A 72,089-nucleotide genomic window follows, 5' to 3' on the forward strand; every position below is an offset into this window, starting at 1 on the left:
CTCAATTCATTTTGATTGAATGCAAGAAAGGACAAGGTTGACTAGTCATTTCCTTGAAAACTTCATTCATTCATTCATTGGGTACTTCCTAAAAATGGATAGGCTATTGTAATGGAAACCCCTGGGAGGCTTAATAAAAAATGAGGCCAGGGGCACCTGGGTGGCTCAGTCAATTAAACTTCCGATTTTGGCTCAGGTCATGATCTTATGGTTCATGAGTTTGAGCTGCACATCGGGCTCCATGCTGACAGTTCAGAGCCTGGAGCCTGCTTCGGATTCTGTGTGTCTTTCTCTCTCACCCTCCCCTGCTCGCACTCTGTCTCTCAAAAATAAATAATAAACATTAAAAAAAAAAAAAAAAAAAGAAGGCCACTCCATTCATCAGGGCCAGAAGCATTGAAAGCCAAGTCAGAATTCTGCGAAGGGCCAACATATGCCAATGATTAGGGCCAACATGTAAACAAAATAAAGAGAATAATGTCCACAATAATTATGTCTTCTTATACGTATACATCACTGAACAGTTTGTGAAGCACTTAGGTGTTTGCAAGCTATTTATCACATTTTAAATCAGTACAAGTATTTGAGAAGAGGGTTCTGGGTTATAATCATCTCTAATTTATTGAGAAGGGAACTGAGGCTTAGAAAGATTAAGTGACTATCCACCCTGAGTAGTTCTGTAACTTCTCAGGGAGAGTGTAGAGATACTTCTTTTTATCATGAATGGCTCATGATTTTCTGACTTCCAAAGCGTCTTTCTTATGAAAAAAAATATTTTTATAGCACATTATCCAAGACCAAGCTAAACTGTGATGTGGAGACCAGTTGTGACTGGTCATGAAGGCACCCATTCATGGGAGGCAGGGGATTATGTTAGATTGAAATTGTTTGTGAGTTCCTGGGTCAGAAATGGGAAAGATGAAGAGATGTGTAGAAAGGTCAATGGGGGGATGTTTTTTCCAAGCCCTCTCTAGCAATCAAGTATAATGACCCTGAAGAGAAAGAGAGGAAAGCCATGAGACATGAGCTGGAATGTGGGATTGGGATGGGGATTGGCCAACTGGATCAAGGTAAGGGGATAGAAGCAGAGGCAGAGACAATGCTGTGAAGACCAGATAACAAAGACTTTTCTAGTGGAACGTGGAATAGTACTCCCATACAGGGAAAACAGAATGGAACGTAGGACATGCTCTTCAGCCTCACTGAACTTTCTGGCATCTGACATGCTGGGCAAAATCCCTCTCGGTGGAGACACAGCACTTACCTAAAGGGCTTGGTATCCATGGTACTGGTTAAACCACTTGCCACACACCTTGTGGGCACCAAACACTAATGAGTGGTCAGAGACAAAATCCAGAAGAAAGTCCCTCTGGGCTAAATGGACAGTTGGAAATAATTGGGTTGTTGTGAAGTGTGTTTAGGCCCTGCATTTATGTAACTGGGGACACGGGAAAACAAAGCAAATTTCAGTGTTAAAATCAGTGTTTAACCTACAGGTTAGTGATACCAAGAGGCTCAGGTTCCAACTATTAAAATTAAAATTGAGGGGGCACCTGGGTGGCTCATTTGGTTAAGCATCCGACTTCGGCTCAGGTCATGATCCTATAATTTGAGAGATGGAGTCTCGCATCGGACCCTCTGCTGTCAGCACAGAGCCCGCTTCTGATCCTCTGTCTCTCTCTCTCTCTCTGCCCCTCCCCAGCTCGTCCTCCCTCTCCCTGCCCCCTCAAAATAAACAAAACTTTAAAAGAAATAAAATTAAAATTGAAATCTAGTATCTCGATGACATAATACCATACCTAAAAGAATGAGTAAGATGGAAAAGACAGCGTGAAGTTTTGGTGAGGATGAGAAATGACAACTCACATGATGCTGGTGGGATTGTAGATGTATACAACCACTGTTGGGAGATGTGTACCAGAGCAGAGTATATGCATATCCTCTGACCCAACAATCCTACATGTAGGTTTAAGTCCAACAGCAATATGTACCTGTGGCCATCAAAAGACATGTATAAGTAAATTCAGAGCACCACTGTTTGTAATAGGAAAAAAAAAAAAACTAGAAAGGACCAAAATGCCCATCAATGATCATATGGATGAATAAACTTTGAAACAGTCACACAGGGATACTATATAATGATGAGAAAGAACAACTTACAACCACACTGAATAATCTGGATGGAGTTCACAAACTTAACATTGAGCAAAAGAAGACACAAAAGATACATACCATGATTCCACTTACATAAAGTTCAAAACAGGCAAAAATAAATGAATGCTGTCAGAATAAAGGATAGTGTTATCCTGGGTGAAATGGTCAGTAGTGTTCACAAGGTGCATGAAGTAAACTTTTGGGAAGAGGGAGGGTCTGAGTGCTGGTTACCTGGATGTTTTTAAATTGGGAAAATTCATTGAGTTGAATACTAATAATTTGCATGCTTTCTTATGTGTATGTTTTACTTTGATAAAACATTTAAATCTTGATATTAAACATCAAGTCAAAGTAATATAAAGTGATATATATATATATATATATATATATATATATATATATATTACAAATAGTGGATATTCTGTTTTCATAACTGAATCAGTAAATTATGATCTCTGAGTTTTACCTTCTTCATTTTAAAAATGGGGAAAATGCTACCTGTTCATAGGGTTGATTTGAACACCAAGTGAGTTAGTGGGCATGAAAAGTAACTTTGTAAACTGTGAAAATGTATACACATGGAAGGTATTCTTGTTGGAACAAAGCAAAAGGAGGTTTTAATTCTAATTTTTAAATGATTTTGCACTGTTAAAGAATAACTCCCTTTGACAAATGATAGTAATTTTAAGTGTTTTGGGTCAAGTTTTAAAAAGCAGGTTTGTCAATTATATAATGGTCTTTAATGTACCCAGATTGTTGCTTTTGTTTCAGAAAACAGAAAATTACATGATAGCTTGTAAATGGCACATTCAATTTCACACACTGAGAATGTTTGAAAAGCGAAAGGTCCACATATAATGCAGGAACTCAAATTTAATGGCATCAAATGATACATAATTTGATTCGTTCAACACATTCCCAGAAATTAATCACTGAGTGTCAGTATCTTTCCGTCCTTCATGACTTGGTTTGTCAAAAGAAAACTGCCCTTTTTGCCACAGCACTACTAATCAGTAGTAGTTGGTTCTCTGGGTTTAGCATTTCAATCTGTGGCTTAGCATCTGGAAACATTTTAAAAGGTCAGATTGCTACTCCCTTATTCAATTTAGCAAAATTTCAGGAAGCATAATGAGCTTCCTTTCTGTGCCTCCCAACATGCTTAGCAACACCTTTACAAATCAATGGAAACTTTGCCAGAGTAAAAATGGGGAGTAAAGATTAGGAAAGGAAATTGTAAAGCATGACCTATAGCGTCTTCCTTTCCCACTGATGTTTCTCGAGATCAAGTGTCTGAACAGCATCACAACAGAACTCTTAGGATAGCTAATTCCTTGTTGGGTGGAAGGGGTTATTTAGCAGCATGGCTGACCTCCAACCACCTGAGGCCAACAGTACCCTCCCCCAAAGTGGTGACAAGCAAAAATGTCTCCAGCCACTGCCAAACATTTCCAAGGAGGGAACTGGGGGGGGGGGGGGGGGGGGTAAAATTAACTCCAGTTGAGAACTGAGCTTCAGATGGAATAGCTGCTAATGCTTCAGTCTTTGGGTCTTCTCCAAGATGTCTATGCCTTCATACAAGTTCTTCCAAACTTTCTAGATACAGTTCGGATGTAAGGTGCACCAAGGATGTGAAAATAGCCTGTGGGGTTGACAAACCCTATTGTCCTGTGGGCACAGTGGGTCACTGTGTGGTATGCATTTCTTTAGAGCTTAACATTATTGAAGGTATTGAATTCTGAGAGGATCAGAGAGGACAAGAAAACAGAAAACATGGAAAAAGAGGTAATCATTGAAGAGGATGGAGAGGATATTCAGGTCTGCCTGGGAAGGCATGATGTCACTTTGTGTCCCCCTGTACCTGGTGCATACTGGTGCTGCCATGCTCATATTTCTTTACATTCACTGGTGCAAGATGCCTTACAATTGGTAGCACTTGACATTCTTTGCCTTTTTTTCTGGCCACAAAACCACCTTCAGCTTATGAGCAAGGGCTAAATCAAAGTGCAGGGAAGGGTTTCCTTGGGAGCAGCCCTCAGTCTCTGACAGACTAGATGGGTAAATAATGATTCCAGCTCTCTCATCCCTTGATGAATGGGGGTTAGTAGATAATGATCCCAGCTCCCTGGTCCTTGACTGGAATATCCCTGAAGTACATGTTCCATGCTGGCTCCGAGTTTTCCCTGCATGACTGAACTCCAGCCTGTAACTTGGCTGCCTCCCCTTCATTGTTTTCCTTTCCTACTTCACAACCAGTGCTTCCCTGGATCACCTCCAAGTAAACTACTTGTACCAAATCCTGTTTGGAAGTTTGATTCTAAGGAAAATCAGTGCAAGAGAGTCTGGTAAGATACAGCTTAATGCTGTCACATTAGGTTTCAGAATATTCCAAACCCACAAAGCTAACCTTGGGAAAATTAGAATCCATAAGGCTTCCCCTGGTCCAAGAAAGAATATATTCTCCAGCTTTATGAGGAGTTACATAGTAATCATCCTTTTTAAAAGGGCAAACAGCACAACATAAGTATGTGGTGTTTTCTTAGTCTATTTTTTGTCATTTACTCATGTAGGCACAAAATGTTGCATGGTAATTCAAAGCTCTATCAACTGTAATTTACTCTTACAAGGTTATAATCTAGTAACAAACAATTTATAATGCTTGTTTATAGGGAAAAAGAAAAAAATGTTTCTATAGGACTCTGAACCTCCACCAAATAAGTAACCTCAGAGACAGAAATGTACTTGTTTTATTTCTTAAAACATAGCTTAGTCACATCCCCAACTGACAAAATACGATGGCTTTTATTTAATGTCTGGGTTTACGAAGCTCTCCATATATAACCCTTTAGTATATTTTCCTCAAAATTCAATCAGAATGGTTTCACATGATGAATTAAACCATCTATTGTAAAGAAATGCAGTGTGGGGCACCTGGGTGGCGCAGTCGGTTAAGCATCCGACTTCAGCCAGGTCACGATCTCGCGGTCCGTGAGTTCGAGCCCCGCGTCAGGCTCTGGGCTGATGGCTCAGAGCCTGGAGCCTGTTTCCGATTCTGTGTCTCCCTCTCTCTCTGCCCCTCCCCTGTTCATGCTCTGTCTCTCTCTGTCCCAAAAATAAATAAACGTTGAAAAAAAAAATTAAAAAAAAAAAAAAGCAAAAAAAAAAAAAAGAAATGCAGTGAAAAATGCATGCTGAAATACAAGTGTTAAGTAGACAATGGACAAGCAGGAAGTGAGCATCAATATTTTATTCATATGAACATTTTTTCACTTATTTAATTGTTCTGAAATCAGGTTTAGAACTTTGGCAAAATATAAAGCATTTAAAACTTTTTTTGATCTCAAGATAATACATGAAGTCTTTTAAACACATTGTATCTATTTACTGATTGTCTACTTGATCAAAGATCATATTTATTTTCATTATTTATCTACACAAATTTAAAAAGAGGCTTTAAAAGCATAAAAATGACTAAACCACAAAGGAAAGTTCCTAAAGGCAGATACTAAGAAAACTTTGAGAGAAAGATTTCATTTATAACAGGTAGAAATATTCAACACTGCAGCTAAGATAGTTAAAAAAAAAAAACAAAAAAACAAAAAACAAAAAAACATTGCAGAGTAAGAACAACTGGCAATGAACAGAATAAAACATGATAGGACGAATCAAATCAAACACCAGACATGGCAGACTGACTGCACTAATGCCTGTGCCCTTTGGTAGTACCCTCCTGCACTGACTCTGGGTTTGCCCCTGTGGCTTGCTTTGGCCAGTGAAACAGTGTCAACTTGATACAGAGGCTTGAAAATATGCTTGTGTAGTTTTACACCCTCTCTGCAGGGCCATCACTGCTCTCAGAACAAACCTGTACTAGCCTGCTAGAGGATAAGAGACCACAAAGAGCAGAGCTGAGCTGTTCTAGCTGAGACCATCCTAGATCGACCAGCCTCTAGGTACCCCACTAGCTAAATGTGGATGCTTGAGAGCTCAGACAAGTTAGCCAAGCCTGGCCCAGACACAGAATGGCACAGTGGACCCACAGACTTAATGGAAGTAATAAAGGTTGTTATTTTATTTTATTTTTTTTTTTGCTGTTTAAAAAAATTTAACGTTTATTTTTGAGAGAGAGAGAGAGAGAGAGAGAGAGAGAGAGAGAGAGAGACAACGGCACAAGCAGGGGAGGGGCAGAGAGATAGAGGGATACACAGAATCCAAAGTAGACTCCAGGCTCTGAGCTCTCAGCAGAGAGCCTGACCCGGGGCTCAAACCCAAAGACTGCAAGATCATGCATGACCTGAGCCGAAGTTGGACATTTAACTGACTGAGCCACCCAGGCGCCCCTAAAGGTTGTTGTTTTAAAGCCACTAAGTCTTAGGATGGTTTGTCACTGAGAAATACTAGATGTACCAATATATTAAGTACAGATGGACAAAGACTGCTAGAATAGAAAACAAGAGGAGAAATATTTGTCATGAGTGTGGGTTAGCTCTTATACTAACAATAGGATACTGGACACAAGAGTTAAACATATGAAACAAATGTAGCCATCACAGAAAGTTTTTATGACCCCATTGTCAGAGGTGATTTCTCTATTAGGACATTTGCTAAACAAACACAAAGTAAAAAATTCAGAGAAGACATACAGAAATGCCACTATTCAACAAATCTCACTCAATACTGAGATTAAATCCTCACCTGGAATCTTCATGTTACATTTGAACTCCTGGCCAAATTAATCAAAGCTTTGGAATTTTACTAGCAATTATTAATTATATTTAGAAATAGTAGTAATGTAAATATGTCATCTATGCTATTATATATGTTACACCATTAGTATGTTTCAGCATGACTTTTAAATGCTATTGATTTCAAGTAAAGTACAATTGTCATTGCTTTCATAGTATTGTTTTGGTAATACTTAAAAAAAAAAATAAACAAGACTAGTAAATCTCAAACTTTGCTGTGTATTAGAATCACCTGAAGAGTTTTTTTTTTAAATCCCAATGCCGAAGTGACACCCCAGAGCAAATACACTAGGATCATGGGACTGTGACCCAGACATTGAAAGTTTTTTCAGGTTTCTCAGGTGATTCCCATGTGGAGCCACGTTTGAGAACCAGTGACCTTAGTCCTAGATCCACGCTGTCCAATATGATAGCCACTAGTCACATGTGGCTACTAATTATTTGAAATTTGACTAGTTTAAATAGAGGTGAGCTGTAAGTGGAAAATACACACCAGATTTTGAAGACACAGTATTAAAACAAATGTAAAATATGTTATAAACAATTTTTATAGTTATTACATGCTGAAATGATAATATTTTGAACATGTGGATTAAGTAAAATATATTATTAAAGTTAATTTCACCTGTTTGGTTTTACTTTTTAAAATGCGACTACCAGGAAACTTAGTATTACATATGTACTTGCATTTGTGGCTTTTTTTCTTCTGTTAGATAGCACTGACCTAGACTGTCCCATTAAACTAGAGTATAAGGTATGGAAATAATTATTTTAATATTCATATGACTTTACAAAACCTTCCCTAATGAAGTATGGGTTTACATTCCACAAAACTGGATATAATGTTCTGTAGGAGTTTCATTTTTAAAGAAAAAAACCCTCTTTAACCCAATATTGCATTTATTACAGTGTTTTTATCATTGCTTATGCAAAATCATTTATATGCATTTAATTTTTATGATTATACTCAATTTTATATTAAATTTTTTTATGTTTTATTTATTTTTGAGAGAGAGAGAAAGAGAGACAGTGTGAGCAGGGGAGATACAGAGAGAGAGGGAGACACAGAATCCGAAGCAGGCTGCAGGCTCTGTCTGACCCGTCAGCACACAGCCCGATGTGGGGCTTGAACCCACAAACCACGAGATCATGACCTAAGCCAAACTCAGATGCTTAACCAACTAAGCCACCCAGGTGCCCCTCAATTTAATATTTTAAAGGGCATGCTGATGTAAAGTTTATTTAATATTCAAAAATAAACGTATAATTAAAATGTGCAAAAGTCAGCATATTGAAAAGTGTCAATTGATCACATTTTATCAGTGGCATAAAATATTAAAGAGGGAGGTAAAGCCTGTAAAGAATAACCAATATTGTGCCACATTATTTAATTCTGATTTCTCATGATCAAATATGCTTATAGGAAGAAACATTTATACTGCCATTCTCTCTACTGGGTGATCGACATTCTACTTGTGATACTGATCAAAATTGAATTCATTTGAATAGCGTTACTAAAAAATCGCATGGTGAGTGCTACATATGAATAGCACAGAGCTCATTGTGTTTTAAGTCTAATTTTAAACCATTTAATGCTAGCACACTGGTTAAATTTATAAGGCAACATTCCAGGGTTTGTAATTAAAAAAAAAAAAAATCTGGCCCAGGATGTATTTTAACTTATTTCACATCTCCTATTATCATCATTATTATTCATCAGATGATAATTAACATCCATGGCTGGAGGCCATTCCTTTCGATTTTATTAAAACTCTTCCTTTTCTAGTATAGGGTTTTCTTTAATCCCAGATTAATTTATTTCGCATTCACCGTGGCAAAGCTCCTGAAATGAATATATTCACAAACTCTCAAAATAAAATATCCTGAGTATTTAAATTTTTCTTTTTTAACATTTATTCATTTTTGAGAGGCACAGCATGAGCAGGGGAGAGGCAGAGAGGGAGGGAGACACAGAATCTGAAACAGTCTCCAGGCTCCAGCTGTCAGCACAGAGCCCGACGTGAGGCTCGAACCCACGAACCATGAGATCAAGACCTGACTCTTAACCCACTGAGCCACCCAGGCACCCCATCCTCAGTATTTAATGATTACTAAAATGCTAGGTAGTTTCCCCAGAATCATTACATTTTGTAAATCCTGGAGTTAGTTTACTCTCACCCATGGTGGAATATTTCATTTATAGCCAAAAGGAAAAAGGAGGTCACGTTATGACAGGACTGTTATTGGACAAACAGTAGGGTCATCTTTGTCAACCTGTGTAATAGTTTCCAACTCAATCATTCCTTATCTTTTTATGAACCCAAACCCCACCTTTTGTTATTTTCATTTTAGGTTGTTTTTGGTTTTGTTTTTCCTCATAAATCTCCATTAGGTCAGGAAAAATTTATGGTATTTTTTTGAACTCCAAAGTTAAATTCTCACGTAAAGTTAAATTCTCCTTTAAACAAAATAACAGCCACAACAATACAGAGAAAACAAAGAGAACAGGAGCTCTCACAACCTGAATGAGTGATAATGTCTCTTCAACCCTACCACCTCTGACAGCTCAGAAGCAAGTGAGGCAGTGGAATGTGGAATGTTATTTTATTTGATATTTATCAACTTTGCTCAAAACAGTTTTAAAAGATGCTTGCTGCTGTGCCCCTCTGGCTTGCGCCACAGGAAACAGCACAAAGCTGGGGGCCACAATGGAGGCAGGTTTAGGAGAGAGAGCCCCCAGCATCAATCTCTTGAACAAGGTAAGATTGACCCATTCATTTATGTTCCTCCTAAAGAATTTGCCACATTCTGCCTTTTAGTTATGATTATTCATTTTTTTCTAGGCTGTTTGATAAATTCCCTGAGGGCAGAGATGTTGCCTAGTACATAATAAGTGGCAATATTTGTAGATTAAATGGAATATTTTATCCATTTTTGCAAGCTCGCAATAGCTATGGGCCTGCCCCAAAAGGAATTCAATAATACACTCAATACTGTATCATGCACTACTCTGGGACTGGGAATTATTTCAAAAGTAAACTTTTCTTAGATTTCTCCTTCCAAACTAGCAAGTAGAGTGAATTGAACTGACACTTAAATTGGAATAAAATATTCAGATGTGAATTCATATCTCTGCCTTGCATGTCCAGTGTTTAAAAAGTATAACTAAAGTCTATCTTAATAGCTCATTTGGCATTTACTTGCAAATAATTACAATATTCATATGTATCACTTTTTTAGCAGGTCAGAGTTAGGAAGACCAAAATTTTCTGTCATCTCTAAAGTCAGTTTATTAAATTTAAAATTATTACTCAGTGAACTGAGGAAATGCTATCACAGTGCCAATATCTACCTTTTCTCCTCTTTTGGTTTTGCTTCTGCTATTCATTCATAAGTAATTCAGACCCTAATATATGCTGCATGCTTTACCTATTTTCATTTAATTTTTCATAACCTCACAAATTAAAGATTATAATCTCTTTTTTTCAGATTCAGATGGTAATTAATTTACGTAATCTTCAGAGACTTGCAAGGGATATTAGTCAGGTTTCTGCAGAAAAACAGAACCAACATGGCTGTCTATCTATCTACCTGCCTACCTACCTATCAAAAGAGAGAGAGAGAGACTTATACTCACATGATTGTGGAGGTTGGCAAGTCCAAAATCTGGAGGGTGGGCTGGCAGACTGGACACCCAAGGGAAAGATTGCAGCTCACATCCACAGGCACTCTGCTGGCAGAATTCCTTCTTATTCAGGGGATGTCTGTCTTTTTCTATTAGGTCCTTCAACTGATTGTATGAGCCCTACCCACATCATGGAGAGCAATCTACCTCACTTGAAGTCCACCGATTTAAATGTTAATCTTACCTTGAAAAAATACCTGTTCACAGAAACATCTAGAATATGCTTGACAGAATATCTGAGTACTGTGGCAGAGCCCAAGTAACACATTAAAATTAATGTGTTCCATTATTCCATTTAATTCCATATCCATCATAATTCCACTTTACAGATGAGCACAGTAAGACTCAGAGACACTAGTAATTTGCACAGTACCAGCAGTTTGTTATGAAACATTTGGGCTTTAGAAAAAGGGGTTTTTGTTTTCCAAAGCCTATACATATATATATATATACATACATACATATATATATATACACACACACATATATACACATACATATATACACATATGCATAAATGTGTGTGTACACACACACACACACATACGTTTTTCAACTGAGTAGAACTAAGTTTTTCCAGGACTCATCTCATGTTAAAAGAAACATTTAGTAACTGTGGCTGTATATCTTAGAGGTCTAATTTATCCACTAATAAATACCTACCAAAGATGATGATCTAATTGAATGAAGTAGGTGTCTGTCATTATAAACAGCTCGGTATCCCCGAAAAGGCAGTGACAAAAGCTAGGGAATCTTGTTCTTCACAATCTCTGAAAACTTTTCCGTGCTTTCCATTCCTGGTGCCAACACTAGAATTTAGGACACTACCACTTCGTACCAGAATATATACTACATTGTAGGTCTCCAGTCTTTATATATTTAAGTTAATCAGACCACCGCCTCCCCTCTCCCCCCATCCTCAACATTTTTTAAGTACTCACGAAAAAAAGCAAAATTTTGAGGTTAAGCGTTAAAAATGATTTCCAGAGGAGCTTCAACTACTCTTCCACCCATCGTTTCGGCTCTATGAATGATACATTCAGGTTTTAACCCCCAACAGGGTGTGCAGGGTGTGTATGTGTGTGTATGTACATATACACGTATATATATATGTGTATACACATATATGTATACACATGTATACACACATATATAATTTTTTTCAACTTATTCCTTTGTATTCATTCACCTTTCTCTCCAGGTGAACTTCTGACTCCAGCTCTTATTCTTTCTGGCTTCTCAGTGAAGTTTTATCATCACCCCGATCCAGCAGCAACTCTCCTTCCCCAAACTGCCGAAGAGTGTAGTGCACTCGCCTTATCTGTTCAAAGAGAACGATGCAATCACTGCAGGAAAAGCAATCTCAAGCCAATGGTTCCCCCCATTAATGGAGACCGCCCTGGTCCTGCACAAAGGGTCTCCCAAAGTAGATGCTCAATAAATGTTTAACACATTAGATGAAGGCACCCGAGAAAAACACCTGCAGTCTGTGGGACAAGGGCGAATGCGCTTCACAGTGGGGAGGTCTCCTGGCCTTCTTCGCCTCTTCTCCCTTTCACTGGTCCAGGGTCACCAGTCTCCCAGAAACAGGACCCCAGGAAGGGACAGGCAGTGCGCATGCCCCTTATTTATCCAGGGCTGCCTCCAGGCGCGTGGCCAGCTTGGCCCCACCCCCTCCCGGCTCCGGGGCGCGCGCGCGCGGCCCCGCGGAGCGTGCCCTGCGTGCGGGTGCCCGCCAAGCCCGCCGGGCGCTGGATCCCCGAGTGCCCGGGCCGGGGCCTGAGGAGTGGGCACCGGGCCGGGGTGGCGAGCGGCGAGCAGCAAGCACCGCAGGCGGCGGCGACGCCAGAGGTGACGAAGAGCGCGGACGGTGAGTGAGGGCGCCGCGGGTGAGCGGGAGGGCGCCTCCGCGCGTGCGCAGCACCAGACCGCCTGGCCAGGGGCGCGCTCCCGGCCCCGGGCCGAAGGGGCCGTGCGCGGCTGGGCTGGGACGGGTCCGCCGGTCGGCGTCGGGCTCCGGAATGCGGGGTGCCCGGATACCCCGCCTTCGCTCGGGAAACGCTGGCCGCGCGGGAAGCCTTCCCGAGGGGTTCCAGGCGGGATGGTGCCGGGCCCGAGAAGAGGTCCTGGTGCTGTGGCCCGAGGGGCTGGGCCAGCTGCAGCCGAGGGACGCGGGGGTTAGGGGGGCGAAGCGAGCCCACCCGGGCACCAGCCGGTCACACGGGCGCCCGCAGTGTGCGCGACCCGCGGAGGTGGCGGAGGTCCAGGGAGGGGGCGCGGCCGGAGAGCTTTGGCGCCGAGCAGGTGGCGGGGGCCGCGCCCCTGGCCCGGGGAGGCGCCTGCTTGGAAACGCGAACAAACTTCCCTGAGTAACTTTATTGAGGCGCTGCCAGCGGGACCCGGATTGGGGGCTTCAGGGACCCACACCCCGTCCTTGCCCAGCCCTGGTCGCCGCAGAACCCCAGCGAATGACGGTGGGCTACTGGGGGTCTGTTTTTCTTCTGGTGCTGGAGCTCGTACTCCCAAGTTGTGAGCGTCATTCATGGCCCATTCGCTCTTAAAATAGGTGTATAAGTTTGGTGTTTGGGTAAGAACGGTGTTTGCTGTCTTGGGAAGAAAAAGATTATGCTGCCTAGTCTTTTTATCTCAAAGAAAGTATTGTTAGAGCATTCTGGGGATTCCTATTTATCAAGAAACCTATTGTCCTGTGTGTGCTTGGGGAAAGCCAGTAATTCTATTATTAGCCTTAAAAAGACAAAGGGAGATAATTGTGCTTTCTTTTTCTTTTTTTCCCCTCTTTTAAAAATACTCTTTACCACCTCACCAAATCACGGAGTACAGTAGTTGCCAAAATTGGCTGAAGAAGAGAACCACTGGAGAGTTTTAAAACTATGCTCAAGGAGCACACCCAAGACCAATTAAAACAACGTATATTTTAAAGCCCCCTAGGTGATTCCAATGTGCAAGCATAGTTTGGGAACCGGTGGTTTAATATAAGAAAGTCAAGATTTCAGTTTTACGAAGTAGCATTCAGTTTGTAATGGAGGAGATAAAAGTCTAGCGTCATTTTCCAAACACAGGAATCGACAAAGGGTGGTTTGTTTGCCACCGGGGAGGGAGGGAAGTGTCTCTAATGGTTCAAACTTAAACTTAACTATAATGTGACTGTAGCGTCCAGGACATTGTTCTAACTGATGTTTTGAGTTTCCTTTGGGGCTCCTCAGCCCTCCTTCTCTGACCCTGTCATACCCAAGGGGTTTCATTGTCTTTTAACCTCTCAACTCCCTCCCTCCCCCATCTTTACCCTTTCTCCGTTCCCTTTTTTTTTTTAACCATCCCCCAATCCCTGGGAGGATCCCCCTCCTCCGGACTGTTCTGGCTCTGAAGGGTTACTGCGGGTTCCTATAGCAACGAGTCCTCCAGGGGAAGTGGGCGGGTCCTCCTACCTTTGGGTTTCAGAATAGGACTCTTTTCTGAAGAATTTGAATCACTCTTTCAGTTCTTGGCCTCAGCGCAGGTAAGGGTGAGCTCATACAGTTCCAGTTTTTCTTTCTAAGTAATTACATAACTATTAATGGTGTTGCTTGGCATTAATACTGCTAGCAGCTACGAGGAATGTTCATTTTTCCCTGTTTTTGCGCTGAGAACTTGTTTAAGAAAGTTCCAAAATGAGGTGGAAACGATGTTTTCTGAAACAGTTTTTTCCTTTGGGGCACACAGACCTAAGAATTGCATACATCATTTCTCCAAAGTCCTAAGACATCTTACATTTAAGAAATTTTAAAAGTGAAATATAATCCTACAGTCATGCAAAAAATCTCTGGTAATTTGTGGCAAAAAAAAAAGTCATTATCAGCCTTTAAACAGTTTGGTTCCTAGAAAGTGCTTTGCCTAGATTCTTTACATAAATTAAACCGATTGTAGTGTTATACTTTAACAAAGGAAAGACACAGTTTGTCTACAAATTTGCCCACTGTTTTCCCTTCCCCAACACAGAAAACACATCCAAACAGATAATTTTATGCTCAAAACAGGTATCCTATAGCCATCGAATTCCAGTTTGCCTTTCAAGGAACTGTTAAAACAGTTCTGAACAAAAAAGTACGGAAATATCATTTACATGTCTTAGGCTTTTTGCTTTTTGAAACCTTTCAAACTTTACTGTGTAAATATCAGAATTCAATCCCATCAATTCCAAAATGCTTTTAGTAGGCCAGTGATTCTGAGCATGCGTTGAGAGTTGAAGAGGTTTTCTCTTGCAACTATCCCCTGTTCTATGTGGTAATTAAACTGTTAACTGGACTATCAAGCAGATTCTGAAAGGCTGATTTTTCCCATTTTACTCTGAGAAAATAACGATGGAAATCCCTCTCATTTGATGGACCTTGTAGTTCAACAGTAATGCTCTGCTAAGATAGTAACTTCTCACCTAATCTTTCCTTTTTGCATCACATGCTTCAAAATTGAGGGCTTTTAAGCAACTCCCATTTGAGAGGATCTGTTGTTTCTATGGCTTTTAAACATTTTAAAATAAATTATTCTTGCTGTAGACATTTAGGGAATTAAAAAAAAAAAAAACAAAGAAAACAAAACTCACAATCACATCATCCAGAAATAAAACTGTTCATGTGATGGTATGTTTCCATTTGTCCCTTTTTCTTTGTCTGCATATTAAAAAAAAAAAAAAGCATTTCAGTTTCTTCTGTAGTTTTAAATATGACCTTTTTGCTTAACCTTTTCTGTGCCTTTAAATCTTTGAACATAAGTTTTAAAAATATTTTTTTGTTTACTTATTTTTGAGAGAGAGGGCACCAGTGGGGGAGGGGCAGAGAGAGAGGGGGTCAGAGTATTGGAAGCTCTGCCCTGATAGCAGTGAGCCCTGTGTGGGGCTCAAACTCAGGAACCACGACATGATGACCTGATCCAAAGTCGAATGCTCAATCAACCGAGCCACCCAGGTGCCCCTGAACGTAAGATTTTCTAATGATGGATATGCCAAAGTTTATTTAATGAGTTTTCTGTTGTTTGACATATTTGTATTTTAGTGGTTGAAAATTTGGTATGAAATACTGGTTGCAAATCTGACCTTGATCACTTTGGGTTGGAGTGAACTTTATTAATTACCCAATTCTACCTAATAATGCCTACAGCATAGAGATTTGGAGAGATGGAATGAATCATAGAGGAAGGCCTTCAACAGAGTCTGTCTGGCAAAGGAAGTAGGCTCAGAAAGTAAGAACAGACTTGGAGGCAGAGCTGGGATAAATGCCTATGCCTGAAAGTCTTGGGGTCTCTGACTTGCTTGGGCTGGATTTATAGCAGAATTCCTGAGGCAGAGGTGAACTCTTTTATGACTCTTGAGGCACAGTGCCAAACTGCTTATGCTAAGACACATTGATTCCCTTATGCACCTAATGGTCTCCCACTGTGTCAGCCTTCCAGTGCTTAATCTTTCCTAATTTTCTATAAAAATGCGATCTTATTTTAACTTATCTTCTTTGGTAAGTAGTGAACTTAGTGATTTGCTTCTTGTTTACCTTTTCAAAGCTATCTGTTCAGGTACTTTGCCCTCTTCACTCTTAGTTGGTGATTTAGAAAAATAATTTTGAATACCTGTTTTATATAGTATTCTGCCTTTATCATATTTGCAGTGATTTTCCCCCCACAGCTCATTGTTTGTCTCTTAATTTACTTAATGGTGTTTTCCAAACAGCAAAATAGTTTTACTTTAATGTAGTCAAGCTTTGTCTTGTCTTTTATGATTTTTCTTTTACACATTTATGTTTGAAAAACCCAGAGGTGAGGTAAATATAACTGAAATTTTGGAAATATATTAGATTTTTAGGTTTAATTCTGTATTAATGTATGTATATGAATTGTCTTATACCACCTCCTCCTTACCAGTTAGTTCTACCAACACCATTTTTTTTTATTTTTTAAGGTTTTTTTTTTTTTAATTTATTTTTGAGAGACCAGAGAGACAGAGCATGAGTGGGGGAGGGGCAGAGAGCAAGGGAGACACAGATTCCAAAGCAGGCTCCAGGCTCTGAGCTGTCAGCACAGAGCCCCAAGCTGGGCTTGAACTTAGTAACTACTAACTGCGAGATCATGACCTGAGCCAAAGTTGGATGCTTAACTGACTGAGCCACCCAGGCACCCCCCCAGCACCAATTCTTAAAAGTCCATCCTTTCCTCATTGGTTATGGTCTTTTCCTTTATTAAGATCTTGACTTAATCTTGGGTCTGCTTCTGTTTTAGGTCTTACTCATCTATGCACTGATCTCTAAACTTAATGCCAAATATTTTGTACTGTGGATTTTGCATACATGAAAATACCTGGTAGAGCAAGTCACGATATTCTTTTAAAAGTCAGAAGTACATTCATCTGTCCTTTCAGATAAAAATTACCATCTTGCTGTCTTTAAACTAATACAGGCACATAATTTAAATCCAAAAGGCTTACTGTAAAATAAATGGTCCCTTGCCCCTCTCCCCACCATCCCCAATCCCCTGAGTCTTCCTCCCCAGTGGCAGCCTTTTGACTGTTTACTGTTTCTTCTCAGTTGTTCACTGGGGCCTACTGTAGGGTTTTTCCTCTTGGTCTGGTCAGAGGATTGTCTTCCAGCATCCTGAGCTGAGGAAAGGATCTAGCTGCTAGTGTTCCCGGAGGGATCTGGCAGAGGTTTCAGAATCCTCTTTGTATAGAGGTCACTTTGGGGAAGGGTCCTGTGGGTTTACAACCCAAAGACTTAACTGTTTCATCTACTTTGTCAGGAATCCATCTCCATTCTTGATGGGTTCTGGGACTGTCAGCCAGACCTTTGCAGCAAGTTAGGTTGGAAGGGCATCCAGGGATGTAGAGCTTCCTAAACAAACTTTATTAACCTAATTTTAGCTTGCTACCCTATGTCACTCTTCTAGGTCACGTAAGTTGCTACTTGTCTTTCTGCTATCCACATTTGTGATTTTGTTGCAGTTTTCCACTACAGTTAGGTGCATTTTTGATTTTTGGTGAGGACTCTTATCTACATGTACAGTAGTCAGTGTCTCTATTAAGGGACCTGAAAAGTTGTTATTCAGACCTTCTAGCTGTCCTAACAGAGGGTTTTTGTTTGTTTGTTTGTTTTTCACTGAAGTCCTGATACTTCTTGTTAATGTTTTTCTTCAGTATTTATCTTTCTGTTGCCATTGTGATGGATTCTTCAAATTGGTTATTAGTATAAGATGGTTGTTGATTTTTGTGTATTTATTTATAGCTGGCTATTCTAAGAGCTTTTAATCTAAGAGCAGTTTATTCTCTTGGGTTTCCTCGTTATATAACCAGTTACCGATAATGATACTTAAATCTACTTCTTTCTAATAATTATACCTTATATTTTGGTTTTATGGCATGCTGACTAATGTTAACATTCTGGAACGTTATAAAATGCTTCTGGAGCATTTGTTATCAATAGTAATGGTGGTAATGTGCAAACCTGTGTTCTTTAATAGGAAAAACAGTAGTAAAATATTGGTTTTTGGTTTATCATAATTCCTCATCAGTAGAAATGAAATACATATTCTATTTACAATTTACCTAGAGGTTGCTTTCTTTTGTCTTGTTTTGTGAAGGGATAGGAATTATATATTAACAAATTACTGTTAGTAAAAGATCATCACTGGTAGTTCTTTTTGTTATTAATGTTTATTTTTGAGAGAGAGTGTGAGCAGGGAGGGGCAGAGAGAGAATCCCAAGCAGGCTCTGCACTGTCAGTACAGAGCCAGATGTGGGCTTGAATTCACAAGCCATGAGATCTTGGCCTTAGGTGAAATGAAGAGGTGGACTCTTAACCTGCTGAGCCACCCAGGTGCCCGTATCACTGGTATTTCTTAATGGATCAAGTGATTTGAGTCCCAAATACTAAATTGCAGTAAATCCTTTCTTTTGGATAATTCTTTTTTTTGTTTGTTTGTTTATTTTGTGGGAAAGAGACAGAGCGTGAGCGGCGAGGGTCAGAGAGAGAGGGAGACACAGAATCCGAAGCAGGCTCCAGGCTCTGAGCTGTCAGCACAGAGCCCGATGCGGGACTCAAACCCACAAACCATGAGATCATGACCTGAGCTGAAGTCGGAGGCTCAACTGACTGAGCCCCCCAGGCTCCCCTCCTTTGGATAATTCTTTAGAAAAACAAATTCAATTCATGAGCAAATTGAACTATAATATATTCAATCTGTAATTGTCCTCTGGGGTGAGGGAGGATAGAGTCACTAGGACTTTTTCTAAAGAAACTATTCCAAGTTGCTAAATCCAGCAGTCAGTTCTCATCTTTACCTATTGCCTGCATTGATATAATCATCCCCTCTCTTTTGACATATGTCATTTGATTTTGAAGATTCCACATGCAGCTACTTTTCCTCCTTAAACTACTAGACCACTAGTTTCACTTTTTCTGTCATTTTTAAAAATTTGCACTGGGTTTTCCTCACCAACCTATTAATTTGGAATGCTTCAGGGCTCAGTTCCTGTAGGACTTTTGTCATAAACAGGTGGGAGACTTCAATAAAATACCACGTAGCTGTTTAAGACTCCCCAATGGATATCTCCAGCAGGGATAGTGCTCTGAAACTTCTGGAGCACATATCAACTACCTTTTTGACTTCTTAACTTGAATACATAAAAGGTACTTCCATTTTAACAGGATTAAAACTGATTTTTTGCTTTTCTCTACACACCTACTCTCCTTGCAGCCTGCCCCGTTTTGGTGGGTGGTAGGTACAATTTTGAGATTATTCAAGCCAAAAACTTTGGAATCATCCTGACTCTTCTCTTTCTTTCCACATCAAGACTACCAGCAAATCCTACTTATCTTCAAATGTACCTAGAATGCGGTTTTCCAAGTAAATCCAGGATTTCAGCCCCTTTCCTCACCTTTATTGTTTGCATCTTTGTCTAAGTTTCCAGGCCTCTTGACTAGATTATTACAGTGACCTCTCTTTTCTCCTTTCCTGGCTTCCTTTTAACAAGTTATCTGAATAATAACAACCAGAGTGATCTTTTTTTTTTTTTAAGTTTATTTTATTTTGAGAGAGAGAGAGAGAGAGAGAGAGAGAGAGAGAGAGAGAGAGAATGAATGGGGGTTGGTGGAGAGAGAATCCCAAGCAGGCTCTGTGCTGTCAGTGCAGAGCCTGACTTGGGCTTAATCCCACAAACTGTGAGATCATGACCTGAGCCGAAGTCAAGAGTGTTTAACTGACTGAGCCACCCAGAGTGATTTTTTTTTTTAATGTTTATTTATCTTGAGAGAGAGTGAGAGGGCGAGTGCTAGTGAGGGAGGAGCAGAAAAGACAGAGAATCCCAAACAGGCTCTGTGCTGCCAGTGCAGAGCCAGACACAGGGCTCCATTTCACAGACGAGGAGATCACGTCAGGCAAACGTGATAACCTCTACACTACGGAAACACACAGAAACCAGGAGATCATGACCTGAGCCGAAATTTTGAAGAGTCAGGTGCTTAACCGACTGAGCCACCCAGGCTCCCCCAGAGCGATCTTTTTAAAACAGAAGTCAGGTTACACTTAAAACCATTCCATGGCATTCCATCTTACTTAGAATAAAAGTCAGATTTCCTCATAATGATTCACAAAGCCCAATACAATCTGGCTAGCCCTAACTCTGACCTCTTCCCCACTTCCCACCCTCTCTTGCTTTCCATGCTAGTCATCTTCACCTCCTTGCTGATCCTGAAACACATCAGGCACATTCCCACTTTCAAGTCTTTGTGTTGGGTTTTTCCTGTGCCAGTAATATATTCTCCCCAGATACATTCATGGCCAGTTTCCTCACCTCCTTTGAGTGAGTCTTCACTAAAATATCACTTCGGCAGTGAGGTCTACCTTATATATAATTGCAAGTTATGGCCTGGATCCCTCTTACAGTGCTCTGCATTTTCTTTTTCTGTAGCATCTATTACCTTCTAAAATACAACCTGACTGACTGACTGACTGACTGATGGTGAATTGTCTTTCCCCACTCCTGCTAGGCTGTAAGTTCTGTGTGGGCAAATATTTTATGTCTGTTCATTAAGGTGCCACATGCGTCCAGTACATAGAAGGTGTTCAGTAAGTATTTTTGTATGAATGAATGCAGTCTGCCTTCTGGTTTGTTTTGTTTTTTTTCTTTTTCAATGATTTTCTTATAAAGTAGCATAGTCCTTGGCATTATTGGGTCCAACATTAATGATTTAACACCCTACCAGTAATGGAGAAGTTCCAGAACATGTATAATTTACAATGGATGTAATAATACACTGGTTATGAGGATTAAGTAGGATACTGCCTGTTAAGTGCTAAATTGTGCCAATGTGTAGGGACAAGTCTCTTAATTGTCAGAAAAGCCTAGCCAACAGCCTTTATTCATATTTGAATCAGGTGAATTATATTCTAGAACCTGCTCTCAGATTTCAGCTCTTAACCAAGGGTGGGCAGCAGCCTCACTTTGGGAACTTTTCAAATTACCTGTCTGAACTCCCTGGTTCCCTGAACTCCCTGATATTTATCAGTGATTGACTGTTACTATATTTGTTTTTTAACCAATCTGTTAAAATGGAATGTAGCCATTTTTTGTTTTCTCCTTTTGCGCCTTCTTGCTGTTCAGGACATCTCTGTATCTCTTATGTCCCCTTTAAACTTTATTCCTTAAGGTTGAAATAAATTCTTTTATAAAGTGATTTTGAAACCACTCAGAGCCGCAGAGAAGCGCATAATTGAACATGATATTGAATCCACAGAATCAAAGCATCTCAAGTCCTTTACCTTCAGCTTCCCGGACTACAATCCCCACAGCAATCATTATAGCAGTCATTTTAGAGTTTTGCTTACGGTGTTTCTAGAGCCTCCTTTTGTGTCCTTCCAATTCCATAGTACCTCAAAAACATCAGACTCCCTTCCCTTCTCTTTTGATAGAGCAGGAAGTGTTTGTATGGTTTATCCTGTTGCATTTGCTGTGCAAATAAATGTCATGTGCAGGAAAAAGATGATTTTTTAGAGAACATATAAGCAACCAAAGAATAGACAGGAAACCAAAATGTATCTCCAGAAATGCATAAACCCAATAGCTGTTACCTAAATACAAAAATGTGCAATTTTTCTTCAGTCTTTACTTTCTTTTTCCCTAGGCATATCTAGTTCCTTGTATTTTATCTACTTAATTTTTCTGTAGTAGTTTATGAGCAAGAGCAATCCCCATATTCAGTTAGAGGGCGTAAACGTTTTAGCCGTGATTATCTTTACACATTAGAAATAAAATTTCCAGGGGCGCCTGGGTGGCGCAGTCGGTTAAGCGTCCGACTTCAGCCAGGTCACGATCTCGCGGTCCGTGAGTTTGAGCCCCGCGTCAGGCTCTGGGCTGATGGCTCGGAGCCTGGAGCCTGTTTCCGATTCTGTGTCTCCCTCTCTCTCTGCCCCTCCCCCGTTCATGCTCTGTCTTTCTCTGTCCCAAAAATAAATAAAAACGTTGAAAAAAAAAATTTTTTTTTAAATAATAAAAAAATAAAAATAAAAAAAAATTAAAAAAAAGAAATAAAATTTCTGAAGCAACACTGTTCTGAATGCATCTGCCTGATAAATTTGCTCTGCCTTTGAAACTCATATTAGCATCTGGGTTTTATTACAATTATTTTATTTTGAACCCCAAACAAGGTCTTATTGGCCAAGTCTGAATGGAGAGCATTGACCTGCCTCTCTGTTGCTGAATCACAAAATAACCCTTAATTTAGGCTATTTATTAATTGATAGCCCAGTTAGAAAACATGCCATGTTTTTAAAGTTCTACACATGGTTTGGGAACATATGTAAACATTTGTTTTCTTTCTAAAGATTTTTTTTTTAATTGCCACCTTTTATATGCATTCAGTTTTGTTTTGTTTTGTTTTGTTTTGGAAGTGGTGCTCTTGCCTACTCAGCACCAGCAAACATACCTACTCTATAGTGAGGGACTAATTATTTTACTTTAGGTCTCTGGACAGATAAGAGATTACCAAGACTCCCACCTATTTTCATACCCTTGTTCATGGAAAATGTAGTAAAAAGTCAAGTGTAATAGTCAAACTACATTTAGATGTCTTATTTGGGGAATGATCTATATTCCTGGAAAGTCTAGAAGATGGTAATATTTTAAGTTAGACCTACAGCAGGCTTCTTTTCCCAAAATCTTATTGTCAAGATTAAAAATGGCGAGAATCTACCCAGAAGTACCTCCTGCTCAAGATGCAGGTTCAGGCTCCAAACAGCTATTGCTGAATGTTGCTATTTCTTGCATATAGCCTTCCCCCCACCTCCCACGTGGGACATCCATTCTCCATGGGTGTATCCCAGAGTGCTCCCTCCCTTCCCATGATTTCTTCTGGGATCTTAGGAGACAGGGTAAGTAAGTGCTAGAAGCTAGCACCCATCTGTTGGAGGGCAGGCAATCAGCACTGGAGGGATAGTGTGCAGTGTGCAGTCAGTCACTTCCAGTCCCTGCTGGTCATTTCTTACGGCGGACTCCCCACCCTGTCCCCCAGATGGCTTCACATCTTTCAATAAGTGTTGTGGAACTTCTTTATGTGAATTAGTAGATTTTCTAGTTAACTTAATACTATTCAACAGTATTTCTCTGGGACCTACAGGACCAGCCCATGCTTACCTGAAATTCTAGGTTACTTTATTATCTACTTTCTCTTGTCAGTGCCATGAAAGACTCCTCAAAATGCCAAATTTGATCCTGAGTTCTTGCTAGCATACAGCTGCCGGCAGGTATTTAAAATCATCACCAGGCAGTGATATATTCTACCAGGTGAGTATCGGTTGGGGATGTCAATATATAATGGTATCTGTCTTGAGTTATAGGAAAATCAGATGCTCAAATTCAGACAACCTGTATTCTGATTTTACTGTCTTTGTAATAACATATAATTGTTGGGTATAGAGTAATTATGAGGATCACAATTCTACCAACATACACAACCCCTGAAATCCTTTTATGAGTGAAGCTAAGAAGGTGTTTGAACACCAGCTCTTTAGTAAAAGGCTGGGTTTTTTTTAATTTTATTTTTAAGTAAGGTCTGCACCCAGCATGGGGCTCGAACTCATAACCCTGAGATCAAGAGTCGCGTGCTTCACCAACTGAGCCAGCCAGGTGCCCTAGAAAAGGCTATTTTTAAATGAAAAGTTACTGATGGTAGATTAAATATTTCCTTTTGACTTCATCAAAGTCCTAACCTAAATTTTATTTCCAACAACTTCTCTACTACTTAATACGTATACAGATTTTGATATTCTATAACCTCAAATACTGTAGTATATAGGAAGGTATTAAATTAGTGTGAGAGAGGCATGTTGTAACTTAATGTGTCTGTCTTTAAATGAAGGTCAAAAGTGAAGGGGCTCCTGTGTGGCTCACTTGGTTGAGCGGTGGACTTCAGCTCCGGTCATGATTTCATGGTTCGGTTTCTAAGTTCAAGCCCCGTATAGACCTGCTGCTGTCAGCATGAAGCCTGCTTCAGAGCCTCTGTCCCCTTCTCTCTGCCTCTCCTCCACTCCCCCTGTCTCCCAGAAATAAAATAAACATGGTTTAAAAAGTTGAACAGCAAATTCTCTTAATGTTGGCAGCCATGCTTCCCATCGGGAAACAGCAGAGGTTGCTACTTCTAATTCTCCTAAGGGAATGTAATATAGGAGAAAGTAGATTATTGGGGAGACATATCTGCATCTTTCTTACTGCTTTATGTGAAGTTTCTAGGGACAGTTGTCTGCTCAAAATCTATTTTCATTAGAAGATCTCAATATCATGAAGGTGTCAATTAATAAATCATGCACTTCATGTTCTGTGAATTTTGGGAGGCTGGAGCAAAGCTAAGTTGCCAAACTGCCATAGAAAAAATAGAATAATAGTTCTTCGCTGTTAATTTTTGTGGCAGAGATTGTCATGTTATTCTTGCGTCCTCTATCTACAAAAAAAATTTTTTGGGGAGTGAGCAGTTGAGAATTATGTTTTGAGGATTATTGTTTTCTAGAAGAGTAAGACCAAAAGATGGTATGTATAAACACCTTTTTAAAAGACTGTTAAAAACCTCTAATGACTGACCACGTTATATGCTTACAGTAAAATCCAAATTCCTTAGGATGCTAGGCAGGCATCCATAGTTCTCATACTTTTTGGTTTCAGGATTCTTTTATTTTGAGAAATCCAGAGAACTTTTGTTTATAGGGGTTATATCTGTTGTTATTTATTGGTGCAGAAATGAAAGCAAAGATAAATTTTATATATTTACTTACATGTTTAAAAATAAATATTTTCTGGCACCTAGGTGGCTCAGTTGGTTAAGCATCCAGCTTTGGCTCAGGTCATGATCTCACAATTCATGGGTTCAGGCCCTGTGTCGGGCTCCTTTCTGAACACCTGGAGCCTACTTCAGAGTCTATGTCTCACTCTCTACCCCTCTCGCATTCATGCGCGTGCGCGCTCTCTCTCTGTCTCTCTCTCCCTCCCTCAAAAATAAATAAACATTAAAAAAATAAAAGTAAGTATTTTGGTTTGAATCCTATGACAAAAATCTGGTCTTATAGATAGGCAGCCGGAAAAGAAAAGACATTTTAATACCCTTTTCAGATTATTGTGAATGTTTGATACCTCATCAAAATTTGAATGGTAGATTTTTATTTTTATTTAAAAAAAGTTTTTTAAGTTTATTTACTTTGAGAGAGAGAGCATGAGTGTGGAAGAGGCAGAGAGAGAGAGAATTCTAAGCAGGCTCCGTGCTGTCAGCACAGAGCCCTAGGGCAGGCTTGGACTCATAAACTGGGAGATCATGACCTGGACCAAGATCAAGAGTCAGACGCTCAACAGACTGAGCCACTCAGGCCCCCCTGAATGGTAGTTTTAAAGGTTAATTGCCATGTGAAATGTAAAACCATCAGTGTACTCTTGTTATACTGAAATTCATTGGTCTTTTACTTTGAATGGACCATTTCCCCCTGTGCATGATTCTTTACTGTAATTACATTATTATTAGAAAACATTGGATCAGTGTGTTATGCAAATCCTTCAAATGTTATGTTTCATAATACAATATAAAAAAATTACATTCATTTAACAGAATCACCAATCTCATTAGAAACAGTCTTTAAGTATTGGGAAGCTATCAAACTCAAACTCACTGTGGTGTAATCAAGATTTCCAAAATTTTAAGTTTTGCTCGAACGTTTGAATTTTATCATTGGCAATAATTTTGTTTTGTTTGAAGTGACAGTCTCACTTCATTTTTGAGAAAATGTCTGGTAGATATTTAAATGTGAATAAGCATATTTGGCAAATTTTCTCAAGTTCATTGGTGTTCCATGGAAAAAGTGGCTGGTTCAGCTCTAACACAAACAATTGCAGGAGTATTTTTTTTTTTCCTCAAGGCAACCATTCTATTTCAGTTTCACTAGAAATGCTTTAAGCATACTTCCCATTTCATCACACAGAATATTAAAAAGATGTGTGCTCAAGGGTTAAGGCGTAATTAAATCAACAGTTTTTACTGCTGCATCTCCCAGAGATTCCCCATGAAACTGCATTGATTAAGGCAAAGGTATGCACAGTAGCTAATCTGCATTTGCCCAAGCTGTTTCACCACTATTCATAAATACTCCCATTCCCTAGGTTTGGGCAGGGAAGAATGGGGAAAGAAGGGTGATTTGACTGGTCCTTTGGCTGCTCAGGATTCACTGGAATGATCTTTAGGTGGCTTCAGAACTAGCAGCATCAGTAGTGAAAAGAGTCACACAGCCAGGCTGTGGACCAGTTCTTTGGAGCTTCTGGACAAAACCTTCCCTTTTCTAATTGGAGCAGATGGCTCCTCTCATGAGGGTTCTTGGTTATGCATCGCCACTACCAGATGTTTCTAGGGGGGTTCAGAGGGCTTCAGTCACTTGTACCTACTTCAAATACTTTCTTCAGCAGTACATTTCAAAACTGCTTACAATGCTATTTAATACTTTAAAATCATGCATACTCACACAGCAGGCACAAAACAATATATTTACCTTATCCCACCTTCCAAAAAATACATTTTTATAACAAATTTAACTTATTTAGAAATCCACGTTTTTTATTTTTTGCCAACACACAATTCAAGCCATTGGTTTATAACAGTTTGTTAATGTTGTCAACCCTACTAATGATTTTTAAAATCCTTGCTGGTGGTAAAAGTTTCCTTTATAAACATGCAAGAGCTTTTGCAGCCACAGTTAATATATTCAGTTGTTCCACTATTGATATTACTATCTCCATTTATTCTTACTCCAATATTGTAAGAGAATATATAGACCGAAGTTGAGAATTCTTTATTTTTTTGGGGAAAAAAACAAATACTTTTTTACCTAACACTTTGGTTCTTTGTAAAGCATGGTGTAGAGACATGTGTAAGAAGTGTACTTTTCTACTTGTGCTCATGCTCCACAGTAATCTTAATGTGACATTGCCCATCCCTGGCACTGTGTTTGTTTGCCATGTAGGCGTGAGTTTCCAGACTGTTCATATACCGAGCCCTGTACACACAAGCCTGTTTTATTACTTTGTTTGAAGATTGGGTGTGTCTAATGTAGTGGAAATTTATCCATTCAATGTTAAATATAGACGAAACACATTTCAAAGGAAAAGTCTCTTTAATTATCTGTTTTTTTAGATTATTCATATGACTGCTTTCTTCCTTTCATGTGAATTGCCGAGAATTTATTATCCTTTCCAGTTCATTAAATCACTAAAATTCTCTACTGGTGCTATAAATAAATATGCCAGACCATGAATTGAGACTAGTTGATAAAGGCAGCTTTGTCCTAGTAACTGGGTCTTGCCATGGTTAACTCACACTTTGAATATGTGAATATCCTTACTCCAGTAAGTTTTACACTTCTGGTAAAGTAAAGCCTTGCTTTTTAAGCACATGTGGGAACATGCTTTAAGTTGAACTTTAGTATTGTCAGTTGGCCTAGCTGCAAGATGAATGTGATATTACAAAACCACATTTATGCTTAGACATGTTCAGGAGAGCCTGGGGACACATTTAATAGATGTCTAGGTTCTTTACCACTGTACCTAGCATAAGCCTGCAGCTCAGGCAGCTAGAAACATCATAGACCTTAGTTTCAGACCATTTTAAGCCCAGGACCAGTTGTACTCCACAAATGCCATCTAGGGTTCTAGATGGACTTGGATGTGTTGGACTAGGTCCTTCCTGTTACAAAGTGATTGAAAGCCTGGTGTGGGTGTGGTGCTGTTAGCTCTCTTTGGGAGATGCAGAGATGCAGCCCTCAGAGAACGTCTTCTAATCAGACACCATAAGGCAAAATGGAATGTGAGAAAGTACTGCATGGATAGTTTCTAAGCACCAGAAAATCTTCCTTGTTGAGGTGTCTTTGGACTACATTGAAGGATAGATAGGCTTCTGGTGGGTAGATTTGTAGGGAAGAAAGAGCAGTGAGGATGGCAGGAGACAATTAGTTCATCTGCAGTGTGGGAATAGTCTTGTTTGCAAAGTGAGCTCATGAAGAGGACAAGTTAGCTCACAGCCATGTCATGGCGATTCAGAACGCATTGCAAAACATGAGGCTTCCTCTCTCTGAGAAAGATGAGACAGAATTTCTTCATTTCTTCCTGGAGAGATATTTGGTCTGCAGTCCTGACATGCACTTGGCCACATGCCACCTAATATTCCTTTTTGTTTCCTGTTTGATGCTATATTTTAAACTTTATGAGAGAATGTTACCTTAAATAGTGATATCAACCACGTTTCCAATTCTAAAGTCTTAGTGGATCACGGCTTCCCTATAGCTGGCTATTAGAATGCATATGCAGAGACCTAACTCCTGTAAATTGTGATCACTATTTTCAGAGACGGTCTGAAACCCATGTATGGGTCCATGTACCTCTGAATTATGGTGAACTGGCTGTTTCTCTGTTATTGAAACAACAACAGAATTAAACAGTTGAATTGCCACTTGTTGAGGATATATTTGGATTTGAATGTTCATTAATCTTTAATTGCATTATAGTTAACGTACACATGTAAACACTGTCTACCTGTTGTTTTGTGATGCAGAGATTCAGGAAACCCAAATTTAAAAACATACTCTTATGAATACTTTTGACTTTCTGAGACTCATTGGAGCATTATTTTATGAGAAACTAACTTCTTTTATTCTGTACCTCTGGGCAGTTCAAGTACTGACCTACTTATATAGTAGCTCTTAATTAAAAAAAGAAATGCTTGCTGAATATATATTACAATTGAATTTTTCTTTGAAATACCTTATTTTTCTACTTCTGGTGCATGCAGTGAAACTAAGTACAGAACCCTCTCAACTTTATTCCAATTACAGCAGCATGAGGGATGGAAACAACAAGGGAATACTTTATCAGTGCCAAATTATTATTTTCTGCAGCAAATGGGGGCAATTTCTGAATGTTACTTGGTGTTGATATAGTGAGGGTTTTGCCAACCTTTATAGGACAGTGTCCTTCACAACAGTCATGGAGAATTGTGTACTTAACAGCTAATTAAAAGTAGCATAAAACCTATTTTTTAAATTTGGGTTTAGGATAGATTTTACTGTGAGTTTTTGCCAGAAGCTGGTTTCTATAATCATCCTCTGTCACAGGCTTCTAATTCTACTTGAATTTTTTGTTAGGAAACATTTTTGTGGCTTAGTTTAGAATGTATGTGCCTTTTTCATTTTCATTTGGTGGTCCCTACTCTAGAAAAGATAGGTTAGAAATTGGGTGTGAAGATGCCTTGTATAACTTCTCATATGTTTGTATTTTCCCGTGGCACAATTTATCTCAGTGGAGCAGATTTCTTATTTTTAGATATTGCACTGTTTGCTTAAAATAACTATATTTCATTCCAGACACATACATTATAAAAGTGAAGGAAGGCATTTCATTAAATAGTAATTAATTGAGACCCTTGTCGATGTATTTATTATGATGACATAATCACCACATTGGTAACTAGTCTTTTTCTATGTGATTTTGTTAAAATAATAAATAAAAGTCATGCTCACTTGCCAACCCCCCCCGCCGCCACCCTCAGCCTTGCCTTTACCAAACCTAATTCTGTTCACTTTAGAGTGATAAAAATTTTAAACCTAATATCATGTATATCATTACTTCAGGTGTTTTAGGAGGTAGTGGTAAATTGAATGATAGGAGAGCAGTGTTCATTTCTAAGCACCTTTTAGTGACTAAGGGCACAACACATATTTAGATGACTGGTATTTGGTAATCTTTTTTTTTTTTTCATCTTGTAGAGTTTTTTTTTTTTTTTTTACCAGTAGAATTGTGAATGTTAGGGAAATTGGTCTGCAATATTTACCCCATTAATAACCAGTATTGATATACAGTATCTGATGATTAGAGCATTGTCCCATTCCATGTGCTTATTGGAAAAGTGACTTTCCCAAATACAGCAAGACATTCTTTGGTTAAGTTTAGGTTAGGCCTTATGACAAAGGGCTTTGGATTTTATTTTAATGATCTGACTATGGAAATGTTTTTAGTTATTCCTAATATCAGGGAAAAAAAATCACCCACTGAAGCTAAAATAAAAAAAAAACTAAGAAAAAATGTTTTTCTTTGACTAGCACACAATTTTCTTCCTGTGAACTGAAGCCAACAACCAACCTACAGAAGGTCACAGCAAGATTGTTCCATTCCAGCATTTCTAGTAGGATTAATGTCCCCTGTTGGATCACTGTAGTCTTCTTTCTGGCCTTCTCACAAGAGACTTCTTGAGGCCTGATTTTACTTTTCTTTGGATAAATTGTTTTTAGGTACCTAGGTGAAAGTAATACATAGAATAGAATCATTGTATTATAGTAACAATATGTCTCCCTCTTTAGCATTTTAATGTAGATTCTATTTGTTTGAAAATAATGATTTCTAAGGACTCATTTAGCTCCAGGTTTAATCTATGTGTAATGATGTTGTAAGTTAATCTTACATTGATTGGTAAAATATCTTTAGTAAACATTACCCAAAGAATTAACAGGCTTCTATTAACCAGGTTTGTGTACGTGTATAGTTGTTGTGCCCTGAGAAAATAGGAGAAATGCATTGCATTAATGCTGGATCTCTTACCGATGGAAATTCTCATTTTGGAATTTCCATCTAGACTCTCTGCATATTATTGGTTGTCAAAGTAGCAAACTCAGTTGAGAATTGTGATTATAAACTTTAACAAAGGACTTCTTGATGAAAGCTTAGTTATTCTAGTGTAGTTGAGCCAGAATTTTGAGAGGCCATCTTGCTGGTTGGGGGAATAATTAACCAATCTAAAGAGAATCCTTTCTTTCCATTGACTTGTGTATCTTTTACCTTATTTCACTGATTATAAGGTGTCATCAGCTGTAAGACATGGTATTATTTTATGTACAAATAAGAAAGGGAAGAAAAAGTCCTACTAGTTGTACTATTAGCTGCCATCAATTATAAGGTAAATCCAATTTCAGAGATGTTAAAACAGGGGAGGTCTTAATAATTAAATAATGGCACATTCAGTTGGGCGTCTGACTCAGGTCATGATCTCAAGTTTTGTGAGATCAAGCCCTGCATTGAGCTCTGTACTGACAGTAAGTGCAAAGCCTGGTTGGGATTCTCTCTCTCTCTCTCTCTCTCTCTCTCTCTCTCTCTGACACACACACACACACACACACACACACACACACACACACACACACACAGTCTGTGAGTTTGAGCCCTGCGTCGGGCTCTGTGCTGACAGCTCAGAACCTGGAGCCTGCTTCGGATTCTGTATCAACCTCTTTCTCTGCCCCTCCCCTGCTCATGCTCTGTCTCTCTCTGTCTCAAAAATAAATAAAAACATTAAAAAATAAAAAAATAAATAGTTATCTTTAGAGTATCTCATATGATAAATTTTATATACTGTTTCTTACAATCACCTCATTTAACATGATAGAGAATGACTTGGGATTTCAGTGAGGTGTTTAGTATTCCAAACAAGTGTATACAGACACAGCTTAGATAAGCATCAAATATCATGTTAAATATCATACAAAATTTTAAAAAGAAATCATTGTTCCTGCCTTCAGAGATAGTCACATTCTACCTTTGGGCATATTTTCTAAGTTTAAGAACAAGTGAAGGTTAACTGGAGCTCTGTGTGGTGAGAAGGAAATAACTTAATGAAACTGTCCACGAGCCTAATCCTTCCAGCCACACTGAGGTATGCTTCACCGAAATGCTTGTGTTCTCACCCTTGGTGCTATAATTCAAACTAGGTCATGGCTGAGAGAGGTCAAGTCGAGTTGCTAGTTCCGTAGATGGTTAAGTTGTAGCTTTGGGCCCTCTCAGAAAAGGGGTCCAGCAGGGCATCTGCCAACAGGCGGTCTCACAGGCGTGAACTCCAGGGGACATCTGGCCTGGAGTATGGGTTCCAGGTGTAGATTTAGGCATCAGGTGGGGACCTAATCACGGTGTACAACACAACCTCACCTGCAAAATCCCCACAAAGAGCCTCAGCAACCCAGGACCTCTTGGCCTGTGAGTGAGGCTAGAGCAAGCCTGCAGATGGGGATGGAATGTCATTAGTTGTGAGGCCTGGAAGATTATAAGGGCAGGGAGCCAGATTAATTTTTGGGTTTTTGTTGTTTTGGAAGATTGTATCACAAATATTTCCTGCTTTGGGTACAGTTGTTACTAATAGTGAAAGCTTACCTTTTGGGAAGCATTTTAGACTTTTATCAAAACGCTTTTACAAACATGTAATCTTGCCTTCACAGTAAACCTGAAAGTGCTGAATGGGTATAATTACCCCATTTAGCAGATGAATAAAATGAGACTCATGGATATTCAGTACCTTAAGGTCACTTCTTGATGGCTCTTGCTTTTTTCACTATACCATGCTGCCAATGCTTGGCTCCATATTTATTTCTAAATTTAGAAAGTATATCGCCTATTTTCCAGCAGCTGTTGCTATTTTTAGGAACTGCCAACATTTTGCTGCTTATCTTTTTTATCTCTTATATCACAAGCGTATTTTTTGCTCAGTATTGAAAAGTAAGCAAAAACAATACCCTGTTCCATTGTGACTTAATCAGGTTAGATTGAAATTTCTCTCCTCTGTGATGGTCTATCAGTAATTTTTAGAAGTGATCCTTTCCACAGTTTATCATGTTAACTTCACTTGTAGCTGTTTAGATATCTTTTGGTAAACCAAATGCAAGTTCAGACAAGGAGTCCAGAGTTAGAGCAAGTTAAACAAGAGTTGCCAGCATTCTTGGTTGTTGACATAGGATTTGTTGGGGTAGACCACGAGTGCCTGGTTTTTCCAACTTTCGTTTTACCTGGAGAGCCTCTTCTGTGTGTTTCAGCAGCTTCCTCATGGCTGTTAGGCATTATGTTCCTTCCTGTTAGAGTTCCTCTCCATTTCTTTCCAGAAAATGCCCTAGAATTCTTTCTGCAGGGTATGGAGTGTGTGTGTGTGTGTGTGTGTGTGTGTGTGTGTGTGTACACACACATACACATGTTCATGGTTTTCATATCTGTAATTTTTGCATATTTTTTTCTTTTAAAGTAGATAAAAATATGAAAATAAAGCATTATGTAAAAATGTGGGGATAATTAACTGTGGATGGAAATTAGAGCGGAACAGACAACATTAGGCAAGCAGTCTGGAAATCTTTATTCTAGTCCAGACATTGCCCCCCTCCCTAACTATTCACAACTCCCTTAATCTTCTGGACACCTAGTCACTTTATCTGTGGACAGAGTTGCATTAAATGTATTAATTTGTATTGTCCCTCTCTGTTCCAAATCTCATTCAGGTCCCAAACTGAATATACAGGTTTCTACTAAATAAAGAGGGATGTCTGGCAAACCTTCCAGTGGTGAAGAGGATGATCTAAGTGAACTTAAATTCTGTTGATAATTTTGTTATTATTGGGAATTGAATGAAAAGAGAGAAAGATGATTGAACTTTCTGACAATTGTAAAAATTATCTAAAATCCACTTTTACTAGCTAACTTGTTGAGTTTGGTTCGTAATCTTGCTCAGTATGCCAGTCATTTAACATGTTACATGATTAGCATGTTGTATTTTAAGAGCACATATTTCCCCTACTATCCAGAAGTACAGTGTACCTGTGAAACCTTTTGTAGGCCAAAATGGCACAAAGAAGAAGCAATTACCATTAGTTTATTTGGAAAAAGTCTTGAGTGTTCCCACACCCCAAAAAATAGCCTCTCTTTGGCTTTTCTGATACTTTAGGACACATGTTGCTAATGGATGCACAAAATAAATCAAGGTGTAAAGCACAGATGCTCATAGAGTTCAGAGCTATGGAGCTTGATGCTGAGTAGAGTTCCTGGGGAAGGGGAGTGGTGGTGCCACTTTTCCCAAAATGTGTACTGCCTCTGGAATGGCTCACTGCAAAACAAATGCTGAAGGCCTGTTGTGCTTTTTTTCATAAAAGCAAAATTTCTCTTTGTATTTCCTCTGGCTAGTGAAAACATGTATTAATGTAGGTCCTTCATAAGAGCGAAGTCCATAATGTGAACTTTTGAAAAGTGGGAGATACATGCGTATACTTCATAAAAGATTGGTGGCTCCTTGACCAATATATTAGGGCGGATTAACCATGTCTCATAACAGCTTTAAAATTCAGGAGGTGTAGGGGCGCCTGGGTGGCGCAGTCGGTTAAGCATCCGACTTCGGCCAGGTCACGATCTCGCGGTCCGGGAGTTCGAGCCCCGCGTCAGGCTCTGGGCTGATGGCTCAGAGCCTGGAGCCTGTTTCCGATTCTGTGTCTCCCTCTCTCTCTGCCCCTCCCCCGTTCATGCTCTGTCTCTCTCTGTCCCAAAAATAAATACACGTTGAAAAAAAAAAATTTAAAATTCAGGAGGTGTAACGCTAGTTGTTGTAAGGAAATTTTAGAGGTGGAATATGACAATAGATTTCGAGCTGATATCCTTGATTTATTCACTCTTCAACATAGTGGGTAATGTTTCTGGGTTGTAGATTCAACAGATGGAGTTTGAACTCTTTACATTTAATTTCAAGGGAGAAAAAGAAGCTATAATTTGTGTTGAATGAACTAGACTGTAGAAAAGAAAGCAGAGAGGAAAGTGATATAAATACGTTGTATATTCACATCAGTCTTAGATTTTCATAATATTTTATTGTGTTCTGGATCATGGATTACTCTGAAGGACAGATGATAACTATGGCTTCTCTTTCTAGAAAAATAAATGCACACTCCCAGTTGTGCATGTTATTTGTTGAGCTGCCATATCCTCCTTCAAGTGCAAGTTCTTGATAGAAAAGAACCCTAGAATATGAAAACTTGAAAGCTATTAAAAATAAAGCTAGACCATTATTACTTAAACTGTGGTCATGAAATCAATGGAATGAATCCAGACCAACAATAAAAATAAAAGAGAAAAATAAGATAATATCTATACTGTCGTAACACCAGAGCATTGAAAAATATTTTGAAGCCTCTCAGTTGGCTGTGCACACACGTGAATCCTAGAATTTTGACATTTTGGGCCTAATCAGAAGAATTTCAGAGTAAGACATGAAGGTTAAGTTTTATGACCAAGCCAAATTAAATCATTTTGTATTTTTTCTCCATTTACTTGATAATGGAATGCAAAACATGGCACCAGGTGTTGATACTGGATCTTTGGGAGACCCTGTAACCCTCTTATTTTAATCTTACATGAGGTGTTGTCAAACTTGAACATCATACTTATTACCTGGAGGGTCTTATTAAAATGCAGACTCTGGATTTCTAACAGGCTCCCAGGAGATGGTGTTGCTGCTGATGCTGCTGTTCTGTGGACCACACTTGTAGTAGCAAGGACTTTATACTACCTGTCTTTTAAACCGTGGTAGGAAAATGAAGCTCTTAAGAAGTTTTCCATGTCTTGATTTTATTATCATTTTCATGCTTTTCAGATTGGCCACAAAAATTGAAATGTCATTTTTATCTTTTAATTGGATTACTTTTTTATAGTGAAGAACACATCTTTCACAGCCATGCTCATCAGCCCCCACACCTCATGAAGGGCAACACCCTCTTTGCAGCACGGTTTTAGGGGACTCCAGTTTAGGACTGCTTCTTGTAACTAGTATATTCACAAAATATTTCCACGAAACTTAATTGTCCAAATACCTGAAACCTTTAATTTCAGAAAGAGCAGTTTTTAAAATATTCTGTAATTTTCGCTCAAACTATTAGGTGCACTTTTTATTTTAGTAGTGTAAGAGCAGTGTTTGTTTGAGGCTTTCTTGGTAAAAGGTGTTGAACAACATGTGAAATGAGCAAAAACCACGAAGTCTTCTACTTTTTATGCTTTTCCTGTTTTTTTTTTTTAAGTTTATTTATGTATTTTGAGAGAGAACATGCGCAAGCAAGGCAGGGGCAGAGAGAAAGAGGGAGGGAGAGAGAGAATCCCAAGCAGACTCCACACTAGCAGCTTGGAGCCCACAAACTGTGAGATCATGAGTTGAGCCCAAAACCAAGAGTCAAATGCTTAACCAACTGAGCCACCCAGGTGCCCCTGTGCTTTTTCTATTTTGTCTGTCCAGTTAACAATTATTAGTGAGTCTGTCTTGTAGCAGCTCGTTTCCCTTTCCATTCTAATTGGTTACTGTCAGACCTGAAAGCCAGGTATGTGTGGGACTATCCTGGTCAGAAGGACCAAGGACCTTCCTGTCATCCCGTCGTGGGGGCTTTCCTAGGAGGTTGTTGTCAGGAAGTTCTGTAGCCGACCAGCAAGGAGAGAAATCCTTTGATTTTAACGTCAGTCTGGGAGTTAGTTCAAATAGGAGCTCATTTGTTCCTCCTTTATACCTTTCACCATGGGCTTTAAAAATGAGTCTCTAGAGCTCTCTTCCTGTAACGTTGTGTGATTTGAAAGTATGTGTGTATGTATGTATATATATACGTATACATATATATACGTATATATATATATACGTATACATATATATACGTATATATATATATACGTATATATATATATACATATACATATATATATATATGTATATATATACACGTATATATATATATATATATATATATGCTTGTGGTAGCCCTGTGATCGGGAACACAATAATTGTAGTAAATAAGCAGCACTTCAGGGTCCATCTAAAATGGGGGTGAATAACCTGTGGTAAAGGCCGTGGTCCTACATACACAGTCTGCCTTGCACTGGCTTTGCAATAATGATGTAAGGGTTTTAAGGGTAATAATGATGACAATACAGAGGATATTCCTTGGCTCAGTCTCATGACCGAGGGTCCCAGGGATTAAAGTTTGATTTCGGTGTGTTATCTGCAGCAGATTACTAGTTATAATCATCATCATAGCTCCATTCGTTGAGCCCTCACTCTGTCAGGTACTCATTATTCAGATGAATGCTGTGCAACAAGCAGGACCATGGCCATGAAGTCTGCGTTCGGGGGTCGCGGAGGGGGCTGGGGGGAGTAGCAAATAGCGGCTGTACCTGGAACAAATGAGAGTAGTCCAGATAGCTAGGGGTGAAGTTAAGTCTCCTGATTAGTCCCTCTTTAAAAATAAACAAACGTGTGGATCTTACAGCAGGTGTTTTGTTTTTTTCTTGTTCAACAAAGCTAGAAATTGTTGAGGGGTTCACATCTATGAAAACCATATATATAGGTAGTAGTTTATGTTCTTCTGATTCCAGGCGGAGAGAACCTGTCTGCATTTTAACTAGGTGGCATCAGAACATGTATCATCTTGAATGGCCTTATTATTGTTTTCTGTTAGAAGATGTGGATTATATGCTTCAAAATTATGACAAATGTAGCCATAACATTTAGGCTGGATTTTGAGGTCCTGAACAGGGCCCCCCATCAGACATTTTTAGTGAATTACAGCTTTTAAAAACTGATTAGCAGACTTGTCTCATTTGAATCTTATTTTTATTTGTCTGTAGTTTCAGTGCTGCTAAACTACTACTGGTATAATCTTAGACTAATTTAAAAGTATTTTCTGACCTGAAACTCCTGTCAAAGATCATTATAGGAACTAGAAAATGTTGGGAGGTAAAATGAACACATGACCTCATCTTTCTTATTTTGCACTAGACTATAACTTGCATTCAAAGAGACTGGAAAAAGAAAAACAACATTCCTTTCCATTAAGCTGTAATAAATGTGTTGTTTAGTATGGTTTTGCTATTAATAATCCATTTTAGCTGGAAGAATGGAGGATTTTGTTTGAAGTATTTGAAACTAAGTGCTGCCGGGATAAAGATTTTACTAGAAATACAGAGTACATATCAGTCCCTACCCTTTGTTAATTGATCCTGCTTATTTAGCTAGGGAAATTAAAATGTATGTCTACTGAAGGGAAATCCGTGGGCACAAACTGTTCCTTTCCGGTTTGCAGATACATTTCATAGGTTGTTTATCTTATTTAAATATGCAATAATACAGGAGGCAACAGAATGCAACTGCTGTTCCTTTAATATGAGAGCTATGCACGTTACAATAGGTGTCACTGTTTTGCTTGGTCCAATCATGATTGGTGACTTCAGCTATTGGCTCGGAGCACTGGCTGTCTGACTCCATCTGCAGGGCTGTAATACCTACTCTCCTCCGATCCATTCACCACACAACTTCAGCCGGCTGAACAGACTCGCGCGGCTCCAGCACATCTTGCTAACCTAATTCAGAGAACAAGCAGTGCGGCTCTCTGCCTGTCATCTTCGCTCAGTGTAGCATTTGCAGGTGATCTAGGAAACTGGGTTATTTTTATGAGCAAATAAGAGAAATAGGAATCATGATGGAGATGTATTTAGCAGACCCAGTACTGGATAAAACTTAAAGGCAGTTTCTATTCAACATAGTGAAAAGGTCACCTTGTCCGGCTGAGAAAAGAAGCAAAACATCAGCTTGTTGGTTTCTGTTAACATCTTGGCTCGTGCTAGCCTCCTTTCCTTGATGTTTACACCAATTTGGGATCTCTAGCCGTAAAGAGAGACACACTGTACTCATGGTAGATGACAAGGAAAAGAACATGAAATGTCTCACCTTCTTCTTGATGCTTCCAGAGACGGTAAAGAATAGGTCCAAGAAAAGCTCGAAGAAAACAAATAGCAGCAGCAGCAGCGGCAACAGCAGCGGCGGCAGCAACAGCAAGTTGCCCCCAGTTTGTTATGAAATAATTACCTTGAAGACTAAAAAGAAGAAGAAGATGGCTGCTGATATATTCCCTCGTAAAAAACCAGCCAGCTCCAGCAGCACCACTGTCCAGCAGTACCACCAGCAGAACCTCAGTAACAACAACCTTATTCCGGCCCCAAACTGGCAGGGTCTTTATCCTACCATTCGAGAAAGGTAAGTGCCGGGCCAGCACATTTACTTGCAAAGTTTTCCTGTGTTGAAGTTTCTGCTTTTGCACAACCTGTAATGGATTTTAACGTAAATCTGTGTTTCCTCTTTTCCCAGAAGCTTTACTGGTAATGGAAAACTGCCTTGTATCTTTTCCAAAACAGTACAGCTGTTTTCCTCTTAGATAAAAATGTTTTTGCAAGCTGTAACATTTAAGTGACAGGATTGTGTCTGTGGACCACAGAAGGTTTGAAGATAGAAACCTTTTATTTGTCCTTAGCCTGATGAAAAGTTTGTGTAACTTTTTGTTGTTGTTGTTACTTCCCATGTGTTTGCAATGATCACAGAGTTGTTTAGTTGGAATCTTTATTTGTAGTTTTACCCTGAAGTTACTAAACTGTTGCTTTAGCTTGTGACTCTTTTGTGGGCTTTGTATGTTGGGGAGGGGTTTTAAAAATGCCGACTGCTGTGAATTAATGAATTGCCTCTGTTTATAGAAATGCAGTGATGTTCAATAATGATTTGATGGCAGATGTACATTTTGTGGTTGGGCCACCAGGTGGGACTCAGCGGTTGCCAGGACACAAAGTAAGCAACAGCTGCATTACTGGTTTAGTCCTGAGGTTTACAAAGAGGGACCCTTTCCATGAGCCTGAAATGAAACTTGGTTGGGGTGGGCAGCTTGCCGATGGCAGGCGGTGCGTGTTTCACCCATCACAGAGAAGGCACAGCCTCTCCAAGGGGTCTTGGCCACGCTTAATTTTTTTCTTTGTTTCTCTCTACCCTGCTTTACGTCCCACACAAAAACATGCCCTCTTAACTCTCCAGTCATGGAAAGTTGTTGGGACAGGTTAGGAAAGTCATGTTTATTACTCTTCCCTTAGAAATTGGTTAGATACGTTTTTATTTTATTTATGCATTTATTTATTTATTTTGTAATGAGGGAACTTGTCCATTAATCTCTTAAAGCCTTGAGGTAATTGGCAGCGTAAAGACTGGCTTGCGTGAACATCTATCATGCTTTCACGGCAAGATACACTGTACCTTGGCTTTGAAAAAAGAGCAGGTGTAGGTGCTCTATGTCCACTGAACCTGATTGCCTAGACTTGTTTTTCTGGATTGATTTACTGAAAATGCTTGTAGTTTAGTGCATGAAATAAGATTTCCCTTTCTCCACAGTATGTTTTAGCTGTTGGGAGCTCTGTGTTCCATGCAATGTTCTACGGAGAACTTGCTGAGGACAAAGATGAAATCCGTATACCAGATGTCGAGCCTGCTGCTTTTCTCGCTATGCTGAAGTAAGCACCGTTCGTTTGTTTAGAGTTTGTTTATGCCATGTCTGTACTCCGCTGGTTTCACAGTTAAATGTAAGTTCTGTGTAACAGAAAGGGAGAATGATGAAGAAAGAGGGAGCTGCTTACCTTGTAAATGTTTTTGGAGAAAACTGCTGTGCATCTTTCGGTGGAAAGCATGTGGAATGGTGCAGGCATTTATAATAACACTTTGGCGTGAGATTTTTGGGAGCAAGTGGCATGTACAGTGATTTCATTTTTAATGACTTAAAGAAAAATAACTTCCTAGAGTAGGCATTGTCTAATAGAGCATATTATCTCTGACAGCATCATGTATGAAGAAGTCTTTAGAGACATATATTATATTTTTGTTTCACAGTTCCAGAAATTGTATACCTCATTTAAGTACCACCAGTTAGGAGATTTTTGAGTTTTCCAGGAGTTACTGTTTTCTGTCAACAAATGTAAAACTTACTGTGTTGAAATAATCTGATCTTTATATATACATGCATATACATACTCTTACATAAAATCACATACCATTTCTCAAGGATAAGAGGCATTTGCATTTGGTAGCAGAGGAGACATTTTTGAGACAGATGAATAGTTTTCTATAGTTTTATATGTATTTAATGGGTAATATAAAAATGTAAAGCTGTAGGGTACATACTTCTTTAAAAAATAGTTTTTTTATGTCTCATGGTGCTTTTCAGAATCCAGTACATGTTGATCAGCTAAATAGAATCCGCTTCTTTGATGTGTATTGGCGCTAGACAGTGTGATTAAAATCTGATGACAATTTTAAATAATACTCAATGATTTGTGTTAAATCCTTATTCTAGCACACCAAGTATATCAGGAATTCAAGGATATCTGCTGCTGTAGGGATTTTGGTTCACTGGAATAAATAGGTTTGTTGAAAAAAATTATTCTGTGTGTCAACAAGTTGGACAATAATCCCACAAATAGTTAAAATGTTGCAATATATTTATTGTCTGCTTCTACCGAAAAATAAGTACTGTAGTTCTAGCACTTGAAGTGTTCAATTCTCTATTTATGGTGTAGTTTTGAAATCTAATTTCTTCTAACTGAAACTTTGACAGTGGGAAATAGGGAAATTAAAGATAAGTGAGCATATGAAGTACCTACCAAAAGGGGAAACTAATTCACCACTTTTTAACAACCAACAGTTAGTGACGAGGGATGTGTACAGAAACCAGTTTTATCTGGAAAGGGTTTTGTTTTGTTTTGTTTTGTTTTGTTTTGTTTTGTTTTGTTTCCCCCGTAAAGTCAGCTTTGTATATTTGACATTGTCTCTGGCAGAGGAGAACGGCAACACGAGTTCAGCATTTTGACTGCACTGCAGTCCAGTAGTGTTGTGTTGTTGATTCAGCCACATGTATACATAATTAGGAAACATGAATAAGAAATTACAAAGTTACATTTTACCTAAGTCATTTGCTAAGCATCTTTTCTTACAGATGTATTACCTAGAATATATCTCAATACAGCTTTTTAAAATGATACATGCAGTCCACCAAAAGCGGTAAGAATAAGAAATGTAGTAGGGTGCTGTTTGCCCTTGGGCCACTGTTGATCACTACTGCACTGTCTCCAGAGTAGTGGAGGCCAGGTCTTCCAGACAAGTGCACTGTGTGGCTGAGTAGCCAGTATTCCTAGAAAGGGAATTGTCAAGAAAAAGGGAACACTGCTTACTGCTCAGTGTTCAGGGTAAGAACTACAAAGTGCTGACTGTGTTCCAGATTCCTCCCCAAGGTCCTGGTTCTCAGGTCAGGGCATCACTAAGCTGCCGGTATTTTGTGAAATCGGTCTTGCCAGTGGTGGTACATGGCTTAGCCTGTCGGAAGAAAAAGAGCTTCCTGGGAGCAAAACTGGAGGTTTCATTTGTGGTTGTGGGCATTTTATTTATTGTCATTATTGTGGGGTTTTTTTACTTTGTTCACAGAAGCCATTGCTAATCTTTTGTTAAAAGTGTTTCATGAAGTTAAAATATAGTAATGAAAGGAAAACTTCACAGCAAGTAGCTAAACACCTTAGCTAGAAAAATTTTTAAATTTAAGTGTTATCAGTTTGTATTTTTCACCCATACATACTTCTCACTGACTCTTGTACTCAACCACAGCAGTCTAAGAGAAGCAGATGATTTTTTTTTACCTTTACATACCATTTAGAGAGACTGCCACCCCCCCCCCCCAAATCACCAAGAAGTGTTTTATCTCCTGACATAAGGATGCATCACAGAATCCTAAAAATAGTGCATATTTAGGCCTTCTTGCTTTCGTCTTTTAATTAAATATATCTGGAAACAATATATTCTTTAATTCTGAAGGTAGAAGAAATGCGTGGGGGAGAGAGAGGAAAGAATTTAGGGTTTAAAAAAAGAAGAGCCAGATACAAAGTGTATGTTGGATTCTATGTAAAGGCAACTGGAAGATATTGTTGAAATCCATGTTTGATAATCTTTTGAGGTTAGAACTACTTGCAAAATATCTTGTTTAATTTCAGGTCTTATTTTGTGTTTAGGAAAAATTCAAGTCATACTTTGTTAATAGCATTAAGATGCAGTCATTGCCAACATTATAGTATTGAAGGCATTTGTTTCTATATGAATGCAGAAAATTATAAAATAAAACTATATATGTAGCATCTAGAACATAGGGAGATTATTCTTTGATTAAATATAATATGATGTATATAACAGAAACTTTGCTGTTTTTCGCTAATATTAACTCTGACATGCAGTTCTTTTTCAAACAGTTCTAATATCTTCTATTTTTTTTTTTTTGAAGACATTGAATGCAGGTTATAAAATAGAGGCTAGAATGGTAACACAAAGTTAATGTCTTTAATTATACAAAGTTACTGCTGAGTTGAAATATTAATAATTTATTAACATATTTCAGAGGTTTCTTTAATCCCTAATCATTTTTGTAATAACTATCACATAAGACAATTTTCTTGGAACTAACTTGAAAGTAGTTGCATCTTTTCTTGCTGGACACGCTCATTTTGTGAAAATTCCATTTATATGCTGTACGCTGTCTTTCAGATATATCTATTGTGATGAAATTGACTTGGCTGCTGACACAGTGCTGGCCACTCTTTATGCTGCCAAAAAGTACATTGTCCCTCACCTCGCCAGAGCCTGCGTTAATTTCCTGGAGACCAGCCTGAGCGCCAAGAACGCCTGTGTGCTCCTCTCCCAGAGCTGCCTGTTTGAGGAGCCAGACCTGACCCAGCGTTGCTGGGAGGTGATCGATGCCCAGGCTGAGTTAGCTCTCAAGTCTGAAGGATTCTGTGATATTGACTTCCAAACTCTAGAAAGTATCCTCCGCAGGGAAACTCTGAATGCCAAAGAAATTGTGGTTTTTGAGGCAGCTCTCAACTGGGCTGAAGTGGAATGCCAGCGACAAGATCTAGCTTTGAGCATTGAAAATAAACGCAAGGTCCTCGGAAAGGCGCTTTACTTGATCCGCATACCCACGATGGCCCTGGATGATTTTGCAAATGGTGCTGCACAGTCTGGAGTTTTAACTCTCAATGAGACCAATGACATCTTCCTCTGGTACACTGCAGCCAAAAAGCCTGAGTTGCAGTTTGTGAGTAAAGCCCGCAAGGGCCTCGTGCCCCAGCGCTGTCACCGCTTCCAGTCATGTGCCTATCGGAGCAACCAGTGGCGTTACCGGGGCCGCTGCGACAGCATCCAGTTTGCAGTTGACAAGAGAGTGTTCATCGCCGGCTTTGGGCTGTACGGCTCCAGCTGTGGCTCTGCAGAGTACAGTGCCAAGATTGAACTCAAGCGGCAGGGTGTTGTTCTGGGGCAGAACTTGAGCAAGTACTTCTCAGATGGCTCCAGCAATACCTTCCCCGTGTGGTTTGAGTACCCAGTGCAGATTGAGCCAGACACCTTCTACACGGCCAGCGTGATACTGGATGGCAATGAACTCAGCTACTTCGGACAAGAAGGCATGACGGAAGTTCAGTGTGGCAAGGTGACTGTCCAGTTCCAGTGCTCCTCAGATAGCACCAATGGCACTGGGGTGCAGGGAGGGCAGATCCCTGAACTTATATTCTATGCTTGAAAACACCTCCTGAAGCAGTGTGAGCTCCGAGGTGCACATCTGGTTCCTACTTGCTTGATGCTTAGCTCATCTGCAGATACATGATCCACGCAGGTAGTTCATAATGAATGAAGCTGTAGGCAGTTTCTAATTTCTTTCAACCTTTTAATTATGTACAGGCAAAAATGCAGCATTCAGCTTTTAACTATATGCTTAAAAGAGCCAAGTTCTTATTAAGCCTTTGTGGTTTTTAGAGTTGCATCTATACACCTGGGGAGAATTTGTGCTCTTTTCCAGCTGCCCACTGACCTCCCAGCTTTGTCCCACTTAAAGCGTTTGGATCACCTTGAATTTCCTCTAGGGCTTTATTTTGACAAATAGAAATAAATAGTCCAGAACAACAATGATAAGAGTTATTTTTAAGAGAACTCCCTCTCCCCCCCACCCCCCGCAAAAATTATAGGTAAATCTCAGTGTACAATTTCTGAAAGAAGTTTTGCTTCATAATAAGTAACATTTAGAAAGTAGACAGTCATGTTTAGCTCTTATTTCATTTTAAATATTTTACTCTGGGCATTATTTTTTCTCAAATCCTAAATTCATAAGATTGTTAAATGTTAAACACTGCAAAGGAAATTGGATGTTTGCTTGGGCCATGACTTCTACAAGCAGTTTTTTATTCTTTTAGTTTAGGAGATAAACTATTACTTCTTTTAGAACTAACTAAATTACAAATTTTTATTGTCAGTAGGGAAGAAATCACAGGCCTATTAATTTAAACTAAAACAGCTTATAAAGTAAACCTAAAAAAGTCCCATTCTACAAATAGTTTATTTGATGGCATGGTAGACTGCACCATTTGAAAAAAGCCAGTCTTCTCCCCACTTTGCTTCTGATCGTCACCATATGCTTGTTTTTATAAATCACACTGTATAGAATCTTATTCCCCTTTTCCCATGAAAAGAGGACCAAAAGTTCTTCAAACGTATGGAGTAACAATTAGTTTTGTAGCACTACGTGTTAATGTAATAAGATACTTTTATTTGTTGATTTTCTTTTTTTTAATCTGAAATACATTTTATCTGATCTACTTTGACCACATACATACTATCTTCTTAGTTAGTTATAATTATGTCCTGTTCCTAGACTGCTAGAATTTGGCCTTTGGCCATCTTAAAGTGCCAATATATGCCTGCAGGGTTTTAAAAAAAAGGTTTGGAGTGATATACTTGATTGTACCTAATATTCATTGTATCAGCATCCCATCCAGCCCTCTTATTTGTACGTGGCTAATGTAAACAAAGGAGGGGAAAGCTCATCCAAAAATTCTCCTTCAGTGACGGCTTGTGATGGTTTAGTGCCTGTGACCCTGGGAGTGTCCAGTGTGTTCACTTCCAGCTAAAGTATCCATGTGTTTCTGAGCAGCTTTTCTGCTCAGTGTGATCCTGAGATGGCTTCCCTCACCACCCAGAGTGTGGTCCCTGGCCGCCTCCTTCTCCTGCTCTGTGAGCCCCATGCTGGCTTGTCTGGAGCCAGGGGTTAGTCCTGGGGTGGGTGGGCGTGTGCGCGTTGTGGGCGTCGGTGCGCGTCCGTGTGCATGCAGGTATGTCTGCCGACTCAGGAATTGTCTCCTCCCTGCCTGGCCAGTAAGAGGTGAGACACAAATGGTCCCCCTGCTGGCCTGAGGAAGGCCCCAGTGAGTGACTACCCTGATCTTATTCACTGTGCTTCTGGGCCACTTTTTCCCCTGTAGATGTGGGCTTGTTGCTTTTGGCTGGCTTCCCTGACGGAGGAGAACACTGGATTATGGGAAATGTTTTAATCATGTTTGCCATTACCTATGCCTGTTAGCATAGATGATCAGAAGCTGTTACTGGTGATTATAGATGAGTATTCCCAGGACAACTTTCCAAAATTATCTAACAATTATTTCTTATTAGGGAGATGACACATAGTAGTTTTGGCAAAGTATCTATGAAACAAAGGTATGTTTTCAATTTAAGAAATACTTCTATAAAGGTCTTTGCTTTTAAATTATGGTTAAACATTTCAGTAACTCATAGCTACCATGCAAATTGGTAGACTATGTACCTGTTTAGAAGGCACTCATTTTTAAGCCAGAGGAGAAAAAACTTGATTTAGCACTAATTTCATCATCTCAGATTGTTGAGGTGGGTGTGATAACCTCAGAGTGAAGATTGCTCATTTGGTAACGCTCACTGTCAGTGCTCCTGTTAGCAAGATGCCCTCCACGTGGCTAGGGAACAGCTGGTAGAGAGCAGAGGGAGATCCTGTACACTGGGGGTGTCAGCGCTTCATTTTATGTTAATTACTATTACTTAAAAAGAAAAGACACATCCACCACCTGATTGGCTGGTGTCAAGAGCTGTGGGTTAAATTTGAAAATTGTATTTAGACTGAGAAATTTTGTATTTTAAATCCTGTTCTCCCTTTTGCATTTTCAACAACATGGAATGAAAGCTAACGTGCTTGCTTTATTTTCTTTGGTAATCTCGAATTTTGTAGCTTTTACTGTTCTGACAAGGCAGGCAACTCTAGTGTATAAACACAACTTTATTAAACAGAATACTCTGTAGATGCTTTTCCCAATGTATCTGGCAGTCTTTGTTGTTGTTCATACTGGGGATAAAGGGGAACTAGGCTAGCAGTTCTAATGTAACATTCTTTAAGCATATCTTAATATAGTATTTAAGTAAATGGTCTAATTTCTACATAATTATTGCACTGAACTGTCTTTTTTGTTTTTTAAGGTGTTAAAATAAGCTCAGCTAATTCAAGACACTAGCCACTTGTGCATCAGAGTGCTTGAATTTAGTAGCTTACAGCATTATTTATGAAGGAAAAATATATAAATATGAAGTACCTCATGTTGAATGTTATTGTACTGTATTTTTAATGTAACAGTGCAGATCTTGTTAGACACATGAATGTGTATAATCATGTTAAATGCAAATAAAAATAAAATTGGTTCATAGATTTGTTTTCCTTAGCATTTTTGTAGGTCCCTTGAAACAGTAAAAAATCCATTCTGGCACTTTTGATGCCACTACATTTTACAGAGCTGGTTTTGCTGGGTCATTTGTTTGCTAAGAATTCAGATATCTTTGATCCCTAAAGAAGTAAGAATTTGAGGCAAAAGCATAGGAGAACAATGGATATGTTAATCAATCTCATTGTTCAAAGCCTGACTGTTAAGTTAATGAGAGGAAGTGAATGGATGCATTTATATTCCCTATATGGAATTTGTGGTTTGCTGGCATTCTGATGCTGTAGTTGCTCAAATGTCTGTGGTTCTGGCCATACTAAGGGGGTGTTGATAATGAATCACATCTAGCTTTAGATGTAACCAGTGCTGCTTGTTCTTGCTGCGTTATAATAGCTTAAGTCTCTGAATGAAAAAAATAAATGTTATGTGAGAATTTTGAATATAATTTTTACATGCTCAACTAGTTTTCAATTATATTTGTCCATATCAAGTAATATATATACACACACACATTCACACATAATTATATACACGTGTACTATATTTTTTCTCTGCAGCCTTCTTTTGCTCTTCTACTATAGTTGATTGTGAAATCCTATATATTTGCTTAATCACTTCATCTACTCAGGGTTCAATTTCTAAAGCATACCTCTTAAAAAATTTTTGGAATTATTCCAGAGAATAAAGAAACTGGAAATATTTGCTCTAATCAGATTTAATTACAGATACAACCTAAATTGCAAAGGTCTCTAATCCCGGAAAGTCATCTGTTTTCTCTGTCACTATTTAAACGTAGTCCATATGGTTGTTTTCAATATCCCAAAACAATGGAAATGAGCTCCTTTGCTGGCACCCAGGATCAACATGTCACTGAAATTACACATTCTTCTCAGTGGACTCTATGGCTTGCCTACAAAAGGGAAGAAATAGGAAGGGAGAAAGCATTCTTGAGGACCTAAATCATGCAATGTAGAGGCTGAAATAAGCAAATGGCCCTGAAAATGTGTGGTTACCCTAAGTCTTTGTTAGAGGAGCACTTTGGGTGTCCTTGAGATGCCTCAATGGAAGTTGAGTACACTTTTGATTTCTAATTAATACATTTCAGCCTTTTATTTCTGAGCCATTTACATTTATTGACCAGGTATTCTCTTTGCTCAGCATTTCCTCTTATTCTTCATTCATCTTCACTTTAAAAAATATAACAAAACTGAAACTGGGGAGATATTTCAAAAGAAATTCCGCATGTATTTCTATAAGCAATATAGACACTGGTGAGAAGACCTTCTCAAGATATGGTCAGGTTGGTGAGATGGAAGTATTTGTGAGGAAGGGATGAAGACAGTGGTTGACTCTGCCAAATACCAAGCAGCATAAGACACTAGCCAGCAGCATAGATCAGTTGCTGAAGAACCTTTGGGTACATTTCTAACTTGGGCATCTCTCTCTTTTGCCTCTCTTGAGCCTTTTTTGAGGGAGAGTGGTGGGAGAGGTGTAATTCCCATCTATGCCAACCCTAACTGTCCTTATGACCCTTGTTTTCTATTTGCCTGTTTACTTAAATGTCCAATCGACAGCAGTTTCACTAGCAGATGCTGTTGTTTTATACTCTGTCTATAAAGTTCTTAACCTCAAGATAAATAGTTAAACAAAACATCCGCTCTTTACTTTGTCAAAGCTGTGCTTTAAACAGTTCTGTATACAGGGCACAATTATAGTTACCCGTTCAACTACCAGAACTTCAATGTCCGTTTACTCTGACTGATTTTCCTTTAAGCTGGCTTCAGTAGTAACCAGTCAGAGGCTATGAAGGAGGGGGAGGGGCTGTATTAGACTTCAAGAATGGTGTCCTTTTCCACTTTGTGGAGCAATAGTACAGAAAATTATTTCAAAATTTAAGGTACTTTTTTGTGTTTATGATGTTGGCAAGCAGTTCATATTTAATAGACTATCTCTTACATCGGTTTGTTTTAGAGGAGTGATATTATACCCGAAAAACGTTTAAAAATAAGTCCTACTAGTGGCCTTCCTAATTTTAACATTAAGTGCTGCAGTAAAGCTTTCTGAGCACAGATAGCATAAGGACTGTTGTGAGAAACCAGAAGAGTCTATGAGATATTTTGATATGTAGCAGTCTTCACTGTAGCTGTACAATTTGCATTTTCCTTCCTAAACTATATTCAAAAAATAGTCTAAAGAAAGATGACTATTTAAGGAAAGCTGCAAATAATCTTTTAAAGCTTGAAGCAGAGGGGACCACCTTCTGCTGTACAGTAGAATACATAAAAATGTACTTTTGAGAGAGATTCTATACATTTTTGTGCTTGTCTTAACCAGCTCTAAAGTTTATTTCAGTGTCCTGTATAATAGTGCCAAAACAAACAGTACACCTGAGCCTTAACCAATTTGAAATTAAAGACAAATTCCAACTCTAAGAACATTTGGTGGCATCAAGGGACTATTCAGTGTTTCTTAGATGAAAGACATAAGGTTTAATTAGTGAAAGGATTAGCCCAATGTTCATTCACTCATTGGTCATTTATTGATCCTTTGCTTCATCCTGGTCAGTAGAGAGACCCATTAAGACATGGTGTGTGCTCTCAAAAGGTCCAGGGCAGTGCTGCTCCGCCCTTAGCATGCACAAGAATTATCATGAATTGCCAGGCTCTATCCCCAGAAGTTCTGATTTGCTAGGTCTTAAGTGGGGCCTGAGAAATTGCACATCCAACAGGCTTCCATATGCTGCTGCTGCTGCTGCTGCTATCTGCAGTTCACACTTGGAGAGGCCTGTGCAGGGCAGGAGAGAAATGACTTGGCTATGACAGGAGCACTGCAAAGGGCATCCACATCAGTGGAAGAAGAGGTGATGCTTGAGCTGGGTTTTGAAGGATGCATTAGAATTATCTAGTGAAGCTTGGTGTGTTGCAAGTTGGAGGGAGCAGGGAAGGGCGAAGGGAATTCTAGAAAAACAGCAGAGCAGATAGAAGGGCAAACAGCTCCACGTGGCTTAAGAAAAGGGACATGTGGGAGAATGAAGCCACCTAACAGTGTGCCACGTATTGAGCCAGCTAATGAACTGGACCTGAACACACACTTCCATCTGCTAGGCTAAATTACCTGGCTTTTATCACAGAATGAAGCAGTGACATTAAAGAGATTTGAAATAGACCAGAACACAATTTTGTGTTTTCGAAACATCTTTGTGAGCTCTAGGAAGTACAGGCTAGCTCAGAATGAAAACAGAAGTACTTAGGGCTAGGCTGTGAGTAATGCAAATGAGGACCGAAGGGGGCCAGGGATTGGAGAGAATGACAAAGATTCTGGAAAGTGGAAGGGTGATCCCCAGTGTGTGGTGGTTGTGACATCCACTTAAAAGAGGGCTTGGTGAAGATGTCTTGCCTTACATTTATCCTAAAGGAGAAGTGTTTTGTTTTGTTTTTTTTGTTTTGACTCTACCATCCTGTGTAGATAATTGATTTATAGATACCCACTCTTGATTCTAAGATTCTTTTAGAAAGAAGGGAAAAGGAGGGCGCCTGGGTGGCTCAGTTGGTTAAATATCCGACTTCAGCTCAGGTCATGATCTCACAGCTTGTGAGTTTGAGCCCCGTGTTGGGCTCTGTGCTGACAGCTCAGAGCCTGGAGCCTGCTTCGGATTCTGTGTCTCCTTCTCTCTCTGCCCCTCCCCTGCTCACACTGTCTCTCTCTCTCTCAAAAATAAAATAAACATTAAAAAAAAAAAAAAAGGAAGGGAAAAAAGTCAACAGACTGCACTGGTTAATAACACGCTGGAGCAAGACTACCACGGCTCTAAGCTGCATGTGACTCCAAGCCAGTCACTTAACCTCTCTGAACCTCAGTTTGCTCAAGAAAGATGGCAATAATAATAGTGCCTTCTTTAGGTAATTATTATGATGATTAAGTAAATTAAAGTTTCTAAAGCACTTATAACAGTACCTGGCAAACAGGAAGTGTCATATGTTGATTAAGTAAAACAAAGTCTAAAAGGCCACAAATTAAACCTATGCATTTTCCTCACATATGCCTTTATGAGAACCAGTTTACTTTCATTTTACACACACGTAAGTTGTCAGTGCAGACAATTAAAAAGGCATCATTTTGGGGGTACCCGGCTGGCTCAGTCAGTTAAGCGTCTGACTCGGTTTTGGCTCAGGTCATGCATGGTCTCGCAGTTTCATGGGTTCGAGCCCTGCTTCAGGTTCCGCGCTGACAGTGTAGAGCCTGCTTGGTATTCTCTGTCTCCCGCTCTCTCTGCTCCTCCTCCACTTGCACTGTCTCTGTCTCTTTCAAAATAAATTAAAAAAAATCATTTTGTTGTTCTTTCAAGTCACTGGTGAATAGCTAAGGAGTATATAGAGAGAGCTACAAAGAGCTATATTGTTGAGGAATTTCTTACTTTAACCAAATTTCTAGTAAGTATTTCAACTTTGTCATGTTAATGAGAGACATGATGTAGATGGATTCTAGCACACCAGTTAGAATTTCTCAAAACTGCTGTGTAAAAGCTGACTGGGAGTACACAACAGGTGTGTGAGAGACCCTTTGAAAACATTTTCCAAGAGGAGTCTGTTTTCTGGTAAAAAAAAAAAAAAAATCCCCTGTATTTGTTCCGCTAGAGTCAAAATATGCTCTTTATTCTTGGCTTACAATCTTAGACAATTTTGGATATCACCCCTTCTCCAAATATTTGGGGATTAAAATCATTTTTAGCATTGAAATTATTTGTTGCATGTTGAAAGGAGGTTTGACCTGATGAGTGATGTGAATGTCACAAGGAGTCACTGAATGGCTAATTGTCTTTCTTCAGGTAAACACAGGTGTGCCAGGAGAATTTGAGTTTGCCTGCCTCCCCCCACAGTCTTGCTGGCACTTTACCTCCTTTCTACTGCCCTCCCTGTGAATGTCCCCCGTTCTTTGGGCTCACCTCCTGAGCCAGTGCCGGGGCCTCATTTGACAAGGGCCCTGACATCAGCTAATTTTTGGTCCCTGGTTTAGGGCTGGATTCTCTGTTTTGCAAAATACGCTTTTAGGAGCCTCACTCTCCAGAGATTCTCATTCAGGGACTAGTCACTTTTATCTGAAGCTCAGAGCAGGTGTGTGGGGATCCTGATGCGCATGAAAATTTGGGAACCACAGGTATAGACAAGCCTCTTGGAACCTTTTCTTACACCCACATGGACATTTAGCTTCAGCACCCTGCTCTTTGCTGGGGACCCTGGCACCACAGACTCTCAGAAATCAGTCTCATGCATATGCCCTGAACTCAATGAATCTTGGAACTGGCCCCAAGCAAGGCCACAGTCAGCATTAGTGGATAAAGTAAACCAGGGGAATCTGAAGGCCTATTCTCTGACTCCCTGACTGCTTGACACTGACCTCTGCTTGTTATTCTTGCTCTCATCAGTCTCCCTATACCCCCCCCCCAGCCCTCCATCTGCACCTCAAAAGCTCAAAGATCCAGTTTTTTCAGCAATGTCCTGGTCCCATCTCTAGTCCACTTGACCATGCCCCCTGCTTAAGTTCTAATCACCTTTATTAAGTGGTCTTGGTGCCTGCCCATGTTTGGAACCCCACTTCTGAGTCCTGTCTCTGTAACCATTCCACTTCCTTCAGACATGTGCCAGCCTGTTCATTCAGCGTGCAGTGTCTCCTCTTCCAGGCTGATATTCCTGGCCACTGGTCCTGACAGAGCCCTGTGCCCAGCCTCTTCTGTAGCCCTCACTCTCTGTTCTCTTCTTCTCATCTTCCACCAGACCCCCACAATGGCATACTTAAAATAGATTTTTGGCAGCTTTGTGTTGCACAAGTATCACATAACAAATACAAAACCTCAGGAGTGCACGGCAATACATTTATGCTCTGGTGCCTAAGAACGGCTGTGGGTTGTCTTGGCAGCGACACATACTTGATTGGGTTCATTCACATTTGGGTACTGGCTGTCTTCGCTGGGGCAACTTTGCTCCGATTGTCTCTTATCCTCCAGCAAGCTGGTCTGGGTGGTTTCAGGCCAGTGGCCAAGGCACAAGAGAATTACCTACAACAGGAAGGAACGTGCCTGGCCTCTAGGGGCTTGGGCTCAGTATTTGTGCACCATCACTTCTGCGTTGTGTTGGCCAGAAGATGTCACAAGGCCACCCAGAAGCAAGGGGTGGTGAATTAGACTCTACCTCTTTACTGAGAAGAGCTGCAGAGTCATGTAGCAAGGGCTGTGGATAAAAAGATGAGTATCGTATTGGGCCATTTATGCCATCAGTGTTGGAGGTACCTACATGCAGACCCTGTGCTCCTTTCTAACCAGGACCTCAGAGTCAGTGCCACTAGAAGTTACCCACAGAGAATCCACAATCCCCAAAGGCATTAAGTGAACATGAGGATTTCATAGGGGAGAGGAGGAGGAATCTTTCTCATACTCATAGCATATACTTCCCAAATATCCATTTGGCAAGGGTCCTCACCACGTAGTTGGTTCTGCTAACGAGTTGCTTCTTGGCCTCAATTCCCCAGGCAAAACTGTCTTCTCATCAGACCACATCTCATCCCCTAGCTCCAGCTCCTCAAACTGGAGCCTTCACCTGGAGTATTAAACACCTTGTTAGATGTAATATTGTCACTGAAATCACTTCCACTCTTGTATACTTCCCCATTAGCATTGCTGTACGATTTAACTCAGACAACCAGGCCCTAGTAAAGCAAAAAAAGGTTGTGGAGGTGGAGAAGAAGGAGCCTTTCCCTTGTGTGTTTCTTCATTATCATCAACAGCAACACCCCTAGGAAACTTTAGATGGTTCATGATCTTCTTCCAGGTACAGGTGGATGGAGAGAGACTGGGTAGGCCCTCAGGGGCAGGAAGAAAAGAGGAAGTCGTAGGTTGATACAACAGCTCAGCCATCCCTTGGGGCCAGAAGGAACTGGAGGGAGAGGGTTGGTTGGAGCAGGGAGCAAGTATGGGGTCTCACTCAGGTGAGCAGGAAACCTCACACAGCTTTTCTACCTGGAGCCTCTCTCCCATTTCTCAACTCTTTGGGAATCCCTGACCTGGGACCACACAGTGTTTGATCTGGGGAAGTTCAGCAGAAAGGACTGTTTTGGGTGAATCCACCAGCCGGTGGGATGGGCATATCACTTGTATTCCTCTAAGGTCTGTTTGCCAAGGGCTTTCTTAATCTTCTCTGCATATTGTGACCATATCACCAAGGCCTCATCAACAGAACATTTGCTTATCTAATCTTTCCAGCAGTGCTTTGTCACCTCACGTGAACATTCATAAGCCAGCTGTGTACTCTCTGGTCTTTGGGGGAATATGACAGTGCCCTTGACCCTACTTCCATTCCTTTCTTCTCTGAAGAACCCCTCCCTCACCAGTGCTCTTGGAGGAAAGCCCTGGCCACTTTGTATCTGTTTTTCTTCTACAGGACAGAAAATTTTAACTACTGGAGTGTCCCAGATCTTTCATTCCCTACAGAGACAGTATACTTGGTTACTGCTAGTAACCAAAGTCTTGATTGCTGAAAGAGTTGCTAAATAGGTCCACTCCTTCCTCACATTTCAGATTTACTTGACAAATAGGTTTATCAGAAATCTCATGCCATTCCTTTTGTTTAGGCTTATTTGCCTCAGATAAAGAATTACAGAAATAGAACAATTGTGATAGACTTTAAATATTTTCACATTCACCCAGTAAGAGTGTCATTACCGCTTGTAAAAATTCCAGACTATAGGCATAATTTGGGTTGGAGGTAACATTCAGTGTGAGTGGGAACCATGTCACATGGTGGCTTCCCAGAGACTGACTCTGTCATTCACCCCAACCACAAAACTGGCTGAATTTGAGCACCTCTTGGGACAAACTTGTTCATGTTAAAGTTTCTCATCCCCCTTTCCTCCCTCCTCAACTGCATTCAGGAAGAATGTACCTTCCAAGGGAGTATAGTCAAGCAGATTGTACTACTGCCATTTCCAGTAAGATTACAGTGCGCAGACCAACGTGGAGTGCAAAAACACTCTGTTTGGGGGTGTTTTGTAGATGTTCGTGGTAGGTTTTATTGCGATTCTTTAATGTTTCATTTATTCAGAGTTCAGAAGTCATGTGGGAAATGAACTAAGCCCTTCCTTACAAGGGCAAAGAAACACCTACCTACCTTTTCAGGTAAACAGTTGTTGGATTGATAACACCAAATCCTCCATATATGCAAGTCACCTTGGCCTCCAAGAAAGGTTCAGAAGTGAGCATGAATGGGACTAGAAACAAGATAGTACAGGGTCAGAATGGGGGGTGGGGGTGAGAGAAAGTACACTGGTGCCTCCCCATTTCCTCTGAGATGCAAACAAAGCCTTTGGATGAAGAAGGAAAGGAGTTCTTTGGGTGGAGTGAGTGAGTGATGTCCAGTAGTGACAGGTGGCCAGAGGGAGAGGAGGTGGCTCTGTTAGACCCCCCTCGTCTACCACCCACACTCTGTAACGAGTCTTTGTGGGTTTGCTAAGCTTTCTGTGAGAGCCCCATGGGTGACTTTCTCAGGTCTGTTTCTTAGAGGCTTTTTAGCTTCTGGGCCTCCAAATCGAGCCCAGAGTGTAGGCCAGATCCACCAACCATTCAGAGTAGAGGAGTGAGGCCAGAAACTAGGGCTTCCTTTGCATCACATATTGCCCTCAGGCCATGTAGCCGCTGGAAAGATGTACAAGCTTTGTCCTTCATCAGGAAGAGCCACGTCTGGTTCATGGCAGCTTCAGACATACTTGGAATCCAGAAGATGGTGTTGAAGTTTCCTTACTGCTCTGCTGTGCCCAACCCTCAGGCTGGGTGGAGTCTGCCCTGCATGGGGAGCCAGAGGTCTTCTTGGCGTGCATGTGTTCATCCTTCCTTTTCTATCCTTCTTGCCTCAAAGGCACCGTTCCTCTGCTGCTCACGGACTCCACCTATAGCTTTTGAACTTGAACAATCCATCTCATTTCCTGCCCGCTATCCCCACATTCATTCATGAAGATGTTAAAGGTGAGGGAGTTCTTTGCTACCAGAACTGTGTTCACCTCTCACAGCTAAAAGGCCACTTAACAGGCGGTGGGGGAATAGGTAGGGACAAAGCAGGTAGAAGAGCCCAGAGGTGCCATGTTGTCACAGTAATGAAGATAGGTCAGAACAAAGAGGTGATTGTCACCAGACACCTAATCCCTGACCCATAGACAAGAAAAGACGAGTGGCTTCTTACAGCCTACATGTGCCACTTGTCAGTCTTTGCCATGTGACTGCCATTTACACAAGGGCTGTGCAGTCTTCCCAAACTCCCACTAAGATGCCCTGGTTAGAAAAACAAATTACTGCATGCGTCCAGAATGCAGTCTTTCATAGGTCATTATCAGAGTGGGTCTCTTGTCAATACCATGCCTGATTGGGAGAGGCTCTCAGAATCATTTAGTTTCTGTCTCTTGTCAGGGGAAGCTTTTTAACTGCTTCCTGCTGTCCTGTCATTCTGTGCTAACCCCAAAAGGCAGTGTTAAATTGATGTCATCTTTCCAATTTCTTCCCAGAAGCATTTTCCTTTCTGGTTAACAATGGAAACATTTGTGCAATAATCAAGGGAGAAAAGTGGCCAAACACGAATGCTGTGAAAACCCCTCAGTGGGATGAATGCATTTATTTATCTGCGTATCCCATCATTCTGGATGACACAAAGAAGGATGAATCTCATTCAGGTACTAAGATAAGGAAAGAAAAATAAAGAAATAAAATGAAAAGCAAGTCCAAACCAAGAAGAAACCCATTGCCTTCAGTCAAAGAAAAGGATTTGATTTGAGGCTATTCGAGAATTACCACCAAACAAAAAACTGAAGAGAATGTTGATTATCATTGAACAAGGTGAGGAACACTTGGCTTTCATTGTGTTGTACAGTCTACATTTGTGTATGTTTGAGAATTCCCACAAGAAAAAAATATTTTAATTCAGGTAGGAATAGATCAATGAGCTCATACCTGTCAGGTAGGTCCTAGGCAGAGGCCCCTTTCCCCCTACATTTAAATCTGCAGTGCCAGCGGGACCCATTCCAATAATGTACAGCTGAAAGCATGTTTGAAAGTCAACTTAGTTTGTTTTAGACATACACGTAGACAAAGGCTTCTCTGTGATCAGCCCATCTCTGGAGTCGTATAAACACAGACTAAGGTTTTCACAAATGCTAGATGTCCAAATTTTAAAACTTAAATTATGCATCTTCTTAGATGCAGGGATTGACAGTTATGTTTAGTTGCTTAAATGAAGACTCCTACTTCATAAGATTCCTAATTAAATGGGAAAGGCATTCTAAATTCTTGATCTTTGCTAATCATATCTGGGAGAAGCCTGGAAGTTTAGATCATGATTTAATTAGGGCATTCTTACAGTTCCCCTGGTGGCAACATTATCTAATTTTAGCAAATTTTAATTGCAAGTGCAGAAAGGATTTATGTGGATTGGAGTTGAGTATGAGATATTCTAGCTTCCTTAAGTAGCACCACTGTCCCCTGCACCTCAGATCCTCCATTTAGCCATGCCTGACCTTAACAGTTATAGGGCCCAGGGCGATTGAAACAAAGTTACCTATATATTCTATGTCTAAATATTAAAAGTTACGTATCAAACTAACACATGCTAAATAAGCATTCTATCTTGACAAATAGGACTTCATAGCAACCTGGAAGGCCAGGTTGAAATTTTAAATTCTTGGCCCTTCAGGGTTCTGTACTGGGGAATGTGGTTATTAAGAGCTTATGGGTCCCTTCGAATAGTGTATTTCTTTTCTCTTATAAACCTTGATTGTATGTCTCCTCAGGCCCATACATGCAATGTTGTCTATCCCAATCCAACAGCAAAGAACCACCCCTGGGGGCTAAGGGTACACATAATGGTGCTATATCTGTCCTTGTGAGGAAGTGGCTTTGAGGCCGTGAAGACAGAAAATTCTAGGCTCCCGGGTACTGCACGATGCAGAGATTGAGGCATGGGTTTTAGGTAAGCATGTCCCCTGGATTGATTTGCAAAGAGTTAATGAAATCCTTGGCAAAGAACTTTGTCTGCTTCTCCTCCATCAGGTCCTAAATGTTGGCTCCATAATCTTTCCTCTCACACCCAGGGCTTGGTAATCTTTCCTCTCATCCTTTATTCCTCAGTGATCTAATCTGGTTCCATGGCTTTATATTCCTCATTCATTCATCCAACAAATATTCATATTTCTAGGTACTGGGGATACAGTAGAATACAGAACAGAAGACAAAAATCTATGTCACAGAGCTCATTTTCTCATGAGTAAACAGTTGATAAGGAAGATGTGGCCATTTTAACCACGATCCTAAATTCTTTGGTATTCCATCCAATGCAAAGTAGAGTCAAATTCTGATCTCTTGAACTTGGGTGGTCCATAGAGCCTAATGAAAGGGATGCTGGGTGACTTCCGAGGATAGGTCATCCAAGGCCATGACACTGGTCACCGGAAACGCTCACTCCTGGAGCTCTGCATGGTCACATAAGAAATAGACCACCATGCTGGAGAGTCACATGTTGGTGTTCTGGTTGACATTCCCTGCTGAGTGAGTCCTTTAGCCCAGGCACGACACAGGAGTGGGAAAAGCTACCTTGGAAGTGGATCCTCCTGGTCCAGCTGTTTCAGCCTCAGCCACTTATGTCACTCCCAACGGAGGCCTGGACTTTAGGGAACAGCGAGGTTCTGTCCTCACTGTGCATTTTCCAGTACTGACCCACAATATCTGTGAGCGGAATGAAGTGGTTTTTGTTACTCCACTAAGATTTGGGTCAGGACATACAGTGACTTCTAAATGTATGTCCCCAGTCCAGACCTGAGTTCCAGGTTTGTGTGTTCAGCTGCCTTCTCATAACTCCACTGGGATTTCTTTCCTTTCTTTTTTAAATTTTTTTTAATGTCTATTTTTTGAGAGAGAGAAAAAGAGAGAGAGACAGAGTGTGAGTGGGGGAGGGGCAGAGACAGAGGGAGACGCAGAATCCGAAGCAGGCTCCAGGCTCCAAAGCAGGCTCCAGGCTCTGAGCTGTCAGCACAGAGCCCAACGCAGGGCTTGAACCCACGAACCGTGAGATCACGACCTGAGCCGAAGTTGGACGCTGAACCGACTGAGCCACCCAGGCGCCCCTCCACTGGGATTTCTAAGTGAGCATCTGAAAATGTCCACTTCCAAAATGAAAGTCTCGATTGTCACCACTGCCTCCCAGCAACAAACAAACAAAAACAACTTGTCTATCTTCCCAGTATTAGTACAGGTCACGAGCTCCCATCTAAATACTGAAGACACAGTCATCCTAGATTCTTTTTGCATCATTTCCCACATCTAATCTGTTAAGAAATCTCGCCGTTTTGAAATTGAAAATAGACCTCTCATCTATTTTGCCTCAACTCCACTGCCCATAGGCTAGCCCTAATCACCACTGTCTTTCACCTGAAACAGCCCCCTAACACGTTCCTGGTATCCAAACCTAGCCACTCTAGAATGTTTTCCCAACAGCAATGAGGAACTTCTTTCAAAAACATAAATCAGGATTTCCAGGCAAAGGATGGTGTAGTGAGTGAAGACTTCAGTGCTTCCCAACCACCACTCTCTCCCCAACTACCCACTTCTCTAAACAAATAGTAATGAACGTATATATTACATGTGAAAAATTGAACAGCAAAGCTGGGATTAAATACAGAATAAACAAGTCCAGGAAAAGGAAATGGAATGAAACACACACTCACACACATGCACACGCACAGAGTGAATGCGATGGCAGCTCCAGTCTTGCAGTCAAAGCAAGCAGTAAGTAGGTCCTGGAAAGGCATATGGGCTCCATGAGCTATTTCTTCTGAGGAGACCCCTGCTTGAAGTATATAGACTGGGGGTTGTCTTCAGAGTCATAAAATGAGGTGGAAAAAGACCATCCCACTACTGCCACTGATGATAGCTCCTGCCAAGTAAAGGCATGGGAAAGTGGGTGATACAGGCACATCCTTGAGACCAAAAGCTGAGCCAAGCCGCCACTGGCTCTGCACCACCATCTGAGATCTAGTTCTAACTGGTGGCAGTGGAGGTCCAGGTGCAGGCAACTGTAGTATTAGACAATGAGAGAGACACACAGAAGGAAAGAGGTGTGTACTGGGGGAGGATCTCCCATTAAAATAAACCTGTAAACTGAAAGTCCTATACATGTGAAATAATCTAGTGCTAAGAGAGACAATAAGATAAAACATTAGAATGTAAATTCACTCTTAGAAGATTTGTGTATAGTTAGTTATTGCTATGTAATAACATGTCACCCCAAAACTCAGTTGCTTTAAACAATTTTATAAAATATTCCCACAAAAACTTTCGGTACTAAGATCTATGTGTCCAGTAGATAGATCTGTTTGCACTAGAAAGAAAGTAAGAATTTATGGACCACAATCAAGTTTCAAATACACAGAGACACATTTGATAGACTTGAAAGGTGGGACAGTTGAAGCCAGATTGCAGGAAGTGGCTTTGGGGTCAGGAGTGGAAAACAAAATCACCATAAGTAAGGAAGGTTACTGTTCACTCTCAGTAATGGGACTGGGCTGGGAGAGGAGACCAGAAGTGTTAGGTTAGTATGAAAGCTCCAATAGGTGGGGTCTCCTCTGCACCATGGTTAGGAGCAAGATGTAGCTTAAAATGTGAAAATACATTTCACTAAGGGACTGTGCAGTTTTTTCCACATGCAAGTGTGGATACATGCATGCATGCACACACAAACACACACAGAGACACACACACACATGTGAGCAGAAGGAAAGTTCCTTCTAATCTGCTGGAGAGATGAACACACGAGTTCATGGATTGCCTGGTGCCTCTGAGAACATGACCCACTGGAAGGCTTTTCAACACCAGAGCATCTGGGGGTACCTGGGGGTGGAAGTTCAGGTAGCAGTGACAGCAACAGCAGTAGCATCAGAGAGAAAAGGTGCCCAGGAGAGGTTCCTGCAGAAACAGCTATGTGGACCAGTAAAGTAGGAGAGGCATCTACAGATGTCTTCCGTAACAGAAGAGGAGGTTACAACAAATTAAACATGAGACAAAGAAAACTAGCCTCTACCAACTCTGTTGACTGTTGGAGAGATGTAAGGAAAGGGGTGGGATGAGATGCTACCCTTTGGCTGTGGTAGCCAATGAGTCCACGGATATTAGGAGAAACCACTGAAATAGTATTCCCTTGGTGCTGCAAGCTGGGGAGGCCAAGAGGAAATTCAGGTAATACGAGAGACTGATCTGGAAAAAAATACACAGGTCTTTGAAAACTAAATTGTAAATCTAATTCTGTAAAACCATTATGGCAGTCAGCCTCCAAGACGGCCTCCAATGATCCCCACATCTGGGTATTCAAACCATTGTGGGATTCGGCACACACTGGATAGGCTGACCTGGGAAACCAGTAGGCTATCACACAAATAACGGTGTGTGATTTTAAATTTTTTTTTAAATGTTTTTATTTATTTTTGCGACAGAGAGAGACAGAACATGAGCAGGGGAGGGCCAGAGAGAGAGGGAGACACAGAATCGGAGGCAGGCTCCAGGCTCTGAGCTGTCAGCACAGAGCCCGATGCAGGGCTCGAACCCACAGACTGTAAGATCAGGACCTGAGCCGAAGTCGGACGCTTAACCGAAGAGCCACCCAGGCGCCCCTACGATGTGTGATTTTAGCTGCTAGGCCGTAAAATACATCATAGCCTCTGAGCTACTCTTTTGGATCACTCAGTCGGTGGGCAGCCAGCAGTCATGTGGTAAGGACCCTCAGGCTATCCTACGGGAAGTTCCAAGTGGTGTGGAATTGAAGTGTCTTGGCAATAGCCTTGTACATGTGCCATCTTGGAAGCAGATATTCCAGCCTCAGTCAAGTTTTCAGCTGACTATCGCTTCAGTCCACATCGTGACTTCAACCTCTTTGGAGACCCCAAACCAGAGCTACCCTGTTAAGCTGCACCAAGGTTTCCGACCCACACAAAAACTGCATAGAATAATAAATATTCATTATTTTTAAGTCCTTACATGTTAGGTTACTTTGTTATGCCCCAAGAGATAGCTAGTACGGATTTTGGCACCAGAAATGAAGTCAGACAACAGATCCTTTAAGGATTTTAAGAATGTGTCTGTCTTCTCCTTGATTCTATGAGTATAATATTCTCATGGGTTCAAACCCCTCTAGGCTGCATTGACTCAGCCAGCTTCACATGGCTGCAGCAGGCTGGCCTGGACTTGCAAACATGAGGGTGACAGGAATCCAAGAGAGGACGAGAAAATTCACAAGCATTTTTCGAGCCTCTACTTGAGTGAAATTTGCTACTGTCCTGTTGGCCAAAGAATCACATGTCCAAGCACAGAGTCACCTGGGAGGGTGGTACTCAAGGGCATGGATGAGGCAGTTGTTATAAACTGGGGCTGTTAATACAGTTAATATACCACCACAATCCACTAAGGTTGCTTTAAATATGTCAAGTTATAGGAATATTTTCAAGATGGCAAACCCCTCATTCATGTGTCCCTGTTTTCTACAGCTCTTTAATCCAACCCAATTTTCCTTAAGTTTTAACAAATGATTTCTTAAATGTACACAGAATTGTTCTTGTTAAATCCTCTCCAGCATATTTGGACAGTTTTCACACCAAAATCTCTTGGAATTACCTTCTTTTGTTGGTTGCCAGAGGCTTCCCCTAAGCTTTAGTATGCTATCTAGCAATAAAAACCTGACTACTTCCAAATACTATTTTTAAAATGTCAAAAAAATTGGTGTTTTGTTTTGTTTTTTTAGAACTGTAGATGACTTTCCTCCTCACATACATTCCTTGGCTCTTTATCTTACAAAAGTAAAAGGGAGATTCAAAAAAGAAAATGCAGAGCATGGGATGTTTGTTACCAGAGACCCATGATTATCTTTACCCCTGACTGAAAAGGAAACACTACTCACTTTCCCTTTAGTAGTAGCTCTTTGCTCTTTGAAGTCCTACTGCCATTACTGATTTTATATTAGATGATTCTTTCGCAACATTTATACCCATTGCTTAGTATCCTTCTATTTCATATGGTTGTTCTTTCTCTTTCTTTAAGGATGATTTCAATCCCTTTCCAGTTGCATTTCAAAAAGACTTAGAACATGGCATTTTAAAAGCATATTTAAGTAAAACCTCGTGTTGTAACTTACCTCCAAACAGAGTTACAAAGTGGCTCCATTGCACTAGATGTATTGCAGGAGGGATCCCTTGTTGCAAAGGGCACCTGGAGAAAATGATGTGTGAGTTATGGGCCTACAGTAGATACTCGTGGGGAAATGTGCCCTACTTAGTGCATCAGCTCTCTTCTTTGAAGGATTTCTGAGCTTAAAACCATGGGATTTGATCTATTTATATATTTTATGTGGAGTGGGAGAAACCATTAGTACTTAAAACATTGGCTTTGGTGGATTTGACGTGGTTTTAAAAATGTTCAAGAAATTTCAGGGAAGTTAGTGACTTGTAATTTTGCTGAAGCAGCCCATTTACTCTGAATGTGCTGTGAAGGGGAAGAGTGTGCACCCAGTGGGCCACCTCATCGCCCTTGCCTCATTCCATCATCACCCACCTGGGAATTCTTTTGCAGCGATGGTAGCAGTTGTTTGCTCATAATGCATTCATCCCCACCTTTCTCCTCTCTGCCTCCTGATCATTTTTATGTTCCTTCAGGTTTCCACTTCTACTTCCCCATTACAGGTTAAGGTGGGCCTTGATTGGATGAGAGTCAACCATCGTCACTGGTTTGGGAGTGACCGTGTGGCTTAAAACAATGTAATTAATCAAGGCAACCTTAGAAAATCTGGGTATCATTTAGCTATTGCTGTGTAACAAACCACCCAAAAACTCAGAGTTGCTTCCAACAATTTGTCATAGCTCTCCAAGTCAGCTGTGTGGTTCTGATCTCAGCTGAGCTTCTCTATGTGTCTGTAGTTAGCTGCAGGTCTGCACGTGGCTTTGCTGTTCCAGGTTAGGCTCTCCCATGTGTACGGAGGTCAGCTGGCTGGAGATTAACATAGGTCGGGCTCAACTGAGATAGATTGCTTCTGCCTCATGTGGTCTTTCATTGCCCAGAAGGGCAGCCGAGGTTTGTTCTTTTAGCGGAGCCAGGCTTCCAAGTGAGAGTGAAAGGTGACCCTCTTCTGAGGCCCAGGCTCAGAACTGGCACCTTGTTACTTCCACCTTATTCCGTTGGCAAAAGAGGCGTGAGGCCAGCCCACATTCATGGGGTGGAGAAACAGACTCCACTTCATGATGAGGGGAACTACAAGCTCACATTGCCAAGGGCATGGTTTCTGGGATGTGGAGGTAAAGAATTGGAGCCATTTTTACAATCAGTCTACCAGGGTCAGAGTGAAATGTCTTTGCTCACTTCTGGATATGAATAAGGAAGTGGATGGAAGTCCCCAGAGCTCCTTGCAGCCTTCTTGCTATACAGGGGAAGCCAGCCTGAGGACAAGGACAGTATACAAGGGAAGACAGAACCAAAAGAATTGCAGAAGAACCATGTCACAGCTCTCAGGATCCTGAAGACATCTGCATCAAGCCAGCACCCCCGGTCTTTAGAGACACATAAGCCAGTGAATTCTGATGTCATTCCAGCCTGTGTGATTGGAGTTTTCTCTTTGGAGAAACTCAACTGAGATTCAACAGAACAGTGCTTTGCTCCTCCCTTAAAATTGCACCTCATCCCAAAAATTCAGCCACTAGTGCTTCTAGGAAAAGAATGCATAGATATGTAGGAGACAGTTCTTAGTCAGAAAGTCAAAGTTTCCTATAAATTAAAGAGTGAAATGTCTTACTCAGCAGAAGTTTGCATCTGTGACTTTAATCCTATATTTATGGAATATTCAGGAGTCTGAATGGGTCACTTAAAATTTCCAGTTATAATTTACTGTCTCTTATGGAAAAAAAATTACATGTTTTAGTAGACAGTTACTCAGTCTGTTTTTTTTAATTATATCTTTTGAAATGCTCTCTCAGTTTACTTTCTATTTCTACCACAGTTTTATTGACCTTTGTGCTCTATGGCTTATGTTAAAAATACTATCTATCGGTATGTTGAATTTGCTTTTCCTAAACTGTACACAATCCTTCATGATTCCAACAAAAAATTTAATGGGGGGTATTGAGCTCATATCCTTCTTAGCCAGTTTGAGAACTATAGCTTTAATAGCATTTGAAGATTTGTAGATTTACGAAGGACCTTGGGACATAATCTTCCCCAAGTGTCAAATGTCTATTCTATTCATTCATTTAAACAGTAAGTGGATATATGAAGCTTAATGTAGTCACCATTTGTTAGGTGATATATTAATACTTTCAAATTCCAGTGGAAAGAACCCTGGGAAGAAGTCCAGGGATATAGCTTCTGGACCCAGTTGTATTCCTGAATGGCTGTGAAGTACAGAAGTTTAGAGTACCAACAGAAGCAGTAAAGTCATGTGATCCAACTTGGAAGGTGCAGGGTGTCACTCCACTGTCAAAGGAAATCAAACATTGATGGAAACACTCTCAAAGAGCATGGGAAATCATGTAGAAACTCAAATCTGCCCTAAGTCTCAGGAAGAAAAAATTTTGCATCAAGTTTGTGTTAGGCCTAGTCTAGAGAAAGTTGCCACTGTTCCAAAGACAAAGGAATAAGATCTGAGAATTTCCACATTAGCTTAATAAGTTACAAGTTTCCACCGAAGCAGGGTCACATGTACAGCTGTGCAACTTGTACACTGCACAACATCAAAGATTGCTGTTCACAGTCTGTGGTATCAATAGCTCCTTCGGGCCTTATCCTCTGACACAATATACACTTTTGTATGTGACATCCCTGCACTCAAATCCCTTGTGTCATTTATTAATTGGGTTGATACGAGTCCTGTCTAATTTCAGAAGCTGTATATCTATTTTCTCTGGCTGTTTAGTGTTCCAGCGTAAGCTTTTCCCTATTAAGGAAAAAGTGGTCCTGGAATGTCATTACCCCTTGGTTGCTCTGAGCCTAAGGAACCAATCCCTAAGTCTTTTCCCATTGAACCTCTCCTGGGAGCATGACAGTACAAAGGGAAAGAGCGGCCTCCATGTCAAATCAACCAGTCAGCTCATCAGCCAAATGGAGGAGTTCTCCTTCTTGAGAGTGTTTCTTCATCCTAGTAAAGACTGTTGGCTTAAATATTCATCAAGTCCTTCCCACTGTCAGTGAATCAGTTCCATTAATACTTGTCACTGCTAATGAGGTGTCCTTGCCCCACTCTCTTTTCATTCCATCCACTCTTAAGGAACACTAGTTTTGTCTTCCCAGATAATAATGTGATCATTTACTTAGCACATACTCTGTGCCTGCCATTGTGCTTTTCTTCCCTCTTTTGTAATATGAGAGAATTGAACTTGAAGACACTGAGTAGGTTGGGTCAGAGCTGGCATAGGACCCATGTAGCCCTACCTTTCTTGAGGCTTTTCCTTGTTGAGTCTAGGACAGTATTTGCTTCTTAGGCTCCTGACAGTTGACTGGTGTTTGCTGCCCTCTTGGCATAGGATTAAGGTTGTTCCTTGGAGCAAAGGTAAGCATCTTTGCCGAGGCACTCACTTTTGCTCACTGCCTTGCCTCCAAGAATATATCTGTTCACCTGTGGACAAAGCCTCTGCCATGGTGAAGTCTTGTGAAACTGGCACTTTAGGCTTAAAGCCACCTGCCTGGGTCATAGCACTTAGGGCTTAATCACAGAATAGTAAAACCAAGCCTCAGGGCTAACATAAGCATCTGTAATTTTCTGGGTTCGCAACCCCACACTGTGTCACAGACCCATCCTAAGCATCTCCATTTGTTATTGTGACCCACCAATCACACACCCGTGACATGCTTCCAGGTTCCTGGACCAGTTGCCCAGTTGCTGCAGGTTATTAGGGGGTGGAGGGTGACAATAAAGAGTATCTCCCCACCTACATTCTGAACCAACTGAAAAGACTAAGTAGATGGCAGATGGAGGTAAATGTTCTAAAATGCAGTTGGTGATGGAGACTTTGGCTTATGTCTATGAGAAGGTGGGTTTCTGAACACTGAGCCTCACACTCAGGCAGGCTCAGTGCCCCTGATGTGGTAGAATGCACTGGGTAGGCTCCCTACTCAGGGGGCTGGACATTTCCTGTGTCTGGAAGGCATTTCTCCCATAACTGTTGTATGTATGGCTTTCTTGTCACTTACAACTTAGCCCCAAACTGACCTTCTGAGGGTGGTCTTCTCTGACTCCTTGGCCACTCTCTATCATCTCTGGCAGCTCTATGACATGTCTAGTCTACACATTCTTAGACACTGCTTTCATCTGAGATGGGGCTTAAATCCCCACCCCTTGAATCTGAGCCAGTCTCAAAGACTCTGTTAAAACCAACGAAACATAGCAGAAATGACACTGCATAACTCACAGTAACTTCTGGGGTCAAGTTATTAAAGGTGATAGAATTTACACAGTGTCTGCTGGGACACTTGCTTTTGGAGCTCTGAGCCAGCAGGAATAAAGGCCAGCTATCCTGAGGCTGCCGCCATGGTGGGAGGAAGCCCAAACCACATAGAAAGGCCATGGGCCAGGGCTCCAGTTGGCACTCACAGCCCATATCCTTGGTGACAACCAGCCTCAGTCACCAGATGTGCACAAGGTGCCTTCAGAGGGTTTAGCCTGCAGCAGCCAAGCACCCCAGTCTTAGAATCTTCCCAGATGAGGAGATATCATGACAGAAACAATCTATCTATATTGTGCCCTGTTAAATTCCTGAACTACCGAATCCACGAGCATACTCAAATAGTTTGTTTATTGCCATTTACTTTTGGGGGTGGTTTGTTATGATGAAGTAGTAACTGGAACACCCTGCTTAATATCTTTTCCATAGCAGTACTTATCATGGTCAGAAATTATATTGTTTATTTATGATTTATTTACCGATAGCCTATCATTCCTACAGAGTTGCAAGTTAGCTCTGTTAGTGCAAGGGCTTATCTGTCTTAGACCTAGAACAGTTGTGGCACATAGCAGGCCGTCAATAAATATTTGCTGAATGAGTGAATGAATAAAGATCTTTTCCCTTGTAGAACAGAAATAAGAGTTCCTGGGAGAGTATTTCAATCCTTTTATTCTTCATCTCCAGGCCCTGGGCAACAAAACCAAGGCTGTTAGTGTGAAATACAAAGTAGACTGTTCTTGTTATAACATTCAGGCAAACTACCCTATCGAACATTCAATTATTCCTTCAATGCCATGGGCTGAGCACCTGCCCTCACCCTACAAACCTGCCACTGTAATTCTGACTGGGGACAGTGAGGTAGACACAACCTAGACAGTGTTCAAGGAGTCATTGTTTAGAGGGCACTGACAAATTAAATAATGGAGAAGCGTCATTAGCAGAACGCAGCCTCAGTGGCAAGCCCCTTAAGAGTCAGGGGCAGTGACTGCTGTCTGCACACAACCCTATCCCCAGAGCCCTGCTCAGAGCCTGGCATGAAACAGGTGCTCAGAAGTATTTGTTGAGTAGAGGAAACAGAGATTGTTCTGAGCCAGGGCAAAAGTAAAGGCGTGGATCAGAAGAGAAGGAAAACTATGAGTAAAGGAACTATGAGTAAAGGAACTCTTGTGAAATGTTGAGGGAACATTTGGTTCCCCAAACAGCATATTCTGCCATCATAAAGCATCCTTACAGAAGCCAATTTAAAATACCAAGGACCCTGGCACAAACACACCACTGTTTTCTTAAAGCAAGTCTATTAAGATGACATGAAAAAATAATGGCATCTGCCTCAGGTTTCTGCTTGGAGATGGATTCATGCAATCTCAGCATTTTATCCTGAGCAGCTCCCCTGAGAAGATGCACTGGGGAAGCAATTTTTATATCTTTTAACTAAGACAGGAAGCCTTGAAGTCTGTGGGTTGTCCACTTCCGTAAGACTCCAAACCAGTCGCGGGGAAAGGTGTCAGATCTGAAGATCTTGTGTGCTGTTAACCGCATGCGGTTCCCCCTCCCCCCCCCCCCCCCCCCCCGGTATTTACATCTAAGGCAATGCAAAGCCTTCGATTTTACAGCCAAGTTAGGATGCTGAGAATGTTCCTAAGTGGAATATGCCTGAAATTAATTAAGATATGTAGAAAATTTGGGCACATCACCAGGGACAGGGGATGTATTGAATTATTATTTGTTGAATGAATGAATGGATGGGATAACTGCTAAGATTGCTTTATGCTGTCGATGGTTTTACTGAACATATCAAATGCAGTCTCACCCAGACAGGCTTTACCAAGACAATTTCATGGAGGAATAAAGGGAGTGTTTAAAAAAAGCAACACCAAGAGCAGTCACTCAGTGCAGAGGGATGCAGCACTTACTGACTCACTGAGTCCTTACACATGGTGCTTTTTTGGCACATTGCACTTTGGTAGCTGTGTGGACCTTTCTGCACCTCTTTGTCCCCCTAAGCATCGCCATCAGAGAAGTCAAGGATGGGGCTCAGTCACAACACAGACAGAAGAAGACTCATTAGTGGGCAGCCTCGCCAGGAGAAAGTGTGAATATCAAAGTAATTAGTGATTGCTGAATATTGTCAGCATTTCAGCATTGCCCTCTCGTGCCATTGAATCCTCAAGCACTTGCCTAAAGTTCCTATGAGCACGCCTCATGTCCCTTCTAGGAAGTGGAATGATGTCTTGGGAAAAACACAGGTGTTTAACTCAGGAAGTTCTATGTTCCCAGACTCTGTAAGCCTCAGGTAACTGAGACTATTATGCCTATATTGTAATAAGTGTGAAGATCACATGTTATAATGTCTTATACATGGTCTGCCACATAGTGAGGCAAGCAAGCATTAGTAGCCTGTCCTTATTTTTAAGCCAGCGTATAAAATCCTTGAAGTCAGAAAGCTGGCACAGTGCCTTGCATATGAGAAGATTTTATGAATATTTATTGTATGAGTGAATGCATGAATAACCATGGGATGAAATAGTGTATTAATCAGGGTAACTCTAGCAGCAGAAATAAATATATTTCAGTGGCTTATCAGAATAGAATGCTATTGCTTACTCACCAAAGACTCCAATTTGGGTGTTCTAATCAGCAAATGGCTTTCAACCACATGTTGACTCATGGGGCCAGGCTCTGTCCAGCCGATATATGGCTTGGGCCTTGGCGTCTATGTAAATCAGCCCCAACTGCCTGAAAGGGAAGGGACATTCACCAACTTCCACTCACGTTCAGCTGGAGAGACCTGGTCATATGGCCACACTTCGACCCAAGGGAGGCCAGAAAGTAAGATCCCTCATTAGGCCCAGTGTGCCTTTCAACTCTACACACTTGCGTGAGGGGGCTGATTGTTACTGTCAAAATAGTTAAAAAAAAAAAAAAAGAAGAAGAAAAAGAAGAAGCCAGAAACTTAGAGATGAGTGAACACATAATAATAATTTGAGTAAAAGGTATTCCTATAATATTCTTTATAAGAGATAATAATTTAATAATTATTAAATTGTTATTAATAATAGTTGGCAAATGCAGGTGCCTATAGGAAACAGGCAAGAAATATAATGACTCAAGTAGGGCAACAGGATAAAGGGGGAACTGTGCTAATTTGGATTTTCTTAACTCTCTGAGGCTTCCAAAACAGGGAGTTAAATTCATCGTCTGCCTCTTTTCATGTTGTAGGCCTGGACTAAACGAGAGTGCTATTTTACCTTATTTCATTTTATTTCGACTTTTTTTTAAAGTTTATTTATTTTGAGAAAGAGAGAGAGAGAGAGAGAGAGGGAGTGAGTGAGCAGGGGAGGGGCAGAGAGAGAGGGAGAGAGAGAGAAAAGAATCCCAAGTAGGACCTGTGCTGTTAGCACAGAACCTGATGTGGGGCTCAATCTCACGAACTGTGAAATCATGACCTGATCCGAGATCAAGAGTTGGACGCTTAACCGACTGAGCCACCCAGGTCCCCCCTTTTTTTTGATTTTTAATTAAAGTTTAACAAGTCTACAGAAAAGAGCAATATCTAAGTGTACTAGATATTAGTGTACTAGATCTAAGTGTACTAGATCTAAGTGTACTAGATACTAGTGTATCTAAGCTTGATGAGTTTTTACAAACGAAACACCTGCAGTGCAACCAGCACCCAGATCAAGAAACAGAATGTCCTCAGTGTCCCCGAAGGCCTCCTCAGGCTCCCTTCCAGACTTCTCTTATAATATTTCCAAATAAGCCAGAAGTATGAAATTTAAAGTAAATTTTCTTCTGATTTTTAATGTATTGTGTGGTGGCTATGTAAGTGACATTTGCAAGGTGGACTTGGTTGAAAGTAACCAGAATGTAACCACCCTCCCTCCTCTCAGGATGGGTGTCTGTTGTCCACTGAGTCTAACAAACCACCCTAAAATGTACTGCCTGAACACAACAAACATTGATTATTTCTCGTAAGTCTGGTTAGGCTCACACAAGCATTTACAGATATCTTGAAGGTCATGTGGAGGCTAACTGGTCTAGGATGACATCAGATGGCATGGCTCATCTCTACTCCTTGTGGCATCCCATCCTCCAGCAGGCTAGCCCAGAACTGTTCACATGGTGGCTAGGCAGAGTTTGAAGAGAGAGCGTGAGGCAGGAGTGAGGTGGTAGGGTCAGATGGGATGTGAGATGTGATGATGGAAGCAGAGATCCGATTAATATGGCCATGGATGGAGGAATATGGGCAGCATGT

The 72,089-nt window shown here is 40.5% G+C and overlaps 1 protein-coding gene across 3 annotated transcripts; it reads left to right on the plus strand.

Annotated features, from left to right (window-relative positions):
* Nucleotides 1-12,295: 12,295 nt before the first annotated feature.
* On the plus strand, nt 12,296-47,335 carry BTBD3 (BTB domain containing 3). Of its 3 annotated transcripts, none has more exons than XM_047852750.1 (5): nt 12,296-12,451; nt 38,687-38,972; nt 39,464-39,554; nt 40,146-40,264; nt 43,329-47,335. In XM_047852750.1, exons 2-5 carry the CDS (start codon nt 38,830-38,832, stop codon nt 44,359-44,361), a joined length of 1,386 nt encoding a protein of 461 aa, XP_047708706.1. In that variant the 5' UTR covers nt 12,296-12,451; nt 38,687-38,829; the 3' UTR covers nt 44,362-47,335. The 3 variants fall into 3 exon arrangements, with proteins under 3 accessions (XP_047708706.1, XP_047708705.1, XP_047708704.1); XM_047852749.1 differs by lacking the exon at nt 12,296-12,451 and adding an exon at nt 12,497-13,055; XM_047852748.1 differs by lacking the exon at nt 12,296-12,451 and having other exon boundaries at nt 36,607-38,972.
* The last annotated feature ends 24,754 nt before the right edge of the window (nt 47,336-72,089 follow it).

Source organism: Prionailurus viverrinus, chromosome A3 (genome assembly GCF_022837055.1).
Source record: "Prionailurus viverrinus isolate Anna chromosome A3, UM_Priviv_1.0, whole genome shotgun sequence".
Classification (NCBI taxonomy): Eukaryota; Metazoa; Chordata; class Mammalia; order Carnivora; family Felidae; genus Prionailurus; species Prionailurus viverrinus.

Excerpts from the sequence above, each read along its gene's own strand:
- BTBD3 (XM_047852748.1), top strand. The coding sequence starts at position 38,629 with ATGGTAGATGACAAGGAAAAGAACATGAAATGTCTCACCTTCTTCTTG. Across the intron at positions 38,973-39,463 it reads TATCCTACCATTCGAGAAAG|AAATGCAGTGATGTTCAATA; the intron begins GTAAGTGCCGGG and ends CTCTGTTTATAG. Across the intron at positions 39,555-40,145 it reads AGCGGTTGCCAGGACACAAA|TATGTTTTAGCTGTTGGGAG; the intron begins GTAAGCAACAGC and ends CTTTCTCCACAG.